This window comes from Oryza sativa, chromosome 1 (genome assembly GCF_034140825.1).
Source record: "Oryza sativa Japonica Group chromosome 1, ASM3414082v1".
NCBI lineage: Eukaryota > Viridiplantae > Streptophyta > Magnoliopsida > Poales > Poaceae > Oryza > Oryza sativa.
In genome coordinates, this window is record NC_089035.1 from 6155196 (window position 1) to 6219855 (window position 64660).

The window sequence follows — 64660 nt, forward strand, 5'->3', positions numbered from 1 at the left end:
ACTGTTTTTTGTAAAAGGATTCCAGTGAGTAGTCGTGGTCCCATGAAACTTCAAAACTCACATGTAAATATGTAGTACTATTGCCGATTTCCTCTATTTTGAGCAAGTGAAGTTCTTATTGAACCTATTCAGGTATGGTTTGAGAACTTTCAGAAGTAATTTCGAACAAATTGTTAATTAGTTATGTTAATTGTTAATTTTAGTTGAAAGAGCACTAAATAATTCATTCTTCTGTATGAACTGGAGCTAAAAAATCAGAGTCTTCAGCATGAAGCACGGTCTTATCTCTTACTACCTCCGTCCCAAAATAAGTGCAACCATAGATATCCGTGTTTAGCATTTTGACCGTTCGTCTTATTTGAAAAAATTATGAAAAAATTAAAAAAAAATTAGTCATACATAAAGTACTATCAATGTTTTATCATGTAATAACAATAAAAATACTAATTATAATTTTTTTTCAAATAAGACGAACGGTCAAACGTTAGACATAAACAGTGCTAAAACTGCACTTATTTTGGGACGAAGGGAGTAGCATATTTCCTTTGTTCCATTAACCATATAAACTGTCTTAACATTTAGATCGCCTAGAAGTATTTTCGCCCAAAATCCAATTAACAACCCAAATCATTGAGGGATTAAAAACAAACCACTCAAGATATGTCGGTCCAGTATTTCGAACATATTTATTGTGATAGGATGTGCGTGTGAACACCTACGTTTATATAACGTGTCCTTTTTTAAAAAACAAATGGAACCATAAGCTGTAGTGCACATCATGTACTTCCATCAAAGGGAGGAACCCTATCTAGTGGACCTGAGCCTGACAAGGTTTCCATAGAGAGACCACAATGATAGACCCCAAATGGCCTAACCTCCCTAATCCTGGGTCCTGGCCAGTGAGACGGGGGCCACGCAGAAGCATTTCAATGGAGCCAAGACAAGAGGGGCAGCCAGCTCTGCCCAGCTATAGCTAGCTGAGCCGGCCCCCACCACCACACCACAAGAAAGGAGAGCTTTCAGCCTTTCGCTGCCTCTCCCTCCCTGCAAATCTCCTGCGATTTGGAGGCGATCTCATCGTGATCTCCCGACGCTTTCACCGTCTCGTTTCGGGCATCCCGCTCGGCTCGGCAACGCGCTCGCCTCCTTTCTTATCCCTCTCTCGAGTCTCGCCTCCGGGCTCCGGCCTCCGGGCCTCCCCTACGTTTCCCGTTTCTGCAGAGCCACCTGCAAATTGCAGAGATCGGTTCGGAGGATCGAGTCGGAGTCCTACCGAGATCGTGTCGTTCACTGCACGAGGTGCATGTGGGCGACCTAATTAGCCTAGATTGATCGATCACGCATGCTGGATCGGCTGGGGTGGTGGTGTGTGTGATGCTCTGAGAACAAGAGACATGTATGTGGATCGATGTGTGTGCGTGTGCATGGCATATATATGCTAGCTAGCTTCTTTCGTTTATTTCCCTGTACATCATGGGCCTTTTTGCCACAACCTAACTTTGTCAAAGGTGTGATCAAAATGTGGCTAACAAATACTTATCCATTAATTAAGCGTGGCAATGTTTGGTTTTAAAAAGGAGCCTATGACACATGAGCAAGCGAGTTAGTAATGTGTGGTTTGCCATGTTAGTTTTTCTGGCTGGCTAGCTAGTTAATTTCATGACCAGTTCTCTGAATTTAGTGGTGCAAAGCTAATTGTCTAGCGTGGTGCAGTGATCGTACGTACATGTTCCGAACATGGATGCATATATGTACAGATGTACTGGCGTGTTGGAATATACATATTGTTCCGTGCAACTAGCATCAGGATTTGTTTTGGGTAGGGTTGTACATGCCTGCTGCTGCTGGTCCAAATCCACAGCAGCAACCTGTCCCACAGAATTGCATGATGCATATGTAAATCAATTGTGGGTTGTTTGGATCAAGTGGATTAGATAGACATGTTCAGTTTTGTACGTAGATTTCGCTTTAATGGACCATCCAATTTCTATTGGAAAGCTAAACGTGTGTACATATATATATGTATGCTCCACCGGCCAAATTCTGGAATCACTCAGGTGAAACCACATCAGTTTATAGTTCAAAACATGAGCTTTATAGAGTAAAATATTAACATGTGTAGTTACCGTAAGTTCAAAACTAGGACCAAGAAGGACGAGCTTTAAGTGTTTTCTTTTCACAGGTACCATTCAGTAAAGATCTTGTCAGATTTTATGCAAATCTTTCAGCATCACAGTAGATACTAGTACGTTCGAAGTCTTTACGAAGACGCTTCATCTCGCTACTACAGTCTACAGATCGCTGAGATTAGCACACATCCTGCACTAATTTTGTCTGGGATTTTGTCAAGGAGCTTCAAAGTAGAAGAGGAAAAAAAGCATGGCCAGGCTCTATCATAACCAATAAGGTGGCAAAAAACTTATGGGGGACCAAAGCTATCTACGCAACCCAATCCCTACCTCGATCGATCAGCTTTAGTACGATGCAACTGCAAGCAACATTCATCAAGGGAAAGAGTAGCTAGCTACCTCCATATTGTGGACATGGCATCTCGATCTCCCCATGTCACCGTATATCTAACAACCAGATCTTTCTCGTGCACGTATAGAATATCTCTTCCCTTCTAGCTAGTTAATTAGCACCTAGACGACTAGTCTTGGACGTGTACAACATCAATTATATCAACTAATAGCTGGCCCAAGATAAAAAGAAAAAAAATGCTTCAACTAAACTGAACTCTCATCAGGAAAACGTACACTAGCAGTCGTGTGGTTGCATGAATCCATTCATTAAAGTTTCAATCTTGGTGCCCATATATATTATGCATATGTGCTTTCAATTATATTAGATCCATTGGGGCTAAAGATTTGTCGTCGGTCTTCATCTCTTTGAGAATGTTAGAGGTCACACTTGCGGGTACATGAGTGTGGTGTGTGTTTAGTGTCGTTCCACTATCCCAAGACATCTCATAAGTGTCGTCTTAATGAACATCAGCGTCGACGTGGATGATTCCAACCAACAAAAACGAATAAAAAAACCAACAAAAAATTAGCCACATAATCAATCTTTAACAAGTCAAAACATTAATCATATTGGAAGAACGGAAACTAAATTACACAGAGAAAGGGTGTCGGAGGCCGAGATAACCCTTATCGCTACTGCTCACTGTGGTGGAGAAGTCCGCCCATCCTAATATATCTGCAGCAACCTACATCTGCCACCGTTGAGCTAGCACTCTAAACTCGGACAACCTCGCATCTGGCGGTTTTTGAGCTTGTGGCGAATAAATCCAGTAGCTCCTGAGCCCTAGACGACATGATTTAGAAAGAGGGGGAGGGAGCCACCATGCCAACGAGAGTAGGGAGCGCTCGCCGGGTAGAGGGGGATCGAAGAGAAGTGAGAGAATGAGAGACAGAGAGAGTGAGGGGGGAGACGATGGGGCTAAAAAGTTCTTTTGCAGGCTCTCGGTTTGGCTCGGCTTAGATTATTTACATCGATTCATTTAAATTACGGAACTAATAGTTTTTCACATTTTATAATCTATTATAATTCTGATACAATGCTAGTTTTTGCTAGTACAGAGCGCACACAAGGTTGGGTAGGGTGGACGAGAAACCCCATCAATGCTACTCTTTTTTAACTATTATTGATAGGAAATCATATTTAACGTATTATGTAGTAGTATATGTGTATGTGTTTTATGTATAATAAAAAAAAATAAAATGTGACCTAGACCAATCACTTCATGACACTACTACAGAAAGGGTTTTTGCGTGCGGGCCAAAAGGCATCTTCCTATGCAAAAGGCCGGCCCACACACCCAAGAAAGTTTGTGATAATCATATTTTCGCATGTGGTCGGCCCAACCGCACGTGAAGATACATTATCCCGTGCAGTCGACTTAACGCGACCGAACGGGAAGATGCATCATCCCGTGCGGTCGCTTAAGTGGACCGCACGCGATGTGGACGCATTATCACGTGCGGTTTGTTAAGAGGACCACACGCGATAATGCATCTTCGCGTGTTGTCCATCATCAGGCCCCGAGGGGAGCGTTTTTTCTAGGCGTGGCACTTATGGCCTGCCTGGAACTTTCCGGGAGCCTCATACAGAAAAACCCTTTCTGTAGTAGTGTGAGGAGAAGAGAGAAGATAAGGAAAGTAAAGCATCTATGAAACATTGCATCTAGTTTTAGTTCAAGATAAAAGGAAATTTTGCTATATAATGGTGGAGAGAGGAACTTTTAGAATTGTCTCTTATATATATATATATATATATATATATATATATATATATATATATATATATATATATATATATATATATATATATATATATATATATATATATATATATATATATATATATATATATATACTACTTAAAAAATACGAAACGTTTCCTTCGTCCGTCAAAATAAAATAAATAGCGAAAAAAAATCTAAACTTAAAAGTCTGATTCCCAGAAGATGTGGCAAAAAATAAAATAAAACCGTAGAAGTCCGATTCCCAGGAGTAGCGAAAAAAAAACGTAATTCCCCTTAAAAAAGGAAAACAAAAAAAATCAGAGAAAAATAGCGAAAAATCTAAAAAAAATCCGATTCCCCCTATAAAAGGTGAAAAAACCAAAATAAATCCGTAGATCCGATTCAAAATACGAAATGTTTCCTTCGTAAGTCAAAATAAAATAAATAGCGAAAAAAACAACCTAAACTAAGTCCGATTCCCAGAAGATGTGGCAAAAAATTAAAAAAATACACCTTTAAAAAATCCGATTCCGAGAAGAAGTGGCAAAAAAATAAAAAAAAAGAAAGTAGAAGTCCGATTCGCAGGAGAAGTAGCGAAAACAAAAACAAGGATCCGATTCACCTTAAAAACGGGGAAAACAAAAAAAGGAGAAAAATCTAAAAAAAATCCGATTCCCCCGATAAAAGGTGAAAAAACCAAAAAATCAGACAAAAAAAGGCGAAGAAAATCGTAGATCCGATTCCCCTATAAAAGGCGAAAAATAATCATAGATCCGATTCCCCTTAAAAACAAACGGGAAGAACAAAAAAAAATGATTCCTATGAAAGGCAAAAAAAAAACAAAAAAAAAGTCCGAAAAAATAAAAAAAAATCGGGTAAAACATTAAAAGGGAGGCGAAAAAACGGTTCGTAAAAAATAAAAAAACTCGCAAGACTGTATATATATTTTCTCTATCTCTAATCAAATCTAATCTAACTATATAAAAGTTTTCATCGTACAACTAAAAATAAAAAAATATGCGATAAAATAAAAACGGTTTTAAAAAGTGTGAGAAAAAAAAGCAAAAAACGCGCGAGAAAATAAGTCAGAAAAAAGCGCAAAGAAAGGTTTCCGTCGTCCTAAAAAAATAACAAAACACGTGAGGAAAAATATTTTCATCATCCGTAAAAAATTAAAAAATGCATGCGAGGAAAAAACTGTAAGAAAAAACTGTGCAGGAAAAAAAACAATGTTTATAAAAAAACCAAGCTGCTCTGAAAAAAACTGTCAGAAAAAAAATACTAAATTGATGGACGCTTGGATCAGATAGGAGCCTTCAATTTTTTTTCCATCTCCTACACGACTTTGTTTCGTCATTTATGCTCCTATATTGGAAAAAAGCAAAAAAAAAACACTCGAGAAAAAACAAGCAAGAAAAATGCGCAAGAAAAAAATGTCAGAAAAAACAGGCAAAAGAACGCGCGAGAAAAGAAAGCAAAAAAAAGCGAGAAAAATACGGTTTTCATCGTCTGTAAAAAAAGAAAAAAAACGTGCTAGGAAAGAAATTTCAGAAAGAAATGCAACATTTGTGAAAATGGTTTGAGAAAATTGCGCAAAAAAAACACCGTTCATAAAAAATCAAGCCACTCTGAAAAAACTATTAGAAAAAAACACCGTTTATAACAAAGCCAAATCTAAAAAACAATCGGATTCAATGCGAGAAAAAATTGTTGTTTCTACAAATGGTTCGAGAAAACCGTCCGACTCAACGCAAGAGAAAAACCACCTTTTCTAAAAAAAGGCTAGAGAGAACCAATCCGACTCAATATGAGAAAAAAAATACCGTTTATAATAAGAACCGCTCTGGAAAACCGTCCAACTTAACGCGAGATAAAATTGATGGACGCTTGGGTTGGATAGGATCCATCGATTTTTTTCCATCTCCTACACGACTTTTGTTTCATCATGTATTCTCCTGTATTGTAGACCTTGCACGTCTCTATATGCAATTATCAGACTATTTTTGTTAAGTATAGCTACTATTCTTGATAACATATGATATGAAAATATTATTAAAAAATAAACATATTTTTAATTGTTAGTATTTAGAGAAGAGTGCACAGTGACTCTGTTTTGTGTAGATTTGACCATGCGATGCAGTGTAGGATTTGATTTGATTTGATGTTGTCATATGAATAATCTAATTATTTAGGTAAATAAGCATCGGTAAGGTTGCCATCGTTGAGGTTGGGTCATTACATTGAAGATGTTCTAATTTTCTGATTGTCTTATCAACAAATGATCCATACAAACATTTGCATTAACATGGTTATGCATGAAAAAACGTATATTATCATTATAATTTTTCATCCGTTGCAACGCACGGGCATTTTTGTGTGTGTGTAGAGAGAGAGAGCTTTTAGTCTCAATTACTATAAGTTGTGTAGTGTCTATCATGCTTAATTATAACTATTATATTGTATACTTGCCTAGTTACTCCTTTGATCTTGTCGATATAGATGAGGAATATTACTCGGAAACAATTCACGGCAACCTGCCTTCCTGCCTCCTGGTTCCTGCGCGCGCCCTCGCGAGCGATCGCCTCGCACGCATCACGCGCTCCCACAGGCACCGCACACATGCGTGGGTGTGGCCGTGGACCGACGCACGTATGCCGCGCGCGCGTGCACGGGGACGCCTTTCGCGGGGTGTCGCGCGTCACACCCTTCCCCCCGTCCGGCGGGCGCCCCACCGAATCCTTCCGCTTTCAAGCTCCAACAGACTCGCACCCCCCACACAGATCGATCCTCCGTGGATCTCGCGTCGTTGCCACACAGATACGGTGCCCACATTACGTGGTACGTTAATTTTGCTATACGCACCACACCGCCTACTCACTGATTACGCAACGGCATCGCGGCCGGCAGTGCATGCACGGATGAGTTGAACTCTTGAACCATGCAGTTCATCGGCCGATCGATACCATGGCCGTGTAGTAGTTGAGAAAGGAGCATTGTTGTAAGACGTGGGCAGCAGCTGTGTCGACTGTGCCAGTTATTAATCCCACTGTACTGTAGCAGGCAACGCACGCTTGTGTAGTAATTCCGGGTAGTTTCTGGCAGAGGAGGCAGGCAGGAGTTGAGTTGCTGGCTGGCTGGCTTGCTAGCTAGCCCAGCTGCCCAGAGCTTCCTTTCGTGTGGTCCTCGCCTGCCTTGTGAAGATCTCAGCTTCTTTTAGTTCAGAACGCTGCGTAGCTTGCAACCATACTATCGCTGTTTGTGCCATCTAGGAAGCTGATAGAGACCTCCGGTGGTGCATGGTCCAGTTGTCAGCTGTCGGTATTTCGTCACCACGTTCTAAATTGCCGAACTATGGATCTCTAGGAGATTTTTCTATGTCATCTACCGAGAAATTTTTAGCGTAAATCATAAAGTGTAAATATCTCTACTAAAACTAAGCTGTCAGCGGTCTGGGCATTGCGGACTTGAGTACAACGGGTTTCGCTCTACGTCTTCACTGACTCTGGCTTCAGCGCTCTGGCCACTCCTACTGGATGGGTCTGAAGGCCTCCGTCGAGCTAAGCGTCTCCTACATATTTGCGGCATCCACCTTCTTCGTGCTAGGGGATGGTACGTCAGCTCTTTTCTAGACTAATCAATGGATCGACGGTCGCTCGGTGGCCACCACATCTCAGGGCTTCGTGTACGGTTGCGCTTTTGCCCTCACCGGCAACTCTTGGCTGTGGGACATCCATGGCCCACTACCTGTCTCGTCCATCCCCCAGTTCCTGGTGCTTTCGGGACATGGTGCTTCCTGTCCAACTCTCTCCGAGCACTGAAGACGAACTTGTCTCGCGCTGGACGAGAGATCAGCGTTACTCGGCCCGCTTGGTCTACCAGGCTTTCTTCTCGGCCATCACTCCTTCGCTTGCGCTGATTTGCTTTGGTCGGTCAAAGGTCCTGCTAAGTGCAAGCTTTTCCTTTAGCTTGCGCTCCAACAGCGTTGCTGGAAGGCTGACCTCCTACAAAAGCGTGGCATTGACAGACACTCGGACTATCCTTTCTACACCCAAGAGCTTAAGACGGTGAACCACATCTTTCTTGACTGTGTATTCACTTGCCAGGTCTCGTGCAATGTTCTTTCTCCTCCTAGCTGGCCGGACCTCGCCACTTCCCATGGCTGCTCACTTCAGGTCTGGTGGCTGACTGCTCGGGCTTGCCTGCCAGAGCATCTTCGCAAGGGTTTCGACTCCCTTGTTCTTCTGGTATCCTAGCAACTGTGGAAGGAGCAGAACTCCAGGGTTTTCGACTACTCTCTCTCTCTCTCTCTCTCTCTCTCTCTTCGGTTTCGGTAGTGCTGGAGTCCATCTTCTAAGAAGGTCGTTTGTGGTCCATTGTTGGCTCTGCTGCTGTAGGGGCCTTTTGGGAGTTTAGTGGTTTTCCCCCACCCGCCCCTCCCTCACGATAGGAGTTTTTTCCTCTTAGTAGCTACCTTTTGTTTGTTCTTGTTTTCGGTTCTTTTTTCTTTATCCCCTAGCAACGGTCTTCTAACCGTTTGTTCCCCTGTGTAACTAAACTATGTTTTCTTCTTCTAATATGTTGACGTGCAATACTTTTACATGTTAAAACTATTTGTATCTGTCTAGTATCTTTCGAGGATAAAAAGGATTTCAGATCTCTTAACTACTCCCTCCGTCCCTACTCCCCTAGAAATATGGTCTTTTTAAGAACGGTGCTCCACGAGAGTCCATGACCCAAATGTTATTCTCCTCTTGTGCTCTTGGCTCTTGCATTCCATGGTCTTCACCATGCTTTTACATCTACTGGCCCCTCATTATTTATAGATGGGGTCTAGGTTATGAAGTTTGACAACAATACTATATGTATATGTATGTACGTACTCCATCCGTCATAAATTATAAGGCGACCTTAATTTAAGAGAAATTAATATTTGAAAATTTTGAACAATAATTAAACTAACAATATACAACTGAGTTTAATTACTCCCTCTGTCCCACAGTATAAGGGATTTTGAGTTTTTGCTTGCAACGTTTAACTACTCATCTTATCCAATTTTTTTTTGCAAATATAAAAAACGAAAAGTTGTGCTTAAAGTATTGTAGATAATAAAGTAAGTCACAAATAAAATAAATAATAATTTCAAAAAATTTTGAATAAGACGAGTGGTCAAACGTTGCAAACAAAAATTCAAAATCCCTTATATTGTGGGACGGAGGGAGTATATCATTAGACTCGTATTAAAAAAAATACTTTCATGTAATACCAATTTCATAGTTGTTGATAATATGTTATGCAATAAACTAATGGTTAAAGTTAGAAGCCGTGTGAAATTACAGACCTTATATGGAAGAAGGGAGTGCTATTATAACTTTAAGTACACCTAGAAGCTGTTTAGGGGAGTGGATTTAAACTCTTAAGGGGACATTCTATCGTTGTTTGCATGTTATCTAAATAGTTCTAAAAAAACTAAGAAGATGGATTATTATGTTATATATCATTCCACAAATATACAAGTTAAAATTCAACTTCTACAAGTTAAAAAAACCAATTAAAATATAATTAGTTAACGTATATTAACAATCAAATTTGTTTTTTACGTTGTAACATGTAAAAGCTAAATTTGATTTTTTTTTTCATGTTTATATGGAGTCACTATCACATATTAATATATCTTGATAATTTTTCAATTTTTTAAAATATTTGAATGATATGCAAACAATCCCTCTCTAGGACACATATGTATACATGTTGTAATTGAAGTAATATAATTCATCTCAACAATGCGAAGATAAGAAAACAATTTCTCTTTTTTTCTACTATTGAAAAAGGTATACACGTGCACGTACCACTAAACACAACAACAAATGTACCCCTAAAATTAACTTTCGTAGGTTTTTGCCTGGAGGAACGCTTGTGTGCACATAGCAATTTTAATCGTCTGTTTTTCTAGTAGTGAGAAAAACTCTGGTCACGAGGACTAAAAACGTATTAAAAACTTAAAGTTAATTTGTGCTTGTCAAAAAGTGAAATTATGCAACAAAAATCTCCACTGCGACATCGCCGATGCTTTCCCGATAAGGGAAAAATAAACCTTGGATGCACCGTACTAATAATCCAACAACTTGAAAAGGAGCCTTGGATGTTGTAATTCTGTGTTTCGATTAGACCACTGGCCTTTAAATCTCGTTTGGCCCGACTGCCAGCCTTGATCGGAAGTAGCTCAACGGATGAGAAAAAAAAAAGCCCAAGAACTACTCTCTCTCTCTCTCTCTCTCTCTCTCTCTCTCTCAGAAGAGGAGGAAGCCCATTTAATTTGAGGCCTCTCCTTACTGCTCTGAGGGCTAGAGACTGATCTACCACGGCAACGCACCTCGCCGAGACGGTGCACCCACGCGGGCCGCGCAATGAGCAGCCGCCGCGCCGTGCGGCCCAGCCGAGGGACTGCGAAAGCAGCGGCCCAAGCTGCTGCTGCCGCCGCCGCGGTGAAGCGAGCTGCGACTCTGCGAGCCAATGCCAAGACAGTGCGGGTGGTGGCCGGTAAAGTTCAGGATCGCCGCGGTGGTGGCCACTGGCTCGATCGAGTGCTCGACACATCGTACACCAGCACAGGACGTTTTGCACGTCAAAGCACTGTCCGATTACGCAACCGTGCACGAGATGTCTCCTACTAGTACTGGAGTAGGAGTAGATACGTTTGCCCTGGCCGTCTTGGAAAATGCGAGGTCCCGATCGATCGATACAACGTGCTAGGATAAACATCGCCGGTGTGTCGACCATTTTAATGGCAATGGAATTCTTTTCTTTGCCTTTGCAAACCGATCAGTTTGGTTCGTGACAACGGACAAGACATCGATCAACGACTCGACTGAGATCAACTTGCTACAACGGAGGCGAACAGGTTGTGTGCATTTGCTACCCCATTGCACTGTTAGATAGATCCAGATCGAACCGACTTCGATCAGATCACTACAGTAATTTGTTATATTGGTGCTTTTCTTCAGTGCACATTAAAATCAGTCACTGAATTGTTTGCACCACTTAAGCAAACTCAATTTACTGTTGGTTATAGCGATTTTATGCTATAATTCGATATTGCGATCCTCACTAAACTGGATAGGCTAAAGAAAATATCTTGCTGGACCTACAGGCTATAGACGCCTCCTCCTTATCCTCCCTGCCAGGGACTTTAATTTATTTTTCATAAAATGCGCTCTCTCTCTCTCTCTCTCTCTCTCTCTCTCTCTCTCTCTCTCTCTCTCTCTCTCTCTCTCTCTCTCTCAGTGTGACGCACGGTTTATTTCGCTACGGTTTTCGTTAATAGCATGTCGGTCCTAGCTAGCTTTTCTAATTCTGCATAACAACCATAGTAATCATATTTCGAGATCCATCGATTGGCACGAGCCAATGAAAAAAACTAAAATTTAAATTTTTAAATTTGATTTTGGAGATGACTCTAAATTATTTTTAACATAATTTCTTTTTAACGTTGGCTTTTTATTCGATACGAACAAAATATATAATTGTTAGAGAATATGGGTAATTGATGAGTCTCATCACAGAAAATATAAGCATTATGCGATGTGTACTCTGAAGCAGGGTTTACATTACCGTCGGTAACCACGCGGTTACCGTGGTTACCGGCCTTACCGCGAGGGTACGGTAATAGAAAAACCACGGTAACCTCCTTAAATTCAAATAAATTTTAAAAATAATTTGAATTTTAATAAATTTTGCATGGTTTCGTACGGTTTTTCACGGTTACCGCGTGGTAACCGTGCTTACCTTCGGAACACGGTAACCCTGGTCCCGGTGGTTTAAGAAATCCTGCAGTGAAGACAAATGGAGGCACCAGGTTGTGTGCTTGTGTTTGCAGATTACGAGAATATGAGATGAATGTAAATATGGAACAGTGCCCCTCTAATAAAAGAAAATGCACCCAGATATAGATGACCCAAAAGAACTCTCATCTCTTCGAGGAAGAAGTAATGGAAAAGAACCAGTTACTTATCCATGTTGAAAACTAAAAGGGGAGAGACCTGCAACACACCAACGAACATGGAACTGGCAGGTGGACTTTTCCACTGTAGCAAGCAACGCAAAAGCGAAGAAGAACACTTTGGAGTTTGTGAGCACAAGCTGCGACCACCACCTCAAAGGAAACAATCTCTCAATTTTACTACAAAAGCGTATCCTCCATTTCTTCGTGTCCCTGTTGTTGGAAGGATCGAATATTCGATCTGCGTACTTCAAGTCATACCTATCCATTTTTATGCTCGACTAGTAGCTAGTTAAAACTTTCGGGAAAAAAGCGCAGTATTCGAACTTATATATGCCTTTTGGTTGATGAGAGTTTATATTTCGTATTGTCCCTTTTCCTTATTATTGTTTTTTTTTTTTGCCATTTGCACCGGTAGATCGATTGGTTGATCCAACTTTTGCACTTTTCCTGTCTTGCATTGTATGACCTCAAGTAAATGAACTTCACCGAGGAACTTCTATATGCCGTTTGTAATTAGTAGTACAAAGTTGATGATGGCAACGGGATGCCCGATCTTCTGTCAGGTGAAGATATCTATCAATTTGGTGGAAACTTGACACACACGATTCGGCTTCCGATCAACACGATCCAAACCTTTCAATCGCAGCACCACGTACGTCTCCTCTGGTTATCAACCATGCCGAAACCCGATTGACCTCGCCGAGAAGGCTAATCCCTACGTATGAATCGAAGAACACAATCAAAAACAAGAAAAACAACAACTCAATTGCAGATGAATGATTATCAAGGACTCGAAGTTGAGGTTTCACAAACCGATCTAGCGGCGAAACTGTGAAGGCAGAAATAATCTAAGCAAAACCCAACCCTAACACAATGACGGCTACTGAATATATAGGTTTTAGTGTCGACCTTAGACCCATGGACGCGACCCTATTAGACTTTGACTCGATACATGGCCCAACGGGCCCAAAGACGGTGACTCAGCACCCGGATAGATTTTGAATGCCTTCTTGTTTCGAAGATTCCTGTTGACTTGGAAGGATTTTTGATGTGGGACCAAATCCATTGGAAAGGTGATTTCGTTAGCTTTCCATGCATGTGTGGAACGTCGAAATCGGAGTCCGGATGAAACCTGAGCAACGAATTTAGTGTAGACTGCTCTTGGAGCCCGAAGTGGACTCGAACTTGATATAAGTTGGATCTCCATCTTAACTTGAACATCCATAATGACCTTTTCCATCTCCTAGCCTCTCTCCAAGTGCTCCATGGTCCTCTCCATAATTCCTAATCATAATTAAATCATTAGGTAGCAATCTATCCTCAAGAGCAAATAAAGAAGTACTTAGGAACGAGCTCACCTGTAAATTTAATTGTCGGGCGTGAGCTCTAGTGATTGGATCTTTGCAAAATCCAAAGGAGTAATGTACTCGTTAGTTGATCGGGCCCTACGTGCTAGTCCCTCCGATTAAGATTTTTCATGTATAACGAACTCAATGCCCGTGTTTTTGCTTTGAATAAAAGTGAAAAAAACATATTATAATAGCATTTAAAATAAATAAAAATATATTTTTCAAAAAATGCGTTACTCACCTTTTTGCTGCAGGGCTTAATTTGATTTTATCTGTGTTATTCATTTATTTTTTTATTATTTGTAATATTAAAAAGTTTAGGGGTAATATGCAAAATTTACAATGGATAGTGGGGTGGCAGATTAGTGTCACCATTACTCCCTTCTTTTAAATGAGTATAGGTACTGTTGACTTTTCTACATATGCTTGAGTTATCATCTTATTCAAAATTTTATATAGATATGAAAAAAATATAAGTCACGCTTAAAATACATATGATAAAACAAATCCCAACAAAATATTGTATAATCTTTTTAATAAAATGAATGATCAAACGTATGTTCAAAAGTTAACAATGTCATAAATTAAAAAGTGGAGAGTATTTTATTGAGGAAAAAAGTTACATATATGTTATTTTTATGATCTCTCATGTCATCCTCTTCTATCTTATCCCTATCTTATCTATTTCTTTTTCCTTTACAACAGGTGACAGAGTGTGCTATGTTGGCCCTAGCATGGCTATGTGAGGATTTGTATGCACCAGACCACTAGTTATAGACCATTTTAGATGCATATGGGCCACTCTCTTCTTATGTCTCAACTAGAAAAAGAACAAAAATATATATACTAAGAGAAAGATCACAAATCGGGAGAAGCAGAGACTGCGACTTGACGGCATATAACAAGTGGTTAATAATGGCAGCATGGTTCTATACATAAGATAAAAGAAAGAAAACAAAATATATACAAAGAGGGATCATGGACAGAGATATGTCTTACGGTAACGGGAAGATATTATAAATATCTCAATTCTAAACATCATGAAATATGCACGATCATGGTGCACACGACTCTCTTAAGAAACCATTCGTGAAAATACTTTTTTTGATTTTTTTAAGTGCAAACCCCCCCCCCCCCCTTCCCCCTTCCTCCACCGCGTCCCAAAACCCAAAAAAGTAATTTGTACTCCCCTAAAGTACAATAATTTTTTCACCTACATTTTTGTTCTCAACCAATAATAACATTTCACCGTTCAAATTCTCCACTTATTTCCTCATCTCAAAATATCAACCCAAGCACATTAATTCCACCTACTTACTTAATACTCACGTCTAGCCTAAAAATTCTTATACTTTGGGACGCATATATATATATATATACACACACACACACACACATCTATACACGATTACACGTGTGGTATGTAGGATCCTAATCCAATTCTTCTCCCTACACGTATAGCCTCTTTACCATCTCACACTTCATGACTGTGTGATGGATGCTAATTTTTTACTTCTCTCTAAAACCTGTAGCGAATATTTAGGCACTGAAATGATCTCAAATGTAAAAAGTTTCAACGATAAAATTTTAGATTTTCTGAACTCTAGAATTTTGATATAGAGAATGTCTCCATTAGAGGTTTTTAAAATACCCATAAATTTGTTTTTTATATAGATATAGTCAACAAACAATTTCTATATAAGATTTTTCACCATAAAAGAGTTGTAATTTTTCATGAAATAGTATTGCTCTTATTTTCATGGGCAGTTTTTTTTCAAGAGAACCATCTATAAAAATCGACTTTTACTTGCCTTTTCATTAAGGGAACTGCCAAGAACCATCACACTTCACATTTTATTGGAAATAATTTTCTTTAAAAACCACCTCTAAAAATCAGAATTTTCACAAACAGCTCCTTAGAAAAGGGACTCGCAGAAATAGACTTGTTTTCATAGGTGTTTTTCTAAGGCAGTCATGACCCTAACATAGTAACATGACCTCGGCTATCTGTTACATACGATTTTCCTTCTGAGCAGTCTGTGAAAAGAAAAGACTAGAGCTGCAAAATTGTTTTTTCTAAGTAGTGATAATCAAATTGTTTCATAAATACATTAAATATTTATGAAAAAAAAGGTAGGTCGGAGAGACGAGATATTCTACTGCGCTTGAAAGAGATGCACTTTAGTGTAGTGGCAAGGAGTATATGATTTCAACCCTGAGGTCTGTGTTCAATCCCAACATGCTTATTATTTCTTCTTAAAAATATATTTGGAGGGACGTCTCTCCCTCCAAGTCTCTTTCTTTTATTACTGTGCTTGAAAAATATTAATTTTTAATTTTAAACAGCTCAGTTCCAAACACCGTAAAATATGGATGGAAGCATGGTTGTGCACGCATGAGAGTGATGTGCCAGTGCCCCCGCCAGCTATAAAGTGCTCAACTGCTCACGGTGGCATGGTACAGGCCACGCTGAAGGAATGTGTTTGACATGCAAGGCCGTAGAATAAAAGCAAAACAATTAAAAAAAAGCTGCCTTATTGTTGGTTTTCTTTTCTGAACCTTTTGCTGTGCCCAGCCTCAGAAAAATAACTGATATGGACTTCTATGTGCCATGTGTGTATGCATACGTAGGATGCGTATGGGCGCTAGAAGAGTGTTTATTATTACCACTGTACTGCCGTCCTATGATCCTACTACAAGAGACAGCAAAAACTAAATAACCTCTCGCTTGCGTAGGATTTATGAATGATTGAATATATATATAGGATCTCAATCCTACTGTCCGTTAAAGTGTTGAGATTATAGACATATAATGATTTAATCTATTCCATAAATAAATCATGACATTACAGATAAAAACTAGCATGAACGCATCATTAGATCTATACATGTAAACTACACAGTACAACATGAACAGATCAAATATGCGCAACATATTGAACACGTACCGAGGTGACGGAAAGACCAGTTGCTTGGTCGAAACTTTTCGCAGGTGTCTACGAAGGCACGAAACACGCGAGCGAAGAGGAAGGCGAGCCGTCGCGAACGAACAGGGAGCAGTCGCGCGAAGCGCTTCCAAAAACTTTATTGCCGCCTTCTCCCGGTGCAGAACGTCGAAGGCAGAGGTTCCGGAGACCTGCTCTCCCGATCGCCGGTGCACGCCGGCGAGCGGGATGGAGTAGTCTACTAGCGACGGCGCAGTACAGAGTAGGAGACAAACCCTAGATTGATTTCGCAAGTGTTGCGTGAAGACGGCAAGTCGGTTTATATAGAGAAGGGTCGCTTGATCAGGGCGCCCGCACGATCTCTACTGCGCGTAACCGAACCGGATAAGTCGCGCGTAACTTATCCGGACTCCACGCCGTTTGCACGCACCGGATTTTTCGGAACGTTTCCAAAACAAAAACGAATCCGAATTTGCAGCAAAACAAAACTGCAAAAGGAGGCTGCATCTGCGCAAGGGTGAGGAGCCAATTTTTCGGACCATTCGACGCGTACGTCGTGCACGCGCGCCGCCGGCCCGGCCCGGCGAGGCGAGGCGAGCGAGCGCGCGCGTGTGTTTCCCCTCTTCTCTCCACCACACATGCTTCAAGTGGCTAGGAGGGCATCCTCCCTTTTAAGGAGGTCCCCCTCTCCTAGAATAAGCAATGTGGTACTAAACTCCACATGCATGCCATCCCATGAGGTGGGCTTTTGTGATTTTCCAAAGAATTAATCTTCGAGTGGGCTAAGGCCCATTCATTAATTCCAACAATCCCCCACCAAATCTCAAAATCCCACTGAGATTTGCCTTTTCCAATGTACTGTTTATATACCAGCGGTTCGATGGAGACCAATTAAGGTTGAACATCCACCTAGAACTCCAAGCTACACTTACTCACAACTTGAACAATGGACTACGCCTTGAATTGCAAGTCTTGTGCAAGCAAGTTTCACTCAAAGTCTTATCTGGTACTAGACCGTCTGTAGACTACCCCTCGGGTGGAGCGTATAAGTCATACTCCTAGGTCTTTAGTAAGCTTCCTAGAAGATTCACCCAAAATCTTCATAGACTGCGACCAACAGTCAAGCTCACAAAGGTGAGTTCTTTCAAGAATGCTCTGCAGGACAATATATTTGCTAATTAAAGCCAACAGAACTCATTAAGGCATAGCCAACCTGCCTTGCAGCTCACGAGAGTATATGCATCTTCACTTGGAGAGGGTATATATATTGGTACTCTCCTCTAGTTTATTAATGGTTTGTTCTTCCCAGGATCTAATTCACGGGATCTCCGATCACATAGACTGGGTTACCACCATAGTATAACTCACATGGGTCTCAAACCCATCTCCTTCGATGCATTGTCTATCACATTTCGTGATAGTCCCTTCGTGAAGGGATCTGCCAGGTTTCTCGCTGTTTGGATGTAATCCAACGTTATAACTCCGGAGTTTCTTAATTTCCTAACAGACTTCAATCGTCTTTTCACATGTCTAGACGATTTCATATTATCCTTAGAACTATTCACTTTGACAATTACCGTTTGATTGTCACAGTTCATAAGGATAGCCGGCACCGGTTTTTCAACAACAGGCAGATCCATTAATAGATCACGCAGCCTTTCTGCCTCAACAGTAGCAGTATCCAGTGCCGTTAGCTCTGCTTCCATGGTTGACCTCGTCAAAATTGTCTGTTTGCAAAACCTCCATGAAACAGCACCACCACCCAGTGTGAAAACATATCCACTAGTGGCTTTGATCTCATCCACATCAGAGATCCAGTTAGAATCACTATAACCCTCCAGTACCGCAAGATACCCAGTATAGTGAAGCCCCAATTCCACAGTACCTTTCAGATAGCGCATTACTCGCTCAAGCGCACGCCAGTGATCATCTCCCGGATTAGAGGTAAATCGGCTCAACTTGCTCACAGCAAAGGAGATATCAGGCCTAGTTGCACTAGCCAGGTACATCAACGAGCCAATGATTTGGGAGTATTCCAGATGATTCCTAGCAATTCTCTTGTTCTTGCGAAGCAACAAGCTAGGATCATAAGGTGTTGGAGAAGGCTTACTATCAATGTAGCCAAAGCGATTCAAGATCTTCTCCACATAATGGGACTGCAAGAGTGTAATCTCATTCTCACCTCTAATTAGCTTAATGTTTAAGATAACATCAGCTACTCCCAAATCTTTCATATCAAAATTTTGAGACAAGAATGATTTAACCTCATTTATCACCTCAAGGTTTGTCCCAAATATCAGTATGTCGTCAACATACAAGCACAAAATAACTCCCTCACCCCCACCATGGCGATAGTACACACATTTATCTGCCTCATTGACTGCAAAGCCTGCAGATGTCAATGTTTTGTCAAATTTCTCATGCCATTGCTTAGGAGCTTGTTTCAGACCATACAAAGACTTCAACAATTTGCACACTTTGCCTTCTTGACCTTCAACTACAAACCCATCAGGTTGATCCATATAGATCTCCTCATCCAGCTCTCCATTAAGAAAAGCTGTCTTAACGTCCATTTGATGAACGAGAAGACCATGTGAGGCTGCTAGGGAAAGTAGCACACGAATTGTGGTCAATCTAGCAACAGGTGAGTAAGTGTCAAAGAAATCTTCGCCTTCTTTCTGAGTATAGCCCTTAGCAACAAGCCGAGCCTTGTACTTTTCAATAGTACCGTCAGGCCTAAGCTTCTTCTTGAACACCCACTTGCACCCCACAGGTTTACACCCACCATGCCTTAGGCAGTCCCGCGGTGTCCAACATGGCATTCACCAAGTCAGTCAGTGTGCGGTTCTTCCTTTCAGCAATCCCATTAGACTCGGGAGAATAGGGAGGCGTCCTCTCATGTATGATGCCATGTTCCTCACAGAATAAGTCAAACTCGTTCGAGAAAAACTCTCCACCACGATCAGACCTAAGCCTTTTTATCTTTCTGTCAAGTTGATTTTCAACTTCTGCCTTATAAATTTTAAAATAGTCTAGAGCCTCGTCTTTCGTTTTCAACAAGTACACATAGCAAAATCTAGTAGCATCATCAATCAATGTCATGAAATATCGTTTTCCACCCTTCGTCAACACCCCATTCATTTCACAAAGATCTGAATGTAGGAGTTCTAGTGGTGCCAAGTTTCTCTCCTCGGCAGCCTTGTGAGGCTTGCGAGGTTGCTTCGATTGCACACAACTATGGCACTTAGAACCTTTGACAATGGAAAACTTAGGAATTAAACACATGCTGGAAAGCCGAGACATCAAGCCAAAATTAATATGACATAAACGTGAATGCCAAACATTAGCCTCATCATCCACACTGCCACAAATATGGTTCACAGACTTATTGCAGAAATCAGAAAGGGAAAAGCGGAACAGGCCTCCACACTCATAACCTTTACCAATAAAATATCCATGTTTAGACACGACTACTTTATTAGACTCAAAAACCAACTTAAATCCGTCTCTAGTCAGACGGGAGCCACTAACAAGATTCCTGTCGATAGAAGGGACATGCTGCACGTTCTTCAGTTGCACGATCTTTCCCGAAGTAAACTTCAGATCTACCGTGCCAACACCATGAACAGAAGCATGTGACCCATTCCCCATTAGGACGGTGGAACCCCGTGCGACCTGATAAGAAGAAAACAATGAGATGTCAGCACAAACATGTACATTGGCCCCAGTATCAACCCACCAATTAGTAGATTGATTAACTGAAAAAACAGTAGGTAAATTACCATACCCGCTTCCATCTCCAGTGTTGCCAATGGTCACATTAGCAGACTTAGAAGTCTGCCCTGCAGGTGCCTTCATCCCCTTGCGCTGTGGACACTTCCTAGCCAGATGACCAACTTGGCCACACACAAAGCAAGTCCTCTCATCCTGATTAGGATTGTTGTTGTTCTTCTTCTGCTTCTTGAAGTTGGTGGTCTGCTGAGCTTTGTATTTCCCCTTGCTCTTGTTCTGGGCCTTGTGCACAACATTAGCACTGGACTGCCCACCATCGCCCTTAGACGCGGCATCTTTTTCCCGAGCTTTCTCCTCAACATCAAGAGACGCAATCAACCCCTCAACGGAGTATTCCTGTCTCTTGTGTTTGAGTGCAGTACCGAAACTCCTCCAAGATGGAGGTAGTTTTGCAATAATGCACCCGGCCACAAATTTATCGGGTAAGACACACTTAAGGAGTTCGAGTTCCTTAGCCATGGTTTGTATCTCATGAGCCTGTTCGACTACAGAACGGTTGTCAGCCATTTTGTAGTCATGAAACTGCTCCATGATATACAGATCATTGCTACCATCAGTAGCACCGAATTTAGTATTTAGTGCATCCCACAACTCCTTAGCGTCGGTCATATGCATATACACCTCGACCAGACGATCGCCAAGAACGCTAAGAATGCATCCCACAAAGAGAGTAGTGGCTTCCTAGAATTGCTTCTGCTGTTCAGCAGTAAGAACTCCTTCAGGTTTGCCAGTACTCACCCAGAAGCATTTTATAGCTGTCAGCCACAGAGTGACCCTGATCTGCCATCTCTTAAAATGCACACCGGTGAATTTATCCGGCCTCAGTGCATCGGCAAAACCAGCCATAGTAAAATCACAGTGCCTATAATAAGGTTTTTGGATTGTTGAGATTATAGACATATAATGATTTAATCTATTCCATAAATAAATCATGACATTACAGATGAAAACTAGCATGAACGCATCATTAGATCTATACATGTAAACTACACAGTACAACATGAACAGATCAAATATGCGCAACATATTGAACACGTACCGAGGTGACGGAAAGACCAGTTGCTTGGTCGAAACTTTTCGCAGGTGTCTACGAAGGCACGAAACACGCGAGCGAAGAGGAAGGCGAGCCGTCGCGAACGAACAGGGAGCAGTCGCGCGAAGCGCTTCCCAAAAACCTTATTGCCGCCTTCTCCCGGTGCAGAACGTCGAAGGCAGAGGTTCCGGAGACCTGCTCTCCCGATCGCCGGTGCACGCCGGCGAGCGGGATGGAGTAGTCTACGAGCGACGGCGCAGTACAGAGTAGGAGACAAACCCTAGATTGATTTCGCAAGTGTTGCGTGAAGACGGCAAGTCGGTTTATATAGAGAAGGGTCGCTTGATCAGGGCGTCCGCACGATCTCTACTGCGCGTAACCGAACCGGATAAGTCGCGCGTAACTTATCCGGACTCCACGCCGTTTGCACGCACCGGATTTTTCGGAACGTTTCCAAAACAAAAACGAATCCGAATTTGCAGCAAAACAAAACTGCAAAAGGAGGCTGCATCTGCGCAAGGGTGAGGAGCCAATTTTTCGGACCATTCGACGCGTACGTCGTGCACGCGCGCCGCCTGCCCGGCCAGGCGAGGCGAGCCAGCGCGCGCGTGTGTTTCCCCTCTTCTCTCCATCACACATGCTTCAAGTGGCTAGGAGGGCATCCTCCCTTTTAAGGAGGTCCCCCTCTCCTAGAATAAGCAAGGTGGTACTAAACTCCACATGCATGCCATCCCATAAGGTGGGCTTTTGTGATTTTCCAAAGAATTAATCTTCGAGTGGGCTAAGGCCCATTCATTAATTCCAACATAAAGTATTGTGTTGTTTCCAAGATCCTAGAAAATCATCTCCATGCATAATCATGATGGCATTGTACGATACAAGCTAAATATGGGATCATCCCAACAGCTAGTACGACACGACAAATGTGGTGACACGACAAATGTAGATGGGTTTAGCTAGACTTTAGACACTGCATTTCGGAGGTTAATTAATCAGAGTGAATGTGGTTCCAGATCCAGTAATCTGGGGTTGAGTAAATTAGAAAAAAACAGAGCTTTAGGCATGTATAAACAATGAGTAAATTTGAGGATGATTAGAGAACTCGATCGAACACTCTAGGACATATTTGAAGGGGAGTCTGTGATGTGCAATAATAGGGGGTTTAGTTTCAAGCTAGGGTCTTGTGACATAAACGAATATTCTAAGTGAATAATTGTGACCGCTCCCACGAATATATGTTTTTTTTCTCACTATTTATATATGTAAAAATAAAAGAGAGGGTTTTGTACGTAAGAGCAAGACCCCGGCCATCCTCCCAAGGATCCAAGGCCATGTTCCTATTTCTAACATGCAGGATATGGAGCCATCTTCATCATACAAGCAAGGTTCGAAGACGCTTCAGAGAACCGTGGTCCAAAGATGTTGTAGAATGCTAGAGAATCAAGGAGGCTTTGAGGGTTAAGATATTCAAAGACACTTAAGAGGACTCTGAGCATTTCAGCATAATTCGAGAACTCAAATTAACACTCGAAGTCATATTCGATGGAAAGTCTGTGAGGTGCAATAATAGAGGGGTTTTAGTTCAAAGGGTCTTGTGACATCAACAAATATTCCAAGCGAATACTTTCACGAAAAGCGACATAAATCACATGTTACCTTAATATTATGGTCCTAACTACTAAAGAATATATAATAGTACTCTTGGGGCATTCCACGCTACAATATTTTTTTAATGTTTAGGCCGATGTAAAGGAAGCTAACGAATAGTGAAAAATACAGAACGATTTACAGATGTTTATTTGTTTTTTTCGATGAACTACAATTAGTCACAGTCACACTCAATACGCGTTATGCATAGTACACTACTAATGTTGGTACCTACATATATGATATATGAGTACATGAGAGTACATGCTTTTTCACACGCTTGAAAACTATGTCGAATAATATAAACACAAGTCCGTATGCAATATGTTTGCTGTAAAAATTTCTTGTAACTCTCTCCAAGCTCTTAACAAAATTTCATCTGTCCTGCAAAAAAAAATGGAAGTACGTGCATCCTCTATGTAGATTCTATACAGTTAATTACTACAATTCAGCATCTGCAATTACTCCTATAAGAAAAATGTGTCAGGCCACATCATCAAGAAGATTTTTTTTAAAAAAAAAACGAAGCCAGCAAAGCTGGTGTTATATATATTAAGTAGGGGAGAAAAAAAAGTATTTACAAGATCGCAAAACGGGTGAAAGAGAGAAAGAGAGAGGAAAGAAGAAGCTACTAAACAATGAAAACATCCTAGGCGGATAATCTCGCGATATTTGTTGCTCCACATATCTTTCATAGCTTGATTTTATCCTGTATCTTGTCTAGCAGCTGCGGATTTATCCTGATTTTGAAATACTCGTCTGTTCCGCTCACACCATATTTTCCATGCTACCAGTATGTCGACTGATTGTTTTTTCTTTGGCTCTGTCTTTTCCACCTCGAGATGTCCTTCTGATCCACCAGTCCAGCAGTGGCACATTTTCATCATGTGTCTAGTCAATTTTATTGCAGTTCAGCCTACCTAGGACCCTCTCCCAAATATATCGCATAAAAGGGCAATCCTTGAAGAGATGTTGAGTTGTTTCTAGATTCCTGTAGCACAGTTGACAGAAATAGTTGTTTGGCCATTGCCTGATCTGTAGCCAATCCGCTGTCCAAATTCTATTTTGTAGCAATAGCCAGGCACAGTGTTTGCATTTGGAGGGTGCCCATTGCTTCCAGATTAGTTTTGATGCAGCTGAGCTCATCCTTCCGTTGAATTGCGCTATATAGGCATCAAGAAGATTTGATTTACTATTTTCTTTCATTCTCGTCTACTAGCATTTTCTTAATTGTTTATTTTATGGGTAATTTTACCATTCTTAAAAAATACCGGGAGTTATCATATTTTTCTAGTGTAAATCAAATTTGGTATCTTCATATACTTTTTTAAGGACAATAAAATTTCTTATTTTATTTCATAAAAATCTCTGCAGCAACGCGAGTACTCACTCAACGCATAACCGCGCATCTCACTAGTTTTAAGTTTAGACCATGAAGGACAGTAATGCGCTTCGTGCACACCTGCACGTGCGCTATTTGGTTATGAACCAGAACCAACTTCCGGAAAAGAGGACCTATTGCATGCTACTTGGTGAACCAAATCAATTGGTTGTGATTTCCATTCTTTTTCGATTTTCTTCTTTCCCCGTTTTTTCTTTCTCCATGCCAAATTTTGTCCTGGCGCATTGACGGCATGGACTGTCGGAACTCGGAACTAGCTGCACAGACTACAGATGATACGAATCCGTGGCCATACCGCCTCTGGCCCAAGTTGCAAAGCGAGACTGCTTTGCCATCTCCACCCCTTTGCACCTCAAGGCCCAAACAGAAAGGCCACGGTAGCAGTAGCTAGGCCAGGTCCCCGCGCTAACACCCAACACGCATTGCCTGCAATGTTGCGTAGGCTGGCCAGCTGCCGAGATTGATCAGACGATCAATGCACTCCCTCCAATTAACCTAGAGAAACCGAACAAGCCAAGGAGAGGAGTAGTATATCGAGGCATTGAATTCCCCCCTCCTTTTTGTCCAACAGAAGCAAAGCAAGCACGCACACACGCACGCAGCTCTAGCTACGACCTTTAGCTCATCGTCTCGTCTCGCATCATCAACCAGGCCACAGGCCACACACCAGCTCGGTTCCAGTTGTCCGCGCGCTCAGCTCGTGGCCGCGGCCGGCTGCTTAGCTTAGCTCACGCGGGCACGCAGCCGTTGCCGCCCAAACCATTCGACGGTCGGGAGCCACACACAGGTTTCCGCCTTTCCGGCCGCCCGCCGCAACCGTAAGCTAAAGCTTTAGCCCCCATGTCGTCACCGCTTGCAGTTATTGCGTTCTCGCGCTCATCCTTCCTGGCGGACCAAATTAACGAATTGCAGGAGACAGTACAGGCGGCTCTGGTTGGTTCGGTCAGATTCAGATGCGTCTCGCATGTGCAACGACGAGTGCAAAGGTGCGTGCAGCATCGTGGTATGTTCGCACCATATAAAGCATGAGAAAAGAGGCGATCGAACGAGTCGGTACGGTGTGTGTGGCTCATTGAATCGTGTGCTAACTCCAACCTACTCGTTAATTGGCACAAACTACGTACACCGTACCCACTAGTCTTCCCATCCATCGAGCGTGAAGTACTAGTAGTACGTGTTTTACGCACCCAACTAGTGAACCAATTGATGATGAGATGAGGAGGAGGCGAGTGACCACAGCTGGAGATAAACCGGCAGAGATCATAACTACACAGCGCACAGAGAGAGCAATACGCAACATGCAGAGGCAAGCTAGCTGGAGATGCTAAAGCCACGGGCGAGGAAACAAAACGAAACCGATGGAGGTGGAGAGATCAGAGATAGAAAGGACAAGGAAAGGCTCCGCCACTTTTGCGAAAGCCGCAAATGGGGTCAGCGAGAGAGAGAAGAGAGACGACCCCCTATGTTTCTTCCAGGTTCCCAACCGCTCATAAAACTCGCCTACCAGCACCCGAACCGCACTCGCAGGCAGTAAAAATTGATCTCTCGGAGCGGTGGACACATCTTCTTTTTTTAACACTGATAGACGTACTATAATTTTATTACAAAACTTTTACTAACACATATTTCTCAACCGTTTTGATTTAACTAATAAAAATTATAAGAAATTTAGATTTACTCACGGCTTGTCACATCAGAGTTTGTAAGTATTTTGTAAAAAATATTTGTACGTACAGAATTTTTCCTTTTTCTTTTTTTTTTCCCACGGAAGACGACTACTCCACCAACGTTTCTAGCCGATCGAATCCGTTTTCGCTTTGCCTCTCGGGGCGGTGAAGGAAAGGATCGGGGGAGGCTGCGGCGGACGCGGTTTTCGATCGCTTGCACTGGCACGCACCATCGGAATCAATGCCGAGTTGATCGGCTCCGCGAAGCGAATTGGCGCCCGGAGACCGAGAGGTATAGCTGACGGCTGACGCTAGCTGGTCGCTGGGGGAGGCGGAACCGTGCAACGGAAACGTTCGTTCGCGACCGCGGAAGTAGCCGCCACGGGACAAAAAGGTGTCAGGACGCTCGCGCCGTTGCGCGCGAGCACACGATTGCTGGTGCCTGCGACGTTTTCATCAGCACTACTCATCAGCAAGGTGGTTGTGTGGGAAGAGACGGAAATTTTCGGTCATATAGTAGTACCCATCACTATAATAAGGAAAACGGTATGTACACGTACTACGTACAAAGCTACTTGAGCACGAACGAATAAAATCTTGGTTGATTAGGCTGCCTCTCGATCTACGACGTCGATCCTAGCTAGGTTTCACTCTAGTCTCGTCACTGTAGCATGTAGCTTTAGCTACTTCCTCAATCATGCGCTGACGCTTCCCGAGGCGGGCGCGGCGGTCCATCCGGAGGCACGTACGGCGGCGACTGGTAGGCAGCAAGCTAGACAGGTGGCAGTGGCAGTGCCTCTGCCGCCGCCGGTGGGGCTGGTGCCACGACGGGGGGCGTGTCGGTGGCGCCGCCGCCGGAGCTGGCCTTCTTGGCGATGGCGGCCGTGGCGGGGCCTTCGACGGCGGCGCGGCACATGGGGCACGTGGAGTGCGCGCGCAGCCAGGCGTCGACGCACTCGGCGTGGAACAGGTGCCCGCACTTGGGCAGCTGCCGCACCTTCTCGCCGGCGTCCACCTGCCCGAGGCACACGGCGCAATCCAGCGCCGCCGCCGCCGCCGCCGAGGCCTCGTACCCGAACGTCGGGAGCGCGGCGATCGCGGCGGCGCTCATGCCGTGGCTGTTCGCCTCGGGCGCCTCCTGATCCGCGGACGCCGAGCCGCCGCCGCGGAGCTGACGGCTCCGGCGGCGGCGGGTGCAGGTGTACCAGATGGCGAGGTAGACGAGGAAGGAGAGGATGCCGATGGAGAAGGAGAGCCCCATGAACAGCAGCCGCGCCCGCGTGCTGTACTTGGAGTTGTCTGCGAACAGCCACGAGTTGGGCGTGTTCATGGTCCGCCTCTTTCTTGGCTTCTCACCGTCGAAGACGGCAGCGGCAGCAGCAGCACAGCAACTCCACTCCCCTCGCAATCCAATGAAGTCCTTTGGTTTGGGATTGGAAATGGCAACTCCGGTGAAGTGGACGTGAAGGCGAAGCAGCTGGGTGTGGGGCGCTTGTAATTGGCGGCCGGAGCAAGCTGCGGAGATGGACGTTTGCTTTGTGTTTTGGTTCGCGTTTGCTGGGGCAAAGGGGGGCGCCGGGGCAATATATAAAGGAGGAGGCGGGTCAGTGCTAGCTGGTGGTGGCAGCTTCAGCTGCACGGTGCGCAACTCGCAACAAAAGGTGACGTGAGGTCGGCGGGGCCGTGAGCAAGTGAGCGCGCGCGAGATATTTATGCGACGCCGTCTCGGTGTGGCTGGCTGCTTGCGCGCTGCCCTGGCCTGTGGGAAGATTGCAATTTTCTATCAGAGCAAGTCCAATAGTAGAGTCAACTAGCTGCTATAAATCATCTATAACCAATATTTAATAACCAATTAATACAATAGTTGCTTACTATAATATTAATATCTGGTCTCACCTGTCATATACACATTGCGTTTGGAATCCGTACTGCAGCTAGCTACAGATATATAGCCCGATGCTCTTCTCTATCATCTTTATCTTTCTAAAATATATTTATAGCTGGCTAATAATCTGCTATTGTGCTCTAAGGCAAATCGAGAGAATGGGGGCTGTGCCTGTAGCATGTGTGCTCCGCAGTCGATCTTGCAGTCGGAGCCCTGCTTGTTTGGGGCCGTGACTTATAATTCTGCAGTTAATTTTTTTTGTAGTGGTTTAGTTTGAAATGAGGTCGATTTTCTATTTATACCTTATTGAGTAAATTTTGTTTGATTCAAATGCTACTTATTTAGGTCCACACCCATGAAAGTTACCTACATTATTTAGCTTGTGCTATCAAAAAACATTTATCTAACAAATATTGTGAAAAATAACCAATTTTGTAGTTTATAGTGGAAAGATGAATTCCGAGCAAAGTAGATACATAGCTTTTTCCATCGTTTCGATCACTTCAACTCGTTTTATATTTTTAACAAAGAGTACAAAAATAAAAATCTTAAAGATAACATTACTTTGGGACAATCATAAATTTACCACTGGTTTAAATCATTATTACAAGACTGTCACTGGAAACAAAATTATAAAATGTCAGTAGAATTATCATTCGAGTGACATCCTTATAAAATTGAATAAACCAGTGAAAATTTTATAATTGCCCCTATTATTTTCCATTGGTTTACTACGTCACGTGTGTAGTATTCTTAACAAGCACCATAAAAAATATCTTTTCAAACAGGCTAGCCTCGAAGGTGTAGCGCCCGTTCCGTCGTGGCGCATAGCGGGAAAATTATCTCTTAAAAAACCCTAATTGCGAAATTTGTTTCCTTGCTTGTTGTCTAGTGTCCGTGCCATCCCGGATCTCAATCCCCGATCTATCGTCGAGTCCAATTCCGAATCCAAATCCTTCCAAATCAAATCCCTCCGCAAAAGTCTATTTTGCCTCCCCCGGGGTCGATGGGCCGAATCCCTCTCGGCCCATCTCCCCCTCCCTCCCGGCGTCCGCTCTCTCTCTCTCTCTCTTTCCCCCCCTCCCCCTCCGCTCCGCCCGCGCGCCGCGCGCGCGTGCGCGAGAGCCGCGCCGAGCGCTCCCTCCCCCTCCGCTCTGCCCGCGCGCGTGAGCCGCCCGCGCCGAGCCGAGTCCTCCCTCTCCGCTCCCTCGCTGCCGCTTCCCGCGCGCCGTGTTCGCGTGCGCGCGCCCGCGCGGTCGCCGCCCGTTGCTTCTCGCGCGCGCGTGCCGTGGTGGCCGACCGCCTGGTCGCCGCCGTCGTCAGCGCCTGCCGCGCCTGTCGCTCGTGTCGCCGCTCCGCTCCACACCGCCCGCCGTCATCGCCGTCGTCATCGCCTCGGCCCCGCCACTCCGCGCGCTAGCCTCCAAGGGGCGGAGGCAGAGCCCCTCTCCCTCTGCCGCGTCGCTCCCGCTCCCCTCATTCTTTTCCCCAAAGAAGCATGGGGGCAAGCCCCCTTTTCTCTCCCTCTTTTTCTTTTCCCCTTCCCGCCGGCGTCATCCTCCCTCCGCCCTGTCGCCGTTTTGGCCGCAAGCGCCGAGCGCCAGCTCGCGCCTTGACTGTCCAATGTCGGTTCCCCTCTCCCAAACCGACATTGCCGCCCATTTAAACCCAAGCCCTCCCCCTCCAATCTCCCTCGTTTTCGTCTCTCGCCGCCACTGTCGCCCCTGTTCGCCGTCACCGTTCGTCGTCGCGTGTGTGCCGGAGGAGCCGGTGCGCACTAGGACGCGGAAGGGGACTCCGGGCGCGCCCTCTTCTTCCTCTTCCCCGGCCTGAGGCCGGAGAGATTACTCCCGAGCCGTCGGCCTCTCGTCACAGCGCCCCTCCTCACCTCGGTGATGCCTCCCTCCGTTCTTTCTCCTCGCTCCATCTCCCCCCTTAGTTTTCGGTGGTAGCACGAGTAGCCTCCCCGTAGCTAGCCGGCGCCGCCCCGACCGTTGCCGTCGCCCGCCGTGTGCTCGCCGCCGTCGCCGCTCGAGCTCCGTAGCACCCGCTCGTCGCCAGCCTCGCTCGGCGTAGCTCCACCCAATCCGACGCTAGCATCGGATTCCCGTGGCCGCGTAGATGCTCTCACCGCCGGGAATCGGCCCCTCGTGACCTCGTCGCCGTTTCCCTCTTCCCTCCCCGCCGGTTGCCGCCGCCGTGATTCGCCGCCGTCAAGCTTCCTCCGGCGAATCCGAGCCATTGGCTCGTCTCCCCTCGTCTCGTGCAACCACCCGGTGTGCTCGCTTTCGCCGGTATCGCCGTGGTTCGCTCCGCCGCTCGCCGCTGTTGCCCGCCGTCCGTTCCGGCCGGCGTCGTCGTCTACCTCCCGCCGGCCCGCGTGGCAGCCACGTAGGCGCCACGTCGGCGCCAGCTCAGCCGAGGTCGGGACGGGCCGACCCCGGTCAGCCCCTCCCATGCGCGCGTTCCACCGCGAGCCGTGAGGCTGCGCGTGGGCCTGCCGCATCCGTTCCTCCGCAGACCGCGCGCGTGCACCGCGTCCCTCCCCCGCCCGCGCGCGTGCGCCGCGTGCTCCCTCCGCACGGTGAGCCGAGCCGCTGACAAGCGGGTCCCACCCGGGACCGCGCACGGTGAGCCCGGTCCACCGGCCCTCTCTCTCCTCCCCTCCCGCGCGCGCGCACTTGGGCCGCCTTGGGTCGGCCGGCCCATTTAGCTCGGCCGGTCCGCTCCTTTTTCCCTTGGGCCGCGCCCTAGCCGCCCGAGGAGAAGTCTATAATCCCTCCCTCTTTTCCTTTTATTTTCTTTTTCTTTTCCAAAAAGGATTTAATTAAATCCTTTTCCTTTAGACCAAAAATCCAATAATCTTAGAAATTCAATATCTTCCCAACCGTAGATCCGTTTGACTCCGTTCAACTTCCAAAATTCCTCAAATCTCGAGATCTATCTAATGGCACGCTTAGAGGTCATTATTAGGGCTTCATTTTCGCCGTTTGTTGAGTTGTCCCGTTTCGCATGTAGTTTCGGAGCCCAAAGACCCGCAACGCGAGGATTTCGAGGATCAAGCTCCAGACCTCGAGCAAGGCAAGCCACCTTTGAACATCTTGAGCCTATATTTGAAATTTAATTATGTTGCTTGCAAAATATTATGCATTGATAGGATCGCACTTAATCTGTTGTCCCGTCTGTAAGGCAGATTGGCGGATCTACCTAGTTTGTTGCATTTGATCCTTCCTTTGTTAATTGTTATACCATGTTCCCTTGTAACCTCCCAGTTGCGCCTCTGAAATCGTGCAATCTGTGCGAGTACCGAAGGGCGCCTTCAAATTTAAAATCTGAGCAACTTCTTGGGTAAAACTTGAGTTTTACAAAAGACTTGGAAAACCCGACACCTGGGTCGGTGCTTGCGAACTAAATGGATTTTCTAAAACCGCGGACCGGGGAACGTACCGGGTGTACGGTTTTCCCGCTCTTGCACTTAAGGACCGTTTCCTTGGAATTTCATCCGAACATAAGACAAGTACGACCACATGGGTGGAATGGGACACCCCTGGCTGAGTAACTAGCTTATCAGGGGAGCCTTGATGCCGAGAGACATGTGGATTCGCCGGGGTGGTGTCGGGGAGGACCCCTGGGCTTCCTGGCACAGTATGGTCTGGGACCTAACCTGTTGTTGGTCTGGGACCCCTCTCGTCGGCATATGGTAAACCTGTGTCGGCTTTGGAAATGCCTTGTCATGAAAGCTTGGAGGTCTCCCGACGTGGCTGATCCCCACGGGCTGGGTGATCCGGGTTAGTAATGTCGTGTGGGTAAAGTGTACCCCCTCTGCAGAGGTTAACAAACTGTTCGAACAGCCGTGCCCACGGTCATGGGCGGATGTGAGGTGATTCCTAGCGTAGTTTTGTTTGACTACTGGTTGTGAAATTGCTGTTGTGGAAAGGGGTTCGCTGTTTGAAAAATCTGCAGCTGATGGGATCAGCTAGGCCCGGGTGGCCGTTTGAAAGTTGTTGGCCCGGGTGGCCGTTTGAAAAGCTGTTGGCCGGGTGCCAACCTTGTTTTAAATTTTAAAGACTGATACATTGCACATACTCCGACCGGACGAGACGCACCGTCTCAACCGTGTCGTTTGAGAAGCACTCACTTAGTTGTTTTTAGAAAAAGAGTTCAAATAAAATCAACTGCAAAAACAACAGCCTTTCCTTGAAGCCTGCATTAAACATCTATTTTCCCTTGGCTTGCTGAGTACTCCCGTACTTACCCTTGCTCTATATAAATAATTCCCCCCCCCCCAGTTGCTGAAGAAGATGAAGCGGATCCTGCTGATGAGGAGTTCTTTCAGGAGCAAGCCGGCTACGATGAGTTTTAGGGTTTCGGCCTAGTTCCCAAGTCGCGCCTGTGTTGTTTGGTCCAAGTCCTGCTTCCGTTTCCCTTTTGTAATGCAGTTGTGAGCTCGGGATCTGTCCGTAGCCCAACATGACTGTATCCCTACTCTATAATGAAGAGACCGCTGTTGCTGTGATATTCTGTCTCCCTGTGATACCAGCACTGTTTCCTGGGACTGGTATCGATCAACAGGTTAATTTGGAGCGTCACGAGCTAGTTCCGGTCGGTACTAGTTCGGGGCGTGACAGAAGGGTTTAACTTGTTGACGGTTAATATGAGCATGTTTGACAGCTTTTGATAACTTCTCTTAGGTCTGGTTTAGTCCCTAAAAAATTTTATCAAAAATATCACATCAAATCTTTGGACACATGTATGGAGCATTAAATATTAATTAAAAAAAACTAATTGCACAGTTAGAGGGAAAAACGCGAGATGAATCTTTTGAGCCTAATTAGTTCATGATTAGCTATAAATGCTACAGTAACCCACTTGTACTAATGACGGATTAATTAGGCTAAAAAGATTTGTCTCGCGATTTTCGGCGAGTTATGAAATTAGTTTTTTCATTTGTGTCCGAAAATCTCTTCCGACACCTGGTCAAACATTCAATGTGAAACCCGAATTTTCTTTTCGCGAACCAAACAGGCCCTTAGAATCAAAAGTTTTCCTAAAAGGTATAGCTTTCAATTCATATTTTGAAAAATTATAGTTATAGAATCTAGAAAATGAACTAAAAGTTAGGAGTTGGATTTCTCAATATCTCAGATTCTTAAACTTCTAAAAACTAATTACCAACCAATTGTTTCTCAAAATTAAGTTCTTTAAAGAGAGCCTTCGTATACTCTCGAAGTAGTCCATGCACGTAAACATTATTGTATAATTTTAATCTAAAAACTCAGCAAATTTATATATGTATTTCCTTCGTCTCAAAATAAATTCATTTCTCATTTATCCCACACATACCAATATACTCTATATATATAAAGAAAACTAAATACTCCTACTTTATCAAATCCAAATACAACTATTTCTCACTTTATTTATTACCAATATAATTATTTTCTACTTTCATAAACTCTCAATGCAATAACTATATTTGAAAATAAATTTGTTTTAAGATAAATGTGAGGTGCTAAAATTGAACGGAAGGAAACTTTATGCCAGTAGTTGAGTTGACGTGGCGTTTGGTGTTCAACCCCTTTGGCTTCTTGATGCGCACTTGGCTAACCTTGAATTACTTTGTTTTTTTTTTATCACTGAATATCCTTTGCTTGGGTTAGCGGCTTGTCATGACTCATGATGCTTTGCTTGGTCATTTTCTCTATTGCGCATAAGACACGTACGCACGCATAGTACACTCACACAACTGTATGTAAATACACTCTTTAAATAACGTTTAAATAAACAGAGAATAACGATAATTTAATCCCTAACCTTACTAATACACCCATGACTTTACCATTACACCACTAATACTTTTCCATAGCTTTGTCCTTTTTGTTAACTAGCGCTGATCAGCGAGGTTTGCACGTTTATGCACGCCAGCATGAATAATATGATCTCCGTGTCAACAAGCCGTTGTGAACTCGTGATGCCGTCAAGAAGCTGTCGATAAGTTTGGCGTTCCTCGTTGCTTCCTCGGTTTGAGACTTTCTAACATTAATCATATTAGCATATATATGAATATGGATAATACTATAAAGTCTGATATTGTAAAACGGAGGAAGTAGAAAATTAGCACTTTAGTGGTCATAATTTAACAAGCTGCATTATTTGTTTCATGATAAGAAAGGTTCATTGATTGCATCACTAACCCAGTAGTGGAGGCTGCTCGGCTGCAAATCAATATTCCAGTGTGGTCTCACGTACGCCTTTTGGGCTTTTTAGCCTTTTTAGCACACAGAATTAGCGAGCGGCCATCGCGAGATCGATTTAGGAATCACAAGTCGATTTGAAGTACTAAAATTCTCAATCGTGTTAACAAAAAGGAGCACTAATCTCAACATCGAAATAGTAGAGCAGTATTGCAGTGTAGCATTTTTCACCCTGTTTCCAGTACTGCCGAAGCGTCAAATTCTTGATGGTCATGTGTCAGCTGGTGACTGCAAAATGGACAGTGATTGATTCAGAGGCTGGCTGTTAGGTGCAGCACCTGATTGCCCTGGAATGGCACCACTGACGACACTTAATCATCCGTGTGTCAAAAGGGTTCGGAAAAGTGCACCCAGGTAGTCTTTGAGTTTTCATCGACACGGGCAAGAGGCCAAGGAGCTCACGCAGACTTGACAATTGACAGGTTATGGAATGCAGACGAGCAAAACTGACGGCTAGCGTTCGGATGGTTATTCTTTCTTTGGGTTCATGACAGGTCCATGATGCATTTCCTGCTTCTGCTTTTAAGTGATTAAGAATGGTACAGTGATGAACGCATCAGTATCACGCGTTTACTAGTGTCCTTTTCAGACGTTAGTATGGTAAGCATGCTGATGTCGGGTGTACATGTACTGTATTTGTTGAGTTCAGGATTCCTGTGGTTCTAATCAATTCAGCAAGATGCCTCTGTTACTAGAAAAAGAAGAGAATAAACTAGCACGCAGTTTAACCACAAACACGGAAAAAAGAATGGAAATGACCTGATGACCTGAAGGTCCTCACAAGGAGAATTTAGCGACTCCGGACACTATTGCAATATGCGCTATGCTTGGTTCTCGTAGATTCAGATGCTGCACTAGCATCTCTGCCCACAGGAAGATAAGATCTGTACTAAATTCTCTTCCAGCAAAATTAGCCAAACAGAGGCCGGTAAGCCCATGTACTACTACAGTAGTAGGAAAAGATCTCACTATCTTCTTCAAGCTGCAATGATTCGACACGAAAGGTGAGGGTTAAGACCCTCCCCTCTTCTGAACATGTCCCCAAAATGTTTACCTTTTGTCGGTCAAAATCGCTTCTTTTTCTCAAAGAGAAGCAATGGATCGTGCACTCACGTCCCACCCTACCTTTCCGCCCTCAGTTTCTGGTTCCGCCGTTGTGAATGTGACGAAGGTACCGCCGGGATTCGTTGGAGGATTTGCGCACAAGCTGGCCCGGTTTATGCCCTATCAAAGTGGCATGGCGTGGCATGGCATGACATGCTGCCGCTGAATGTTGACGGCACAAGTTGAAATGGCCCTGGGTAGTAGTGGGTACAGTGAGCCTATTGCTCAGGAAGGGAATAAGTTCATCTAACGTCCCTTAATTTTACACCGAATCCGATTTTCATCCTTTAACCTCAAAACCAGATACAACTTGTCCTAAACTGTCAAAACCGGTGCAAACAATGTCTCTCGGTGGTTTGGAAGGCGGTTTTGGCTGACGTGACGCCTACGTGGCTGGTTTGACTAGGTCTTCATCCCACGTGGCGCTGACGTGGCAATTATATCTTGGAAAAAATAAAAAACGGTGGGCCCACATGTCAGCTACACACAAAAAAAATAACTACAAAATGGTGGGGCCCACGTAGGCCCCCCACATGTCATCCTCACTTCTCCCTTCTTCCTCTCCCCTCTCTTTTCTTCCTCTGCGCCGGCTACATCAGGGACGTGTTCGACGCCGCCATGAACAGGACGAACAGGCCGCTTCCAGCTCCTGTTCTCCGACGTGGACTTCGTCTCCGGGTACGGCAACAAGCCGGAGTAGCCGCTGAACAACACCAATGTGGTGGACGCCTTCGTCGCCGGCAGGTTCCGGGAGCACGTCGCGGTGCTGCTGAACGCTACCGCGCACGATGGTGTACGCTCTGGTGCAGTGCACCCGCGACATGAATTTTATTTTATTTTTTTCAAATGTTCACCATATGCTGATTAATTTGTTTCTCTTGCTTGGTTGCTGCATGATTTTGGTCGTGGTGCAGAACAATCGGGTTCTGGTGTCCCCTCCGGCGTTGTCCTCCACCTCGGCGTCGCCCTCCGCTCTCGGCTCTGGGAGGCCGTCGGTGATGGGGAAGCGACGACGCCGGCTTTGGTGAAGCGACTAGACAACACGAGCTCGTGGCTCGCCACGGCTTTAGCTCCTTCGTTCCTCTTCCCCTTTCCTATACGCGCGTGCCCCGGGGGGAGTGAGGCGCGGGGACAGCGGCAGCTCCGGGACATGGAGCAGAGGGGCGCGGCGGCGGGCGAGCGGAGTCGTCAACGCCCGCCTCCCCCGCAGCGGCGTCCGGCGCCGGCCGAACCTGTCCCTCCTGGCCGACCGTTGCACGACCCCGCGTGAGCTCGCCGTCGTCCACGCCGCCATGCTCGTCTCCGGCCGCCTCGCCGACGACGCCTTCGCGGCGACCCGCCTTCTCGCCGCCTACGCCGTGCTCTCCCCTCCCGACGCCGTGCTCCGCCTCTTCGCCACGAGCCACGAGCGGCGGCCGGAATTCCGTGCGGAGCGCCGTCGCAACGAGCTCTGCCGCCTCGTGCTGGCTGCTGCGTCGGCGCAGAGGCAGCGCAGGGGGAGGAGGATGGAGGCGGTGGTCCGGCGAGGGAGGAGCCTGGTAGCTGAGGCGGCGGCGGCGGTGAGGTTGCCGAGGTCGCCGCCTCGCAGCCTCGCTCGCCTACAGGAAGAAGATGAAGAAAAGGGAGAGGGAAGAAAGGGGGTGTGAGGATGACATGTGGGCCCACGGATTTTATTATTTTTATGAGATATAATTGCCACGTCTACGTCGCGTCAGCGCCATGTCAATGCCACATGAAACAGAGACCTAGTCAATTCATCCACGTAGGCGTCACGTCAGTCAAAACCACCTTCCAAACCACCGAGGGATCTCGTTTACCCCGGTTTTAACAGTTCAGGACCGTTTGTATCTGGTTTTGGGGTTTACGGACGAAAATTGGATTCGGTGTAAAATTAAGGGACCTTAGATGAACTTATTCCCTCAAGAAATAGACTAGTAGTCACATATGGGCTTGTTTGTTAGAGCCTTTTGGGCCTTGAGTGTAAAACACAACTAGTTCTATTTTTTTAACGGAACAGGCCCAACAGTCCAAGATAAATGAAATGAAATTAACAAACAATGGCTGAATGAGTTGCGACTCTCTTTCTGTTGACCGATAAAATTACACCAGCGAGAAAACGCTTTCTGTACGTACTACGAATGAGAAAGAGAAAGAAAAATCGAACTAGAATTAGAATGAACAATAGAGATCGTCGAGGTGAGATTTCTCACCCGCTCTCGCGTGAATTCGCGTGGGATCAATTTGCGAGCAAACGTCACTCCACTGTGCCACGAGGCACGTGCCTGCGTCGTGGAGCTGTCGGCCTCGCCGGCACCGGCACGTCGGCGCGGCACAGGGGGCACGTCGGCCGCAGGCGCAGCCAGGCGTCGACGCAGCGGGCGTGGAAGGCGTGCGGGCAGCAGGGGAGCGCGCGCACCGTCTCCCCTTCCTCCACGGCGCCCAGGCACACCGCGCACTCCGCCGCCGCCGCCGCCGCACTACCTCCGCGGCGGGGAGGGAGCACGAAGCAGGGCAGCCGCGCAATGGCGGCGGAGTCGAGGCCGCCTCCCGACGACGAGCCGCCGATCCCGGCGCCGACCGCCGCCTGGAGCTCGCTCAGGCTGTCGACCAGGTGGTTCGCGTAGAGCACCGCGGCGTACCGCAGGACGACGATGGCGAGGGAGAACACCACGAGCTCCAGCGCCAGCCCGTCGTAGTACTGGCCGATCAGTGCGCTCACAACTTCAACGCCGTCCACGGCGCCCACCGTCGCCATTACGACAAACACGTCTCGCCCCGGCACGCCACCGTGGTGTCTGCAGCTGGGGGGGAGAGAGAACCGAGAAACCGAGAGAGGCAGTGAGCTACTGGGAGATTCTTGGAGCGCGCCTACCGGTGGTGAGATGAGAGACGAGAAATATCAACGGTCGCCGCACACGAATTGGGCGGGCGCGCGCTGCTGTTTTTTTTGATACTTGGCTCGCAGATCGGGCGGCGCCGCCGCAGCGGTTTCGGACTCTATCTTCGAGGCAACCACGCGGCCACGCCGACTAAAATAGGTCCAATAAAATACTACTACTACTTGAGTTCTGGCGTTAAGCAACGGCAAGGCATGGCAACGTTGACGTGCAAGTGTTGGGCCGTTCGCGAGGTTGGGAAGTCAAGCCATTGCTGCCGTCACGCGCAATGCTACATAGTGGGCGCGCGCGCGCCAGCGTGCGACGGCGCGAGGAGGGTGGGTGGCCGGTGTGCGGCGCGACGACGGTTGGATTGAGGGGGGAGTACGGTGGCGCCGCGCTATCGGACAACGGGCGAGTAATGGTCGCATGAAGAGTGCACAGGACATGACAGTGTGTACAATCCTAGTGGTAGTACTACTTCAGTATGGGTCGTGCCAGCGTACTAGTACATTGGTTAGCGCTGCGTGGGCCTTTGCCAGGGTGAGGGGGAAATGAAAAAAGAAAAATCAGGTTCAGGAACCCTGATTAGCCCAAAGCACAACGATACGTGTTGTAGTTCGGCGTTGGCATTCGGCTAAATGGTCCATTACTGCTACTCGCCTACTCCATTAGAGAACTGGGCCCCATAAGCCAAGGTTAGTACTATTACATATCACAAGCTGATAAGATAAAGAGGGTGTCTCCTCAATCATCACGATGAACAAAGCCTTAATTGGACACATGACAGGAATCTTTTTCCAGCTGGTTTGGTTTATTTTGATTTCGGACTACTGGGAACTGGTAAGCTTGGAGCAACAAACTGGGGTTCATATACAGTGAAGTTAGTTAGTAATACATCTTATTCCCCGCAATTAATTCCGCAAAAGAAAAGTCATTTTTGGCATATAACCGTAGCTGGAATATCTTTATTAACAAAAATAAGAGGAAAGTTTAATATTAGTATAGGTATTACTTGTATGCTTGAAATTTCCTGTACCATTTGAATTTTGAAGATCTATACATGTACAACATTCGAATCGATCGGTGCCAAATTAGTCTTCGAAAAAGTAGGGGCTAAACCACTTCATTTTGGGCTACAATCGATCTGAGGGCCAGGCTTTTCTCGGCTTTGGGCCGTAAGCACGTAAGCTTAAGGCCCCATTTCATTTTAGATGATAAGCTGAGCTTACTAACCGCACACGAAACAAGGTGGATTATTAAGAGCAAAATTAATCAAGTTTTTAATATAATTATATTTATTTGAAAAATACATTTATTATATATTTTTAAAAAACTTGTATATTTTTAAATAATGAAAATGTTTTACATTATCTAAAACATTTAGTGGTTTGAAAAATGTACCCACAATAATTCAAAGGAGTGCTATTAGCCCGAACATCAGAAAATAACGGGGCCTACAGCCTACTTTCATCAAGTCCCTGACATACAAACAATGGGAATGTTCAGAAATCAGAAGCGATGGCTGCCAATTGGTACAGGAAAGCCAACACACATTTTTTCAAACCGGTTGTGCTGCGTAGCTAAATGCATCCACAGCAGCTGATGCCGAACGGAGCAATTACATTTCATCATTGATTCGTTCAAGACTTCAAATTATACACTATGTTTCTTCTTCTTTTTTACATGCAAATTCTAATGAGAATCAATCTATCATTTTCTTATTTTCTAATGACCGCTTGCGTAAAATCAAACGGTGTTAAAAAAATGATCACCTCCGTAATGGGGCGCAAAAACTACACATGTCTACCCAAAGGAAAAGGAAAAGATTGAGAATGAAAACGCAAACGCGCGGTCATGTACTCTGTCACGCTGCTATTGCGCCTCCAAGTCCCTCTCGCCATTCTCCAATCTCGCCGGCTCCAGCGCCGACGCCGGCGGCGCGGCCTCATCCTCCGGCGTCTCCGCGCACCTGCCGTCGTCCTCGTCCGGCGGTTTGTTGACCACCACCTCCGCCCGGCACACGGGGCAGGTGGTGTGCGCGACGAGCCACATGTCGACGCAGCCCCGGTGGAAGAGGTGCATGCACCTGGGCAGCTGCCTGGCCACCTCGCCGTCGGCCACCGCGCAGAGGCATATCGAGCACTCCCACCGGTCGCACTCGTCGCCCGTGCCGCGGTACTCGAACTTGGGCAGCGCGGCGATGGCGTCCTCGCCGAGGCCCGGCGCCGGCCGCTTCTTGTTGGTGACGTTCCCGGCCGCCGCCGCCGCCGCCGCCGCCGACGCGGCTGCCACCGTGACCCGGTTCACCGCGCGCCGCATGCGGTAGCACCGTATGGCGCAGAGCACGAGCACGATGACGAGCAGCGAGGCCAAGGAGATGGCGAGGACCTCGAGGTAGGAGGTGGTGGAGCAGCACGCGCGCGGGTTGCTGCTGCTGCTGCGGCGGTACGACAGCCGGGAGAGCGCGAAGCAGGACTGGTCGACGGGGAGGCAGCCGGTGGTGGTCTGCTCGTGCAGGCCGCCCCTGTTGTTGCTGGTGGCGTCGAGGTGGCCGTCATTGGCGCCCATGGCGCGCATGCATGCAGACGTTTGGGCGGGGGGAGATCGATCGAGTGTGGGATAAGGGATAAATTAATAGGTTGGGTGTCTTTTTCTGGGGTTTTATGCATGTTTGTGGTGATGGGAGGGAGCAACCTGCGGCGGGAATGAGGGGGGAGGGGAACAGTGTTGTGGTACATGTTGACCCTTGACAGAATTAGCTTGTTTGTGAGTGATACTACTCTGATGGCTACGAGTAAATAGGAACGTGTGAATCGTGCTTTCACTTCGCTTTCATTGTGCCACTGCTATATTATTTCTGCTGCTTTGTGGAGATGGACTGCCTTCAAATCGGCCTCTAGGCAGGATCGTTCGTCCGTTGCAACCACAGCCATCGAATCCACAGCACCCAGCCCATATAAACTTGGAGGTCCGTGACGCCCGCCCAAACCCCCGAAGTCCTTGGGGTGGAAAACTTTGGGCCAGGCGACAAGGCAATGGCTGCCATGGACTCGGTATGATCTGAACCATTCCAAAGGAATTCACGCCGTCTCTTGTCGATCACCTCAGGAGACAAGACAATCCAATCGTCATGGATGGGTGCACCGGGATAGAAGAAAGAACGGATTGCACGAAAACTAGCCGGCCTGCCAGCCTAGGCCATGAGCTTCCCCTTCCATGACGGCTGCCGATATCTTGTGAACCATATCCACAAGCGGCTGATCCTCTAGTGTGTCTGGATCAGGTTCGAATCCACAGGTGCACATTGTAATGATTTTTATGGATATTTTTTTAAAAAAAATTCACGACTATTTGTGTGGTATTTGAGGAGTGGAGGGATACCTCTTTAGCAATTGAAAGAGTAACTTTGTTGATGTGGAGGGTGCCATGGGTTTTATGAATGCAATACGCATACTCAATGACCTTATCTTGAGTACTGTTTGCCAATTTCAGATGAAGATTCACAAATAGAATTAAATAATTGTGTACTACTTATATTGGGTTGGTAGTTTTTGATTTGTTTCCTCTTCATTATTGGTGTCTTTATATTTATTTAAACTACACTCATTTTGAGTGTTAGGTTATAATAATTGGTTGTAGCTGATTGAGTAAATATCATGATGTTTTATTCTATTATCTTAAAAAAAATACTCGATGACCTTAAATACGATGAAGCAAGGGAAGTGGAGAGGGTAGGAAGACTACATAGCCTGATCCGGTGAATTTTCAAAAAAAAAAAAAAACTACACAGCCTGATCGATGGGCTCTACCATTTCGCTACCATATGTATCAAAAGGGTAAGTGAATAGATTTAATACTACTTCAAGATCTTGCTTTGATTAATTTTGAAATGATTGAAGGGTTGAGAATTATGACAACGACAGCTGAATTCTAAATTCCTTTTTAAAAAACATATTGTTTTGCTTACTGTCAGATTTTCTTTAGCATTTCCTGTATTTTCCTATTATATATTGAGCGAAATCTGTCTCCACCAAAACAACGATATCTTTTTTTTCTTTTGAAAGTTATATGTTGTACTATGTAAAATGGATTCAAATACTTTGGATGATCATACCCACAGATGAGTTAACAAATTCATTTTGCCAATTCACATTTTGCAGCTTCTAATGCCTGATCAGGGAGGTGCGACATGAATATGATAGCTGTGGATCAATAAAATTTTGCGAGTGGTGCCATAAAGAAAGTTGCATGACTTGGTCTAACAATACAACAGATTACAGACACCATTTATTTACTGGAATTATTGGAGAAAATTTCAAAGGGGGATAAAACAGCGTGTACATGTCGTGGTTTCAAGTTAACTGGTTAATTTCATGTTTGCATGGTCAACTATGTCTGAAAACATCTTTACAAAAAACAATGTCCCTAAAAGGGACTAAAGCAACATTTTAACCGCACGTTAGGATGCTTTTTCTTTCTTTCTTTTTTTTGTGTGTAAATGTACATACGTGCTGCCGTGTCGATCACCTCCTAGCTAGAGTCCTACTGGATCGAATCTCAATCTGAATATCTGGTGGATGATATAATTCAATCGATCAGCTGCATGCACTTCCGCAACGATGCTAAAAACTAGAGAAGAATAATAAGTAAATATGAACAAGAAGCGACTAATGTAAATTTCAAAACATATATACAACATTTCACGCTCCTCAAATTTTGTAAATCCAAAAACAAAGCAGAGTTTACAAGGCTCACCGGAAAACGACTGCTATTTACTCTCCAAGTCCGTTTCCGGGCCAGGCGCTCGCGCATCGAGCTGCTCTGGCGGCGCCGACGCGGCACGCGACGTTGACGACGCGCCCACCATTTCACCCTTCAGCATCTCAACCGGCACGACGACGGACATAGACACGCGTGGCCCGACGAGGTCGGGCGTCACCGCTATGCGCGCGACTATGGCGTCGGCGAGCTCGTCGGCCGGCGCGGCCTTCCCGCGGCACACCGGGCACGAGGCGCGGGACGAGAGCCACATGTCGATGCACTCCCGGTGGAACACGTGCCCGCACGCCGGGAGCTGCCTCACCGTCTCCCCCTCGTCGACGGCGCTGAGGCACACCGCGCACTCCACCGACGACGACGACGCCGAGTCCGAGACCTCGCCGTCGTCACGGGCTCGCACGTACGGGAACGACGGGAGGCGCGCGATGGCGGCGGCGTCTAGGCCGAACCTAGGCGGCGTCGGCCGCCGCTGCTCCTGCTCCATGACCAGGGGACGATCACGCCGGCGACGAGCAACGCGGAGTGCTCGAAGGCAGATGAAGATGGTGATGAGGAAGAAGCTCAGGGCGAACGACGCGGCCAACGCGCCGAACAACGTCGTGGTGCTGCAGCATCCGGAGTTGCCGCCGCCGCCGCCGCCGGCCGCCTCTCCTCCCGGCAAGTATGTCGTCGTGCCATTTGACGACGACATGGTGGTGGTGGTGGAAGGAAGGGACTTTTGTGACTTGTGAGACCGTGAACTTAGTAACGAACCGTATATAATGTTGACCTTCGTTTCTTTTCTGTTTAAACGAGAAGACGACGTGTGTGCTGAGCTGGCGCTTGGATTGCCACGTTGTCGCTTGGTTTGGACCAGCTAGGCCCTTGTTTGTTTGGCCCAAGTTGGCGGCCCGCCTAGCAGTACGGTCCGGCCTGCGTTCGCATGGGCCCGTCCCACAGGTTTCAGTTAGCCCATTTCCCAGTTTTACCTTTTCCTATGATGATGATAGCGGTCAGCTCCGTTACAGTATTTTCCGTTCCGTTGACAGTTTTTCGGTACCTTTATTACTGGTGTGAAAGCGAATAAATGTTTGCTATAGTTAGTAAATACAGATATGGAATGAGGTGAATTTATTTGCTTGCTATTGATTTTACGCGTCTTTTTTTTTACCGCGTCTGGCTGTGATTGGTAACGGGCGTTTTCGTCCTCATCCAAGCTCTGTATCTAAAACTGTATACGTACAAGATTATATTATTATATACCCTATAAAAAGGCAGAAGAAAACGTACGCGGTTATCCTCAAAAAAGAGGGGGTTAAAGACGGAGGGGAATTACGGTACAATGCAGACGCTTCTATTGTACGCAATTATCTAGTAACTGCTACAAAAATGTTGACTTGGCGTTGCAAGATTGAAACGGCTTACTGGAAGATAAAAATGAGCTAGTTTGTGCCGGCTAAAATTCGTCTGAAATGCATATGACACGTTGGAATCACACAGGCAGAACGAAATGTGGCCTCCTATTTTGTACAACACGCTGGAAGTATTGCTTGTGGAAAATAATCTTCTATGAAAATTTTGTGTATTGAATGGGGACACTGGTAGGATTTAGGCTGTGTTCGCTAGTCCACGTTCCTAACCGGAACAGTTCGTGCAGAAAACGAAGCGGTCCATTAGCGCGTGATTAATTAAGTATTAGCTAATTTTTTTTAAAAAAATGAATTAATTTGATTTTTTAAGCAATTTTCGTATAGAAATTTTTTGCAAAAAAGCAACATTAAGCAGTTTGAAAAGCGTGCAAGCGGAAAACGAGGAAGAGTCGTTCAGAAAAGGGGTGCCGAAAATAGCCTTAGGTTGCTTGGAAGAGAACTATTATTAGAAAAAAAAAGAATAACTTTTAGTATTGTGGCAACTTAAATGGAATAACTTTACTATGTACCATGTCTTTACGATGTTGAAGCGCCACATTATATTAACGTGGGACCATAGTTATAGTTCAACTAATCATTATACGAAACCGTTGGCTTTAGACATAACGGACTATTCTTAATAATTAGTTGCACCCACATCATTCAAATAGTATTATGTCTTTGCCCGGGAAACCCGGCCCGACCTAATGCTGCTAGGTGAACTTAGGGTTTAAGCGGGGAGCTACAATTTTACGTTGATTTCTTCATAGAAAATAGAGTTTTCTTAGCACACTTGGTTGATCCATACTGTGATGAATTTTGAGTGGTTTAGTGTGCTCATAGGGTGAAACATTGTAATGTTTTCTTATTGAACTTATACATAATGCTACTATTCGTTAGAACCAATTTTCACTGACAAATGGACCCACCATACCCATGTAAAAGGATGACCATCCTGTCAGTGACAATTGGTAGGATTTCTATAGTTTGCATGTTTATCAAAAACACATTGGATAAAATCTTCTTATTATGACACCCCTCATTTCCCTATATAAGAAGGCGGCCTCCCCCTCTTTGTTCTTCATCGAGCTCATTCTTGCTATAGCCACATATACCTCTTAAGAAATCATTTAGTAGTTTCTTCCATCTCCTTTCGGATGCCTGTCTCACCATGACTGGTCTCCAACAAGGTGGCAAGATGTTTGTAGCTCTCGCTTAATGGTTTCCTTCTCCACCAGAGATCTCTGTAATCTCCCTAGCTAAGGTAAACATCCTGTTCTCCATTAGAGGAGATGCATGTTTTCTTCGACATGATTCATATCTATGCATAGCTATATGAACGTATTTAATTTTAGATGCAGGTCTTCATTAACCCATTTTTTAAAAAGGCGACAAAAGATTTACCGTGTTTGTATTGATAGAGTAGTGGAGCTATATGGACGTAGTTAATTTTAGATGTTCACTAACATTTTTTTAAAGAGGCGACAAAAGTTTTACCGTGTTTGTATTAATAGAGCAGTGAACGATTGCGGTAAAATATATATATATACACAGGCCATCCGCCATCAAGTATCATGCCCGTAAAATGATTAAAAAAAATCAGGAGTTATCTCCTAACGAAGGAAACTCACGGAGCTTCGCAGCTCCAGCTTACCCAAGTAGCCACATCTTCCTTAATTTTGATAATGATGCTCTTCTTTAACATGAATCATATGTATGCTTAGCCATATGTCCATAGTTTATTTTTTAACAAAAATGGTAGATGCATCTATATAATTATGTATATACTAGCTATTTGGAACCACTTAACATTAAAAGCAATTAAATCCAGAAACAAGAGTGTAGATCTAGCTATAATTTTTTTTCCAGATCTAGCTATGTTTATATTTTTTAGATCTAGCTTATATGTCTATCACTATAAACTAATCTTTTATTAAATTTCCATTTTAGGGTTCGCCTCTCTCACAAAATCTCTTTTTGGTATAAACCTCCATCGATCCCCTCATCGCCGATCATGCCGAGGAGGGCGAGGAGGACCGGCGCGGCGTACGTCGACGACGAGAGGGAGCGCGACATCACCTTCTTCAAGCGGCGGAACGGGCTGTTCAAGTGCGCCAGCGACCTCTCCATCCTCACCGGCGCTAGCGTCGCCGTGGTCATCGAGGACCAGAACCGCAGCAAGTTCCACGCGGTCGGGACGCCGACGGTGCAGGCCGTCGTCGACGCCGCCCTCTCAAGCGACGTGGAGGAGGCGGCGGCTGAGGCGCGGCCGGTCGCCGACGAGCAGCTGATGGAGAGGATCGCGCCGCTGGAGAGGGAGCTGGCTTGGCTGAAGGGTGAAGCTGCCGAGAAGGATGAGACGACGAAAGCATCCAAAGCTCGGTTCAAGATGGCCCAGAAGAAGGAGGAGAACGAAGAGGAGGGTGACACGAAGAAGAAGAAGCTCTTCTTCTCCAAGGCCGACAAGCTCAGCTCAGACGAGATGAATGAACTGTTAGCTGAGATGCTTGAGATCAAGAAGGAACTCAACGTGCGGCTACCCCCGCTACGTCGTCGCGGTGGCAAGCGGCCAATCCAGGGCTCTAGCGTGCCACCTCCACCGCCGCCGCCGCCACCACCGCCGCAGCCGGAGCAACAGCTGCAGCTGCCGCAATGGCCGAATCTGTCCGGTCCTCATAACCAGTTGCTTCCTGTGGCGCCGCCGCCATTTGTCGCTGATCAGCCACCTCCACCTCCACCGCCAGCAGCAGGAGGGTCTCTCTGGATCCCTGAGCTGCCTCCACCTCCGGTGGAGGGGTCGCCATGGGCTGGTCTGCTTCCGCTGCGACCACCACGGTTTGCCGGGATGGAGCCATCCTTTCTTGAATCACAGCAAGCTCCGCCTCCGGCACAGGTCAGCACACAGCTAGCACCACTACCTCTGATACGGGAGGAAGCTCCATTGCTGCAGGAGCCATTTCTGTTTGCTGATCAAGCACCAGTACTTGCTCCTCTGCCGGCGCCATTGCAGATGCCTGTGGCAGAAACTCACTTGCCACTGCAGGCTCCATTGCTGCAGGAGCCATTTCTATTCTCTGATCATGCACCGACGCTTGCTCCTCTGCCATCGCCATTGCAGATGCCTGTGGCTGAAACTCACCTGCCACTGCAAGTGCAGGCTCCGTTCATGCAAGAACCATTTCTGTTTTCTGATCAGGCACCAGTGCTTGCTCCTCCGCCGACGCCATTGCAGATGCCAGTGGAAGCTCACATGCCACTGGAGGCTCCATGGATCCAAGAACCATTTCTCATGCCTGATCAAGCACCGGTCCATGCTCCTCCACCAACGCCATTGCTGATGCCAGTGGGAGCTGATCACTTCCCACTCGAGGCTCCATTGTTCCAAGAATCACTTATAATGGCTGATCAGAAATCTGTGCATGCTCTTCCTCCACCTCCATTGCAGATGCCTTTGGAAGCTCACCTGCCACCTGCAGCACAAGAGTATAACCAAGATCTGGCCGTGCAGCAGCAACCCCAAGAGTATGAAAACTATGACTACATGTTTGAGAACGTGGGGCTCTCACAGGCACAGCCGGTGGCCGCTGGCGCCGGCGACGCAGGCTTTGCAGCTATAGGCAACGACGACAACCCGTTCGGCTACCAACAGTTGGTTGCCTCTCCTCTCTATGATGGACAGATCTACTTCGGCTCCGGGGTTGATAACATGGGCGTTCCTCCTGCTGGTGATTTTGGTGGTGTTCCTGAAGCTGCTTTGCCGGAAGTCGAGCATGCGTCTTCGTCCGGTTGGGGAAACAACATTACTGGTGATGCTGGTGCATGGTTCTGAGGAACTAGGAACCGACTGTCTGTCTGTCTGTCTGTCTGTCTGTCTCTTCTTAGATAGCATTTTGGAAAATGCTGATGTGTCTCGATAATTGAGCTTATTTAGTTAGGCCTCTTGGAGGCAAAATAATATTTGTTTGTCGAGGCAATGAGAATAATATATGTGTTTTATTGATGTTGATGAATTTTAGTATAGTTGGCCATGTGGGCCGCCCGGCACGGCACGGCCCAGGCCCGGCCGTGCCTGGGCCGAGGCTTGTCGGGCCGGCACGGCCCGACCGACGCACCGGGCCGTGCCGTGCCAGCCCACGTGCCGCACTCACGGCCCAGGCACGGCCCAACACGCCTCGGGCCGTGCCGGGCCGGCCCGAAGGCACGATGGGCCGTCGTGCTTTTCCTCAGAATAAGTCTAAATTTCCTCCCTCCTATTGGCTGTGACATATGTACAGCTACAAAAAGTCTATTTTACCTCCCTCTTCTTTGGGCTGGGGTATATAAATAGCTAAAATAAGTCTATTTAAGGTCCCTATTCTTTAGACAGTTACATTTATATGTCTATTTTTAGTCCCCATACTTTATGTACCGGGCCTGGCCTGCCGGCCCATCGTGCCGGGCCGGCCCGACCGTGCCGGGCCAGCCCAGCGTGCCGGTGGGGAGGCCCAGGCACGGCCCGACGGTCGGGCCGGGCCAGCACGGGCCCGACCCAAGTCGGGCCGTGCCGTGCTTGGGCCGGGCCAAAAAGGCGTGCCGTGGGCCGGGCCTTCGGGCCTCGGGCCTTATGGCCAACTATAAATTTTAGACTCGTGGCAAAATAATATTTGTTTGTTGAGGCAATGCGAATAATATATGTGGTTTTATTGATTTTGATGAATTTTAGGCTCGTAAAATGTGTGCCTGATAACTAACTTTTTTCTCTCTTTTTTTTTTTACAATAAGAATGAGCACGCACGCACGTACCACTACGCATGCATGTTACATGCACGTAGATATACCCTGTATAGGGCACGTGTGAACTAAACTTGTCTCGCCTCTAGAATTCCTTTTAGTGGGAGGGGTTAGAAAGGTGGGGTCCACATGATGATGCTCTTCATTGAAAACTGCTCACAGTAAACTACTTCCTCCGTATTTTAATGTATAACGTCGTTGACTTTTTGACTAACATTTGACTATTCGTCTTATTCAAAATACGACACAAAGTTCGTGAATATCTCAGATTGGATATTTTAACCAACCACAAAGTTCGTGAAACCACACAATAATTTGTTGATATTTTAATCGACCGTGTTCTTAGAAACAATATGTAAATCACAAAAAAAGTACGCAAATAATGCAATGGAGAATTAGAGCATCCGATGGTCATGAACTACCGATGCGGTATCAATGTACCTCCAACTAATATTACGACAATTATGTCATTTTTCATCTCTTAAGAAAATTATCCTTTTACCCTTCCTACCTAAGTATCTATAGCAATACTTAAATACCTTTTATATGATACCTTTAATTGTGGAGTGTTGGATCTTTGCTATTTTTGGAATGCTTTGGCACAAGTAACTGACAAACCGCATGCATTAATTATCATACTTTATTTTTAAGAAAAAATGAAAGATTTTACAGAGGAAACTGCAATAATGAAAAGTTTCAAGAGACTCCATAATTAGTCTTATCCATGCAAGTGGTTGAAGTTCATCAGATAATGTCCTTGAGCCGTTTACCCTTGAGGTTAACAAGGATGAAAACCTTGTACACTCTCTCTATGAGAATTTGTCAAGTTGTTATCTTACTTAAGGAAATATAAAATTATGTGTTCACGTTCGCCCTAAAAAGCTTAGATTTAGCAAATAAACCAAATAAAAAATATATATCACTTATATTAGCATGGGAGACAATTATATATGATGGTTTAGATTAGACGAAGAATATTATTACTTTCATCTTAAAATATAGGTGTGTTTTGTTTCGTTAGGTCAAGACTTTAACCAATGATTACTCTACGATATAATTTTATCACACAAAATTAATTTATTAATATAAAAAAACTAATTGCTTATGATATTCTAATATTTTCTTTATTACACAAATAATATTCTAATAGAGCAACTGTTGATTAAATTATTGTCTTAACAAAATAAAATACGCCTTTTGAAACATATGTAGTAAATCCCTGTTGAAAAATCGATTTAAAAATATCTAATTCCGTATTAAAAATAGAAAAAAACTGAAAAATTCGAGCCAAATACTATATACGACTAAATGAAAATCAGAATAAAATAAAAATTCAGAGGAAATCTAGGTTTTGCCATCGATAAGTTTTAGAATCTATGTTCTATCATCAACAAGTACAAGTTCTACAAAAATAAATACTATCATACAATCGAATCATCTCTTACTATAAAGTTATAACCCACTAACTCCTAAATCTTAATATGCAAAAATGCCACATCATCATCCACTAACAATCATCAAATTTGAACATAATGCGAACAAGCTATATTATCTATTATTTTATAATTATTAAATTTTAGAGCTTTTAAAATGAAAGCATGCTAAATCATCATCCCACATAATTCACATAATATTTCAATTTATATCTTTATTTTTTTTATAATATGCTATGTACCTATATAGTTCATCCTCACTTCGTCAATGTTATTTCTCTCTTCTCTCATTAAGTCATATCACATCAATTGTTTTTAGTGCTTAAATGATTAATCTATGGTCTAAATTATCTCTCACCTTTTCTTCTCTCATTAATTAAGCCATATCACCTCAACTGTTTTTATCCTTTAGATGATTAATCTACGGTCCAAACTATCTCAATACTTTTCTTCTTTCATAAAGTCATATCACCTTACTTTTACATTTAAATCATCATTCTATATACTATTTAAATTTAAATTATCATAGACCACATTAACTTACGTAATGTTATGTTGTCTAGCTATTTTACACATTATTTTTACTTACTGTTATCATACTAAACTCCCACAGCAACACGCGGGGTTTCACCTAGTTTTTCAAAGAAACGCAACAACACGCGGGATTTCACCTACTTTATCAAAGAAATGCCACCCTGGTCCTCTTTCTTCATGGTATTCCGTTAGCCTATGCAGAAAGACTTTGCCCATGTATGTATGGTTGTTCATGGTTTTTGAAAATTAAACCAATTAACCTGTCAACCCAATCCAAACCAAACCACTGTAAGTGGGTCAAGCCGGTTCATTGGGTTTTAGTTAAAGGTGTAAGAATGCCAATGGGTCAAGTTGAGCTTGAGTAGAACAAGACACCAGACAAAACCAGTCCAATTCGCCCCAATTTGTGCACTCATACATGTGCACTCATTTGTGGTGGCGACGGTAGAACCGCGTGGAGGTCTCAGTTGTATTGGTGGAAGAGGAAGGTCCTACCTTCCTTCCGACAGCTTCTGAAGTACATCCCTAATTTTACTATTGTCCATTCTCAAATATGTTTGTTCTTAGATATGAACTGATATGGTTGATTAATCTTACTTTTTCTCAGGATAGTTTCATTCGTTTGGTATCTGACAATCTGAGGATGTAATAAGAAAAGAGAGGGAGAAAGAGAGAAACAGCATGGAAGCAAAAGTTTAGCTCAAGCCGGTAGCTATGGTGGTGTAGGTTTGCGTGGTGGCTAATCATCAATGTAGGCGGTGAAAGGTGGTAACTGGTGAAGGAGAGGTGGGAGCATCTGAGACTATTTATAATATCTATCGATAAATTTTCTCTAAAAAAATTGTCAGATATAAGTGTAGTGCAACCGTAATGCATTTATATTGTAGTATGTAACTTGCATGTAACTACAGTATAACTTATACGAAACTTTCAAAAATACCATAGTAACAAGCTACTCTTGTGAAGTGGAGGTTGCATCATCAAATCTCCTCACCCATTTGCACACGGTGATTTTTTCCTTCCCTTCTTTCATGTATCTCAAAGCAAATCTAATAGTTCAAAATTATGTGAAAGTCACATAGAAATTATGTTGTAGTCACATGCAACTTATATTGTTTTTACTTTACAAATGCATTGTTTACATCTGACAAATGTATTTTTAAGATAATAGATAAAAGAGTGGTCCAAAGTGAAACATCGGTAATAAAATGATGGCCTAAAGTGAAATTTACTCTATATAAAATCCAACCTTTGTTTCAACAGAAGCTACAACTACTAATCACATTGTTTTTGATAAAAAGCCAAACATGAAAGTATCTAACAAATAATGATGAGAAGACAAATTTGACCAACAAAAGTGAAGAGATATAACTTATATGGAAATCAATCCCTAAAGCCCTTCTATAGTCAGAATTGCTAAATGGTTGTTGGTAGAAAATTGAGACCAAAACTTTGAAAATTTCTAACCTTAGGATTTTCTTCACAATTCATGTTCCAGCGACCCCAACACTTCTCTTCTATCCGGCGATGTCCCTGCGAGTTGCGCTTTAGGGTATTGAGTTGGGGTGAGAGAGGAAATGGGGAGGGGAAAGAGGGAGAACATCGTTTGGCTTAAGAGTGATGACCATGGAAAAAGGCAGCCAAGCGTTGGGCGATCGACATGGGCAGGAGGCGAGGAGCCGGTGCCGATGATGAAGCCGTGGGGATGGAGGAAGGTAGTGGGTCGGTGTTGGCGGCAAGGGCAAACTGAAGCTTGTGCCTAAGAGGAGGATGTGGTTGGTGTTGGCTAATCTAGCCATGGGAGCTGCTAGAGACGTGAACGATGGCTGGGTAAGGCCACCTCGCCGCCATCAGCTTGAGGAGGATGAGAGCTATTGATGGCCAAAAGGGTCGGGGCCCGACGGCCCAGCCCACGGCATGGCCCGAAAGCTGGGCCATGCCTGGGCCTCTTCCTTAGCACGACCAGGTCAAATGATTAGGGAGGCCAAATAGATTAGGAAGGAAAAATAGACTTATTCTAGCCATATAAGGCATGGCCCAAAGATATGAGGGATTCAAAATAGACTTATTTATACCCATATAAGACACAACCCAAGAGATGAGGGAGGAAAAATAGACTTATTCCAAGGAGAACGATGGGCCGGCCTGTTGTGCCTTCGGCCCAGCCCAGCATGACCCTTCTTACTGAACCGTGCCTGAGCTGTTGGTGCAGCCCATGGGCGGGCACAACACTGCCCGACGTATCGATCGGGCCGTGCCTTGTCGTGCTCGGACCGGGCCGGGCGGCCCATTTGGCCAACTACAAGGAAAGCTAGGAAAGGGGATGAGGCCGGTTGTGGGGCCTTGCTGGCACCATTGGCGCATTCTGACCGGCCAATAAGGCTAGACGACGACAGAGGAAGCGGCGGCATCAAGTGGACTCTCAATTGAGTCATGGCGGCAGGGTAGGAGTGAGGAGGGAGGAGATGAGGTGTTAGATAATTGGGTATTGCACAAATGTCAAAGCTATGCAATCGTCTTGACTATATTCAATGGAACAAAACTCGTAACAATTACCACAGAAGCACTTTACTTTTGCTTTTTTTTCTTTTGCGGGGAATGTATTATGCAGTTGTTTCTTAGCTATATATGGGAAAGAAATAAAGAATCACATCACAAATGCGTTTCACAATCTACACTTGATAGAGCTCCTATAGCAAAATAAAGAATCACATCACAACTCTGAAGTTCGTCGTCATCGTCGATCCTCAATTCCTTGCAGCCTCGCAGCTAGGAGAGTTCGAGGATCCCGGTTGACCAGTCAACGCCGTTGACCTGCCACCGGCTTCGTCAGAGCCGCCGTGTATGGTCACGACCACGGTAATTCCTCCGTCACCGAGCGACGACGACGACTGCGCCGTCGCCGTCGCCGCCGCCGAAGCCCTCGCCTTGGGTACTTCCGCCTCGGCCCGGCAGAGCGGGCACGTGGTCCTGGAGCGCAGCCACGCGTCGACGCACTCCACGTGGAAGACGTGCCGGCAGTTGGGCAGCTCCCGCACCTTCTCGCCGTCGGCGAGCTCCGACAGACACACGGCGCAGTCGGCGGCGGTGGCGCCAGGCCCGCCGCGGTTGGAGCCCTCCCCACCACCGCCCCCGCCGCCGTTCTTCCGGTACGCGGTGACCGGCAGCGCGGCGAGCGCGGACGCGTCCAGCCCGCGGCGACCGCTCACGCCGAGCGAGTTCAACGACCGCAAGATCCCCCCTGCCAGGCCGCCACGACGACGGCCTCCGCCGCCACCGCCGGGCCGCACCACGAGGTAGTACAGCAAGACGCGGGTGACGGCGAAGACGACGGCGATCACGAACAGGATCACGACGGCCGTGAGCAGCACGCGCCCGCTGAAGTTGTAGCTCTGCTGCTGACTCCACGAATCCTCCGACCTCGCCGCCGGCGGCGCGCCCGACAAGGCTGTATCCGACATGACCAAACTATCCCTTATCCTCTAAATCTTCCACTCTTTCTGCTGCTACTAATCACTAACCTAACTTGCAAGACCAGAGCAAAGCCCTACTACTACTACTACCTCGCCGCCGGTTTAATCAACACCGGATAAGCTAACCTTGGGTTAGTAGACGAGCAGGTCAACATGGGGATTCCGTCACTGTCATCACCAACGAGTACATCTGTACATGGCAATTACTTGCTTTGCTTTGTTCAACGTTAGACGTTTTTAGCCTCGAGAATGGTCGTCCGGTCTCTGTCTGCCGATTTTGCATTCGACGAACAGGAGCAGTTAATGTTGAAATGAACGAGATATTTAAGCGTACTTGGATGAGACGTCGCTGTTCGGTGTAATTACCAACCTGCATCAAGGAAGGGGACAGGAAGGTTCAATGGATTGAGGAGTCAAAAAACTCTTCTGCCGACTGTCTTGTGGTGTGCAACCGCGGACCGGAATTCGAGTGTTTTGAGATGCCTTTGGGCCTTGGCCGACAATAAGGTTTCTGTGGGCTGTACGGTCCGAGTGTTGGGCTGCGCAGGCAATACTCGCGTGCAAAGTGGGCCGGCGGGGCGACCCATGAGGGTGAATCTATTGGGCTCTTCTGCGGAGGCTGGGTTGGGCTGGAACGGGTTGGGACTTGCCTTTTCGGAGTGCCGCCGGTGACTGGCGTTTGGAGGTTTCAGTGTTTCACCCAGACTGAACGGGTCGGGATCGAGAACGCTAATACGCGATCAGTCGCGCGCGTCCTCTCTCGCGCGACTGGACACGTGTCGCGCGTGGAGAGTGGCACAGGCGGTGGCACGGTTTTTTTTTTTTTTTCGGTTTCCTTTTTTTCCGCACATTCCTTTTTTTTTTGTTTGTTCTGTTTTTTTCCGTGTTTTTTTTCGAACGGTTTCTTTTCTTTTTCGGTTTCCTTTTTTCCCGCACGTTCCTTTTTTTTTTTTGTTTGTTCTGTTTTTTCCGCGTTTTTTTTTGCACCGTTTTTTTCTATCCATATTTTTTTTCCAGTTTTTTCGGTTTTTTCATATGTATGTGTAAAAAGTTTGTATACATGTAGGCAAAGTTTGTATACACGTATAAAAAAAAGATACGGAGAGAAAGTTTGTATATGTACGTATACAAAGTTTGTATACACGTATACAATCTTTATATACGTGTATATAAACTTTGTGTATATACATATATATAAAGTTGGTATATTTTATATACATACATATATAAACTTTATATACAACGAATACAAACTTTGTATTTGTATACATCGTATACAAATTTTATATTTGTGTATATACTTTTTATACATATACACAAAAAATATAAATATACAATATATATATATATATATATATATATATATATATATATATATATATATATATATATATATATATATATATATATATATATATATATATATATGTATGTATGTATGTATGTATGTATGTATGTATGTATGTATGTATGTATGTATGTATGTATGTATGTATGTATGTATGTATGTATGTATGTATGTATGTATGTATGTATGTATGTATGTATGTATGTATGTATGTATGTATGTATGTACTGACCACGCGTCGCGCGCCGCGCGCGACTGATCGCCGATCAGCCATCCCCGGTGGGGATTGGTTGGTTTTCTATCCTTTAATTCCCTCCGTGTTTTTTCTAGGTTAATTTCAACTGCTTCGCGTTCGGTGATCTCTTTGTTGGCTTCTGCAGGATTTAATTTACTTAAGGACCTCTGCTAGAAGGTGCATATCAATGCCTATACGTACGGAAGATCGACGTTTCATGGAGTTAGTTGTAAGTAATCTCCCCTATAATCCCCGTCCAACACAAGAAACGGGTTCACATCCCCTACCATTATAACATTATTATTATAAACACTGTCAGGTGTGGCAATAGAAGGGTGAGACCCACACTAGTGACTATAATGATAGTGAGATTATGGTAGAGGATCCTCACCCATAAGAACCACACAATGCCAACTTATATATGAAAAAAGTCTTATATACTATCTATTATATTATTAAAACAGTCTTGAAAGAAGGCACCACGTTCGTTGTGGGGGCTAGAAATTTCCACATTAATCAAAAGAAGAGTCCAAGTAGAAATACAATCTAAAATTAGCTGAAATTTGAAATTAAAAATAAGTAATATTGAAAGAAGTGTCCATATAAGAACCCAATACGAGATTAACTAAAATTCAAAATAAAAATAAAATAAAATCCGAAATTAGAAAATAAAAGGAGAGTCGAAGTAGGAATATAATTTAAAAATAACTAAAATAAGGAATTAATAATATTTTTCTAGAAAATAAAAAAGGATTTTCAACAAAAGTTATGTTCGATTTTTAGAATCCCAATGGCAATAAATAATAGGCGGCTGATAGACCGTAGAGGAGTATAGTGGCATCGTTTGGCAGGACTTTAAAAAATATAAAAAATAAAACCCAACAAGTCAATAAACTCTAAAAATTATAAGGTCTAATTTTTAAAGGATCAGAACTTCTAAAAAGTAAAAAAAACAATGATAATCATGTTCGGTTTTAAATCTCAATGACAATAAAGAAGGGAGGCAGCGGGCGAGCCATAAAGGAGTACAATAACAATGCCGCTGACGGTTTGGCGGGACTTATAGAAAGTAAAAAATAAAACCGAACGATAATTATGTTCGATTTGTAAAATCCTACTGACAATAAAGAGAAAAGACAGTGGACGGGCCATAGAGGAGTATAATGGCAGCGTTTGACGGGACTTCTAGAAGTTATAAACACGAAACCCAACGAGATAATAAACTCAAAAAACTATAAGATCCAATTTTAAAAGATTTCAAGAAGAATGATTAGAAATAGTGATAGACCGAGCAAGGAAATAAAGAAGGATATGACAGAAGTAAGGGGTAGCAATTGGTGTGACTTTTAAAAACTATATAATTAGAAAAACGGGGAAAGCTATTTAATACTGAAAAATATATAATTTTGTTTGGGTGCTAGCCGCGCAATTGCGCGGGCCACCCAGCTAGTTATTTTACTAAAATAAAGTTTTTTATTTGTATACTGTCTTTAGCAAAGAAGTTTTTCTTCTTAGGGGCGTGCAGGCGGTTGGGGCGGGCAGTTTCCCTCCCCAAGGGACCATTCAAAAGAAAAATAATAGATAATTTGAACTAAAAATGACAATATTTATGAGAAAATAAAAATATATAAACATTGTACACATAACTTGTATAGAAAATATCTTGTATAAAAAGAATATTTTGATTCGAATCTAAATTTAAATCGGGTGCATAAACTTTCGGCGTATAAATTTTAAGCATATATACTTTCGGTGTATGAATAAACTTAGGAAAAAAAAACTTTGTACATATAAAGACCTTTGCGGAATAATATCATCAAAAATGCAACCCAAGCATTTAACATGGACATGATACTGATTACTATACAACACAAAACTCTCGGTTGTACTTGGGATTCAAGTCGGACATACCACAGGTATAAACTCTAATGGTGTGTTTGGATGGTGGGTTTTGGGTGGATAAGACATGACGGTCCCTTTTTTTGGGTGTTTGGTTGGTGGGTGGAGGTGGGATAGGACGACCCGGAGGGGAATATTCCTCCCAGATGCCGGATGGAGGGATCCGGCCGATTTGCCTGGACGCAGCCGCCAGAGTGCCCAGGCGAGCTGGACGACCAACCGAGGTGGATCGCGTCACCCCTCACCACGCAAGCGAGCGAAACGATGGAGCGAATTAGGCGGCGGCCGGCGAGCAAGGAGATGCGCCGGTGGCTGGCGAGAAGAGCAAGCCAGCGGCCGGCGAGAAGATGGAGGATGACTTTTTTTTCCTTTTTCTTGTTTTTCTCCTTTTCCTCTTTTTATTTCTTCGTGATTTTTTTATTTCTCTTTAGATTTGTTTATTTGTATTAGATTTATAATAATTTTGTGGCTTTTATGAATATGAAGGGGTATACTCACCGCCTCTAATGAAGGGGTGATTGTAACCATTCATCCTTCCTAGCTCTCTAACCAAACAAAAAAATAGATCACCAAATCCACCTTCATCCCTAGAACCAAACAAAAAACTGATTCGCCATATCCACTCAACGAAACAAAAAATAGATCGCCATATCGATCAAAATCTGGGCCACCATATCCCATCCAACCTTGACCGTCAACCAAACGCACCCTAAATCATGCACATATCGGTTGGGCATGGTATTGTGGGTTGGATTTTTGCACACTCACCTGTCACCACTGCACATAGACACCCCCACTCTCTACCCCAACTTAGTAATATATGTGTATGCATAGTATTTGTGGATACCACAATTTCAATTCTAATAGGTCTAGTTTTTCCATGACTATCATAAGGGCCAAAGTTAGGGAGGGGCGGAGGGAGGCCTGGCCTCCCCCAATGATGCATATCTATCAATCTATCTATCTATTATATTATTAAAACAGCTTTGAAAGGAGACACCACGTTCGTTGGGGGGCTAGAAATTCTCACATTAATTGAAGAAAAAGAAAAGAAGAGTCCAAGTAGAAATATCATTTAAAAATAGCTGAAATTTAGAATTAAAAAAACAATATTAAAAAAGAGTCCATATAAGAACCCAATACGAGATTAATCAAAATTTAGAATAAAAATAAAATAAAATCTGAAATTAAAAAAAAAAAGAGAAGAGACCATGTAGGAATACAATTTAAAGATAATTAAAATTTGGAATTAAAAATAAGCAATATTGAAAGAAGAGTTCATATAAGAATCCAACTCAAGATTAATTAAAATTTAAAATAAAAATAAAATAAATCCGAAATCAGAAAAAAAAATAAAGGAAGAATTCACGTAGGAATAAAATTTGAAAATGACTAAAATTCGAAATTAAAAATAAGCAATATTGAAAGAAAAGTCCATATAAGAAACTAGCACGATATTAATTAAAATTCAAAATAAAAATTAAAATAAAATCATATATTATAAAATATTAGAAAGAGAGTTCAAGTAGGAATACAATTTTGAAACAATTGAAATTGGAAATAAAAAAAGAAATATTAAATTAATAGTCTATATAGAACATAATATGAGATTGATTAAAATTCGAAATAAAAATAAAATAAATTCAGAAATTAGAAAAATAAAAATAAGAGCTCAACTAGAATACAATTATAAATAACTAATTTGTAGTAAAAAAAACAAAGACTGTTGAAATAAGAGACAATCTAGAACACATGACGAAAATAATTAAAGTTCTAAATAACAAATAAAATAAATTTTAAAAATATAAAAATAATTATAATAGTTCAAGTAAGAATATAATTTATGAATAAAAGTTATCAGAGTGAAAAATGTATAATTTTAAAAAAAAAAGTCTATCTAGAACACAACAATGACAAATGACAATAAAGAGGGGAGAAGCAATAGGCCTGTAAATGAGGAGAGTGCTGGCGGTTTATGGGGTATCTAAAAACTATAAGGAAACCCCAAATAGAATTCGATTAAGAGGAGTGACAATGGGCATGCCATTAAGCAGCATGGTCACGACGGTTGGCGGGACTTATGGAGAGTAAAAATAAACTCCAGTGATTATCATAATCGATTTTTAAAATCTCAATGATAATAAGGAGGGGAGGCAGCGGGCGGGTTATACAGGAGTATAGTGACGATGCAACTAACAATTTGACGAGACTTATAGAAAGTAAAAAAACACACACAATAGTTATGTTCAATTTTTAAAATCCTAGTGACAATAAAGAGAGGTGGCAGCGGATGGGCCGTAGAATAGTAAATTGTCGATGTTTGACGATACTTCTAAAATTATGAAAACGAAACCCAACAAGACAATGAACTCTAAAAACGATAAGACCTAATTTTTAAAGTTCTAAAAAGCATGAATAGAAGTAGTGGCAGATTGAGTAAGCACATAAAAATGTGATAAAGGAGTAAGAGGTAGCGACTGACGTGGCTTTTAAAACTATAAAATTATTATAATCACGGGAACGATAATTTTAAATAAAATCATGTGTAAAAAAGGATAGTTTTAAATTGATACTAGCCGCGCAATTGCGCGGGCCATCCAACTAGTTCTGTTTATATTAGAACTTGTTAATAATTCTCTAACTACATTACACGATTAGTTTAAGCATTTTGGTGTAACCATTTAAGCTTTCAACACTTAAGCATTTTGGATTACTATATTTAGCTTAAGTTGGCTCCCCTCAAATCTTAAATCCTACCTTCACCACGGTCTATCATCACACAACATGTGATTTCTTACCATGGATTGGATTGTCATCGTATAGGAGAGAAAGAAGGGAATGATAGGGTAAACAGCCGGAGGTATGGATGACATGTTGTTTTACTGTTTATTTTATTTCATTGTTGTTTTTTTTATCGGTATAGTGGCATCACTGTTATTCATGTATTTAGGGTGTCGTAGGCTCTCCGGACCTTCCATTATAATTGAGAGATGAAGTGAATAATTCAAGTCATCAAACAAGCATAATGAAATATCCGACGCCTCGAGAGAGGAATATTGGAGATATTGCTAGGCCTTTAGCCTGCCAGTCAACTTCAGCCTGAGACGTGCCCGTCAAACCACTCGAAGGCGGCGACCAGATGTGTTACACATTCAGGAGACTTGACAAAAATGGCTAAAGTTCTACAACATCTCAAATATTCCTAACTCATACTCATGTGAATCTAGTTCCCAGGATGTGCACTAGATTCACACTTTCATCTCAAGCATGATTATACATAGCAAACACAAATAAGATGAAAGCGATTATAAACTACATCTACTTTAGTTACATTGGCCGACCGGCCAAATAAATAATAGAACAGCGGAAACTTGTCTACCCAATCCACAAGCACACCGACTAGGGGTTTACCCATTATGTTCAAGTCCTAGAAGAAGCAGTCGATAACCCGCATCACTCAAAGACTAAGTCTAAATCCTGCAAGCAAAAGTTAATTCAACAGCAAGAGTCAGTACATTATTAGAAATAATGTACTGGCAAGCACCAAGACAAGCCTAACACCCTACTTGCAAGGTATATAATCAAGGAAGGCATAGTATGGTTCTTTTTAGCATAAAGCAAGTTTTATTTGCATAAAACACATTCAAAACGGATTTGCTTTCAAATAAAATTTCAGCAAGCTAGTACTTAGCATATGGGCATCAAAGTAGGCATTAATCATGTATAAATATTCACCTCATTGCCATCCATGGCAGCAAGGAGATCATTCTCAAATCTCATCACAATTTGAAGGTAAATTTCAGCATTTAGGAGAATAAACACAAGTCTATACTCAATACATATCCACACGCCGCTCATGACCGCGAGCACGGCTAATCGATTAGTTTTAACTCTGCAGAGTTTGTACACTTTACCCACATGATGCGAAATAATAATCATGCAAGAGCATGGCACGCGATACATAAGTACCCGATTTATTACCCGCAACAAAGCTTTTCCAAAATTCATGATTTAGCCTTACACCAGCACGATACGTGTTCCTCCATCCTAGTCATACTGGAAATATGACCTAGAACCGTTAAGTGGCGGGCCCACGCCTTGAACTTAACGCCGTGGTGGCGGACACAACGGGAACCCACCCACGTGGCATAATACCATTGTATTGGACAGACTTAGTCACCTAAACTACCACGTCGTGGTAAATAGGAAGTTCCTCTGAGTTATCCGAACTCATACACACCGGCCTACCAGAATGTAAGGCTAAACCATAAATAATTTACTAAGCTTGGACTATCCCATACTAGCACATGTGGTTGTACTGTATACGAAATGAACTGACATTGAGTGAAGTCCTTAGGTCGGTTTGGGCGCACTCTCCCCCTATCGGTACACAACTAATCACCATATGTGCACCACTTGAGGCCCAAACCTAAAATCCATGCTTTCCACCATTTTATTTATCAAAATCACAAGTATTAAAGTTCTGTCCAGATTAATTAAAAATCAATTTTCATGTTTGAAATGAGCCCATAATGACAAGGAAGACCATTCTAAGCATGGCTATGCTTTATAGTAACCTAGTGTCACCAAAACTCATATATAAAGTGGTATAGCCATATTGTTCCTAAGGTTAGGAATGAGGAATATGGATATATGTGGAGTTAAGGTGATAATGCAAATAATAGGAGTTTATCTAACAAGTTTAACAAAATTTTAATTTATTAGTGTACAATCGACATGCAAGATTTGCAAACATTTTCAATAACCTCCAAAAGATAGGTTCAAAGTGATCAAAGAGAGGGAGGTGGGACTTGCCTTGCAACTGGAAAATGTCAGCACCTAAATCACTTCTTCACCGATTAAGCAATCATCTATACAAAGTACACGTTATGCAATTAAACACCGAAATATGCGAAAAATCCAAAATGCTCTAAAATGGATGATTTGTGCACAGTGAATAGGTACTGGTCTAAAATTAATTTAGGTGAAAGAATTTCTATTTTATCTCATTTTATTTGGGAGTTATGAATTTTAGAAGTTTCGTCGGTATAGTGTAGGATTTACTTAGTTACTATTGTGAAATGCTGTTGTAAGGTGATTCTTATTAAGTTTATGTTTGCTGGGGTGAAGATATTTGTTTTCTAAGACTAACACATTTGGTTTCATAATTTTTAGAGTTAATATGAATTATTTATGTATTTTACAAGTTTTAACGTGTTCTAGGCATATATTCCCTATGTGTACATGGCTTTGGAGATTTAGATCCAGAACTTGCTCTAACTTGCTAGTGTTGTATAAAATGAGTATTTTAGTTAACTAATCTAATCTTAGTTTATAAAATTTTAGTGTTCAAATTACTTTACTTCACATTTTATAAGCTAGGGGATGTTCTATGTTAGAAACTTAACATATTAATCTGGAGATTATTATATAAGTTAAGGATACTAAGTTTTGGTGGAAGGGGATGGATCTATGCCTTCACTGGTTCAACAAGTTTTATTTGGATTTATTTGGAGCTACCAAGCATATATATACTTTTTCATATGTATTGTTTAACCATTACTATGTGTTTAGTACCTATTCTACCAAATTAAGGTTCAGAGCCATGGTCTGTAAGAGGGTGCTATAATTCACTCTACTAGGTTGAAGTATATTACTTGCTGGTTCTATAGAAAATTTGGTTCACTTCATTTAGACTATAGATGAATTTTCTACAAATGTTACAATTTAAGGTATGCTCCATGTTGCTTATTCCTTACTTAAATACTTAGGGGTTTTCATTATACTGTAAGTATGTCTTTTTATTTTATAACATTGAAGTGCACAACCCTATGATTCTACTGAATTTGGGTTTACTCAAAAAGGATCTAAGATGAATTTTATATAAACTTCTAAAGTTCAGCTTATGTAAAACTAGTCATTTTAAAGGTAATAGTTTTAGAGGCATTCGATGTATAGTATGTATACTATTTCATTTTGCTTTATAGGAGAACATAAGTTGGTGGATCTGTAGAAACTGAGTTTGCTCCAAAATGAGTTGAAATGAATTTTGTATGCATTTTATAAATTTGTGCATGCTTTATGTGTGATTTAACTTGGATAAATTTTAGAGGCTAAATTTGTACTGTGAGTGCAAGTTTTTATTCCATAACACTATAGTTCACAATTTGGTGAGTTGACAGAAATTTGTATCATCTTAAAATGAGCTATATTTAATTTTATATGGATTTTACAAGTTTTAGGTACTTTCCTTTTATAATTTCAGATTTTTGTTTCCAAGGGGTCCACTGTCAGTGAAAGATCAATATACAAAAAGATCCCTGAGGTTTCTAAGAATCAACCCGCCGACCTAGCCTCATATGTCAGTGAGTTGAAAAGTTGCACATTAAACCTTATAGTTGTTTAAATTCTCGAAACAAGGTCCCTGACTTCTTTTCTCACGCACAGAGGCAGAACAGCCATGGCTGAGCTCGATCTCGAGCTCACCGGCGACAAACGATGGCTCGTTTGGGGGTGCAACCAAAATACAAAATGAAGATCATGTTATTGCGATTCCATTCCTCTACTTTTCTCGGTCAGTGGACATCGGAGTAACGCCG

At 43.9% G+C, this 64660-nt stretch overlaps 6 protein-coding genes and 1 non-coding gene across 7 annotated transcripts in view; 1 reads left to right on the forward strand and 6 right to left on the reverse strand.

Annotated features, from left to right (window-relative positions):
- Positions 1 to 26582: 26582 nt before the first annotated feature.
- On the reverse strand, positions 26583 to 27639 carry LOC4325570 (RING-H2 finger protein ATL39). The gene has a single exon (XM_015793503.3). It carries the CDS (start codon positions 27408 to 27410, stop codon positions 26853 to 26855), a length of 558 nt encoding a protein of 185 aa, XP_015648989.1. The 5' UTR covers positions 27411 to 27639; the 3' UTR covers positions 26583 to 26852.
- A 9726-nt stretch (positions 27640 to 37365) lies between these two features.
- Positions 37366 to 38193, reverse strand: LOC4325571 (RING-H2 finger protein ATL39). Its single transcript, XM_015793610.3, has one exon. It carries the CDS (start codon positions 38076 to 38078, stop codon positions 37578 to 37580), a length of 501 nt encoding a protein of 166 aa, XP_015649096.1. The 5' UTR covers positions 38079 to 38193; the 3' UTR covers positions 37366 to 37577.
- Positions 38194 to 39714: 1521 nt separating this feature from the next.
- Positions 39715 to 40824, reverse strand: LOC107278670 (RING-H2 finger protein ATL8). Its single transcript, XM_015793706.3, has one exon. It carries the CDS (start codon positions 40777 to 40779, stop codon positions 40075 to 40077), a length of 705 nt encoding a protein of 234 aa, XP_015649192.1. The 5' UTR covers positions 40780 to 40824; the 3' UTR covers positions 39715 to 40074.
- A 2031-nt stretch (positions 40825 to 42855) lies between these two features.
- LOC107278375 (RING-H2 finger protein ATL39) lies at positions 42856 to 43720 on the reverse strand. Its single transcript, XM_015793770.3, has one exon. It carries the CDS (start codon positions 43670 to 43672, stop codon positions 42971 to 42973), a length of 702 nt encoding a protein of 233 aa, XP_015649256.1. The 5' UTR covers positions 43673 to 43720; the 3' UTR covers positions 42856 to 42970.
- Positions 43721 to 46383: 2663 nt separating this feature from the next.
- Positions 46384 to 48198, forward strand: LOC107275362 (pollen-specific leucine-rich repeat extensin-like protein 2). Its single transcript, XM_015781392.1, has one exon. It carries the CDS (start codon positions 46384 to 46386, stop codon positions 48196 to 48198), a length of 1815 nt encoding a protein of 604 aa, XP_015636878.1.
- A 5414-nt stretch (positions 48199 to 53612) lies between these two features.
- On the reverse strand, positions 53613 to 54860 carry LOC4325572 (RING-H2 finger protein ATL46). The gene has a single exon (XM_015793842.3). It carries the CDS (start codon positions 54565 to 54567, stop codon positions 53854 to 53856), a length of 714 nt encoding a protein of 237 aa, XP_015649328.1. The 5' UTR covers positions 54568 to 54860; the 3' UTR covers positions 53613 to 53853.
- Positions 54861 to 61352: 6492 nt separating this feature from the next.
- LOC107280560 (uncharacterized) overlaps positions 61353 to 64660 on the reverse strand; it is a 3760-nt gene continuing 452 nt past the window's right edge. Inside the window, exons 2-3 of the transcript XR_010738963.1 lie at positions 62877 to 62932; positions 61353 to 61538 (exon numbers count right to left, since the gene is read on the reverse strand). This is a non-coding gene — a transcript (uncharacterized protein). The remainder of the gene's footprint in view (positions 61539 to 62876; positions 62933 to 64660) is intronic.

Bases quoted from the DNA above. Each gene is read 5' to 3' on its own strand.
- LOC4325571 (XM_015793610.3), bottom strand. From the start codon at position 38,078: ATGGCGACGGTGGGCGCCGTGGACGGCGTTGAAGTTGTGAGCGCACTG.
- LOC4325570 (XM_015793503.3), bottom strand. From the start codon at position 27,410: ATGAACACGCCCAACTCGTGGCTGTTCGCAGACAACTCCAAGTACAGC.
- LOC107278670 (XM_015793706.3), bottom strand. From the start codon at position 40,779: ATGCGCGCCATGGGCGCCAATGACGGCCACCTCGACGCCACCAGCAAC.
- LOC107278375 (XM_015793770.3), bottom strand. From the start codon at position 43,672: ATGTCGTCGTCAAATGGCACGACGACATACTTGCCGGGAGGAGAGGCG.
- LOC4325572 (XM_015793842.3), bottom strand. From the start codon at position 54,567: ATGTCGGATACAGCCTTGTCGGGCGCGCCGCCGGCGGCGAGGTCGGAG.
- LOC107275362 (XM_015781392.1), top strand. From the start codon at position 46,384: ATGCCGAGGAGGGCGAGGAGGACCGGCGCGGCGTACGTCGACGACGAG.